Source organism: Lepidochelys olivacea, assembly GCF_965140295.1.
Source record: "Lepidochelys olivacea isolate rLepOli2 genome assembly, chromosome: 2".
Classification (NCBI taxonomy): Eukaryota; Metazoa; Chordata; order Testudines; family Cheloniidae; genus Lepidochelys; species Lepidochelys olivacea.
This window is the reverse complement of record NC_140412.1, coordinates 214,550,541-214,622,629: the sequence shown is the minus strand read 5'-3', so window position 1 is coordinate 214,622,629 and position 72,089 is coordinate 214,550,541.

Genomic DNA, 72,089 nt, shown 5'->3' with positions numbered 1-72,089 from the left:
ATTCGGTGGACTGCATCCACAGTACCAAGACTAGCATCGAATGTTGGAGTGGTGCATTGTGGGTAGCTATTCCACAGTTCCCGCAGTCCCCGCCACCCATTGGAATTCTGGGATAAGCTCCCAGTGCATGATGGGACAAAAACATTCTCGCAGATGTTTCTGGGTGTGTGCAGTCAGTCGCTCTTCCCTCTGTGAAAGCTACGGCAGACAATAGATTCACGCCTTTTTGGCGTGCAGACGCCATACTGCTTTCAGCAGACGGTGCAGTACAGTGCACCGCTGCTCTCCTGCTACTATGAATCCACCTCGCATTTCTTCTCATCTTCCTATGTAATCTCTATAATATCTATTCTTTCTCTTCCTCGTCGACCTCTTCCACTGCCAACTCTGCTCGGCCATCGTGAACCGAGCAGCACAGCTTCCACCACCAACTCTGCTCTCCTGCTCTTGCCACACTACTGAGCCTCTCCATGTTGTCTGCCATGGGCTCCCGCCTCATTGAAAGCTACAGAAGACAATGATTTCCCACCTTTTCTTGGCTATCGTGAACAGAACAGAACCTCTTCTGCTGCCACTTTGTTCTCTTACGTTTTGTACCCTTTTTCCAGGATTACCCATGCAGGCACCATAGTGTGGCAAGCATGGAGTCCGCTCACATCTCTGCTGCAGTTTTCACCATTGTAAATACCTCATGCATTATCCAGCAGTACGTGCAGTACCTGCAAAAGTGGGGGAGGAAGCGACCACAGCGGGATTACGATACTGATGAGGACATGGACACAGGCATTCCTAGAAGCAGAGCATGTGGAGATTGGGAGATCATGGTGGCGTTGGGCCAAGTTCATGCAGTGGAACACTGATTCTGGGCCCAGGAAACAAGCACTGACTGGTGGGACCAAATAGTGTTGCAGGCGTGGGATGATTCCAAGTGGCTGCGAAACTTTCGTACGTGTAGGGCCACTTTCATGGAACTTTGTGACTTGCTGTCCCCGGCCTTGAAGCGCAAAGACACCAAAATGAGCGAATCCCTCACAGCTGAGAAGTGAGTGGCCATAGCCCTGTGGAAGCTTGCAACGCCCGACAGCTACTGGTCAGTCGCAAATCAGTTTGGAGTGGGCAAATCTACTGTGCGGGCTGCTGTTCTGCAAGTAGCCAACGAAATCATTGACCGGCTGCAATCAAGGGTAGTGACTATGGGAAATGTGCAGACCACTGTGGATGGCTTTAGTGTGCTGGGGTTCCCTAACTGTGGCGGGGTGATAGATGGAACGCATATCCCTATCTTGGCCCCGGCACACCGGGGCGGCCAATACGTAAACTGCAAGGGATACTTTTCCATGGTGCTGCAAGCACTGGTGGTTCACAAGGGATGTTTCACCGACATCAATGTGGGATGGCCGGGAAAGGTGCATGATGCTTGCATCTTCAGGAACTCTGGTCTGTTTGAACAGCTGCAGGAAGGGACTTATTTCCCAGACCAGAAAATTACTTTTGGGGATGTTGAAATGCCTATAGTTAGCCTCGGGGACCCAGCCTACCCCTTAATGCCATGGCTCATGAAGCCATACACAGGCACCCTGGACAGTAGTAAGGAGCAGTTCAGCTATAGGCTGAGCAAGTGCAGAATGGTGGTAGAATGTGCTTTTGGTCGTTTACTGACTCGGATAGATCCCAGCACAACCTATATTCCAATTGTAATTGCTGCTTGTTGTGTGCTCCACCATATCTGTGAGAGTAAGGGGGAGACGTTTATGGCAGGATGAGAGGTTGAGGCAACTCACCTGGAGGCCAATTTCGCACAGCCAGAAAACAGGGCGATTAGAAGAGTGCAGCAGGGCGTGCTGCGCATCAGAGAAGCTTTGAAAGCCAGTTTAATGACTGGCCAGGGAACAGTGTGACAGTTGTATTTATTTCCCTTGAAGTTAGCCACCCCCTATATATATATGAAAGGAAATAAAGTCACAATTGTTTAAAAACCGTTCTTTATTATTTGTTGCACAACACATTGAGAGAAATCAGAAGGTAGACCGGAGGGGGGTGGGTATTGGGTTAGGGGGGTGGAGGAGGAGGGAAGGACAAGTCCAGAAACCAAACCAAAATTTTGGATATGCCAGCTTTCAGCTGTTTGTGCAATCCTCTGGGGTTGAGTATGTGGGTCCCCGTAGCCTCCCTCACTGTGTTCTTGGGCATCTGGGTGTGGAGGCTATGGAACTTGGGGAGGAGGGAGGGCGGTTATTCAGGGGCTGCAGCGGCAGTCTGTGGTCTTGCTGCCTTTCCCGCATTAGATCCACCATACAGTGGAGCATGTCAGTTTGCTCCCTATGAGCCTGAGCACAGCATCCTGCCTGCTCTCATCACATGCGTCCCTCCTCTCTTCGTATTCATTGAACGCTTTACGGGACACCGCAATTGTTTGTGTCCACACATTCAGCTGGGCCCTATCAGTGCGGGAGCACTGCATGAGCTTGGCGAACATGTCGTCCCGAGTTCTTTTTTTCTGCCTTCTAATCTGGATTAGCCTCTGGGACGGAGTTGACAGGGGCCGTGTTGAAACATTTGCACCTGTGGGAGGAGAAAAAGGGAGGGTAGTATTTTAAAAGATACATTTTAGAGAACAAAGGGGACACTCTTTCTCAGTGAAATAGGCAATTCATGGTACACAGCACATGTTCTTTCTGTACAAAGTTGCATTTTGCCTCTTATACTGAAGTGCCTGCCACTTTGGTGTGAGTAAGCCATCACATGCAGCCAGGGAACAGAATTCAGCTTGCAGGCAGCCATGGTAAGCCCGAGGGGCACGTGGGGTTCTGCGTCTTCCACATTCATTTCAATGCTTTCAAACTGCCGGGCCCCCTTTCGTATAGCAAGCAATACCTGGTGGGTTTGCCATATAAAAGGAGGACCTGTGGGCTCTCTGGGATGATCACTTCACACAACCCCCTCAGCCCCGCACCCAACGCGTGGCTCCGATGAGGCTCTGAGCAGGGATAAGCCCTTTAAACTAAACATGAACAGCCCAGCACAGCTGGGCTTCCCCACCCCCCACCGTATGGCTCCGATCAGGCTCTCACTCACCAGAAGTGCCTTCTCCAGGGTCATGGTCCAGGAGCCCACCTTAGGAGTGGGGGGAGGCTATTGGCTCTAGTGTTATGAATAGTTCCTGGCTAGGGGGAAAATGGATTCTCCACTTGCCGCCTATGCACTGTCCTCCTCCTCCTCCTCTTTGTCCTCCAATAACTCATCCTCCTCACTCTGTGGAACTCCCCCCTTACAGGTGTCCATGGACAGTGGTGGGGTAGTGGTGGTGTCACCCCCTATAATTGCATGAGCTCACTGTAGAAGCGGCATGTATGGGGCTGTGACCCAGAGTGCCCATTCGCCTCCCTGGCTTTTTGGTACACTTGCCTGAGCTCCTTGATTTTTGTACAACACTGCTCTATGTCCCTGGAGTAGCCTCTTTCCATCATGGCCCTGGAAACTTTAGCGTACGTATTTGCATTTCTTTTTTTGGAACGTAGTTCTGCCATAACAGATTCATCTCCCCAAGATGCGATGAGATCCAGTACCTCCCGTTCGGACCATGCTGGAGTTCATCTGTGAATCCGGGACAGTCATAAATATAAAGGGAAGGGTAAACACCTTTAAATCCCTCCTGGCCAGAGGAAAAACCCTTTCACCTGTAAAGGGTTAAGAAGCTAAGACAACCTCGCTGGCATCTGACCAAAATGACCAGTGAGGAGACAAGATAGTTTCCAAGCTGGAGGGGCGGGGGAAACAAAGGGTTCTCTCTGTCTGTGTTGCTTTTGCCAGGACCAGAGCAGGAATGTAGGTCAGAACTCCTGTAAAGAGTCAGCAAGCAATCTAGTTAGATCTGCGTTAGATTCTGTTTTGTTTAAATGGCTGATAAAATAAGTTGTGTTGAATGGAATGTATATTCCTGTTTTTGTGTCTTTTTGTAACTTAAGGTTTAGCCTGGAGGGATTCTCTATGTTTTGAATCCGATTACCGTGTAAGGTATTTACCATCCTGATTTTACAGAGGTTTTTCTTTTACTTTTTCTTTAATTAAAATTCTTCTTTTAAGAACCTGATTGCTTTTTCATTGTTCTTAAGATCCAAGGGTTTGGGTCTGTGTTCACCGATGCAAATTGGTGAGGATTTTTATCAAGCCTTTCCCAGGAAAGGGGGTGTAGGGCTTGGAGGGGGGATTTGGGAGGAAAAGATGTTTCCAAGTGGGCTCTTTCCCTGTTATATTTGTTAGACGCTTGGTGGTGGCAGCAAAAAAGTCTAGGGACAAAAGGTAAAATAGTTTGTACCTTGGGGAAGTTTTAACCTAAGCTGGTAAAAATAAGCTTAGGGGGTTTTTCATGCAGATCCCCACATCTGTACCCTAGAGTTCAGAGTGCGGAAGGAACCTTGACAGGGACTGTGATGGTGGACTCTGCGTGGTCGCCTGTGCTGATGAGCTCGCCATGGTGACCAAACAGGAAATGAAATTCAAAAGTTCCCCAGGGCTTTTGCTGCCTACCTGGCTAGTGCATCGGAGTTGAGAGTGTTGTCCAGAGCGGTCACAAGGGAGCATTCTGGGATAGCTCCTGGAGGCCAATAACATCAAATTGCGTCCAAAGTACCTGTAACCCGGAACTGCGATTTTGATTTTAGGGCTACTCCACTTGCCGAGGTGGAGTACAGAAACCGCATTAAAGAGCCCTTTAAATAGAAAAAAACGGTTTGGTTGTGTGGACGGAAGCAGTTTTATTTCGAATTAACTCGGCTAATTCCGAAATAACTGCATACTGTAGACCAGGCCTCAATGAAATTTTATTGAGATCAACGTGTTTCTGCTAAACATTGAACTTTTCACAAATCAACATTTGCCAATGGAAAAACATACATCAAAAATTTCCTGCTACTACAAAGGAGTGCATGGGAAAACATCTTTTAAAATGATTTTTTTCCTGCCTCTTCTCTTTGGACAGTCTTTGATAATGCCTTATCCTTTTTTATCTTAAAAGTGAAGGTTCACAGTAGATAATTTTCCAACATCCTCTGTAATGAAGACTTGATGCAAAGAAATTATTTAGCTTAATCCCTGGAATGTCCTTATTCTCTTTAATTGCTCACTTTTACTTCTTTGATTTCAGCAGACATGACATTTATCTCACAGTTTTTATCACTTTGGCTTTTTGCTCTTTTAAATTCTCTTTTAAATCTCCTTAGGTCCCTCTTACACTTTAACTGCCGTAGTGCTTGCTCCTTCTATTGGCTCAATTTGGGTTAGTTTCCATTTTCTGTTAGATACCAGGTTGGTTTAAATAACCTCTTGCAACTTGAGCTTTAACCAAACCATGTTTTTGTTGCCTTCCTACTGCCTTTATTTGTGAAAAGCCTTGTATGACGCTGTTATGGGGCGTGTTAGTAGTGTTCCTGCTGAGTGTAAGGATTTTAATTTCCCCATTTTTAACTCCTAAGGTCTTTTTGCCTCTTCATGTATGTTCTTGGAAATCCCCATTTCTAAGCGTTTACTATCCCACTGTTTTTTTGGTATGAGTCCACCCAAAATACATGAATTTTATTCTTATCCGATGGACACTACTATGTAGTAGCTCATTTATAGTTACTTCACTGTGCTAGTAGTGTGTTATCCACCACAGCTGTCACTTACCAGGTTTGGTGGGTGGTTGTGGCATTTTCATAACACTTTCTTGTAGTTCAGTCTCAGGTAAAACCCAACAAATGACTGAAGAAAAAACTGGAAAAAAAATCAGTTATGAATCTACTCTGATCTGGATGATATTTACTACATGTTTTCCTTTATTTTTTTTTTAATTATTATAGAAGATAGTAACAAACATCCTGTCAGAAATAAGGATCTGCAGTGGAGCCAGTCTCCAGATGGCCTAATGAAAGTAGCTGCCTACTTGGCTACACCATCTGATTGGTGGGAAGAATCAGCAGACTGGCTCAGAATCAGCAGACCAGTTTGGCAGTTTCAAGCTGTCTGGAGGGGCTCAGGAGCATGAGTATCAACCTCAGGGTAGACTGTTATAAACCAGGCACAACCCCCAAACTGGCTGTGCATTCTATATTTAGATTTCACCAACCCAGTATCAAGTGTGAACTCCTCAAGGACTACAACAGCCTTATTATGGAGTCACCGACAGCCCCTTGGGTATTCTGATCTATCTTGACACTCAGACAAGCTTGCCTTTGGGATAGATGGTCCCTTACACTGAACATCACAACAGGACTCAGGTTATTCTCGGTCCCAAAGGATCAGTGACTCACCCCAGATCAATTGCACCTTTGATTCTATACCAAAGACAACACTTGTTGCCAATCCTATCATAAATTAACTGAAGATTTATTTATTAAAAATAAGAAATTAGTTCTTTACAAGGTTAAAGCAGGTAAACGTACACACACAAATGCATTATAGTCTTAAGTTCCAAAAGGTAATAGAGGCTACTGTAATATGCAAGCTCTATACATACTCTAGGGCTAACCCAGGCTAAGCAGTTGGGGATCCCTTACTTATGTTTAGAAAACTTGCCCTCCCAAAGTCCGAGCAGTACAGAGATCCAGCTTCTTATCAGGGATTTTTATTTCCTTCCCGCAGAGTTGAAGCTGATGGGACAAGTCCTGATGCATGTCTTCTCTTCAGGGTGTGGGGAGAGCAATTAACAAAGTCTTTGTTCTCTGATGTTTTACAATGGCTCATTAAGTTTCAATGGGCCTTCTTGGAGGGCACGATTTAACACCTTTTGTAGGAAGCCAGAAGTTTACATTGCTGAATGTTCCGTTCCTGTTTGATGACTTACAGTTACTGAGGTTTACAGCGCAAACACTCAGTGTAACCTTATAACACGGGGTGCAGATGTTTAAGTGAGATTACTACATGCTGCATCCTACAAGCATTTCATAAAATCTGAATACATTTTCATAAACTTAACACCTATTTTAACAAGGCTAACGCACAGGTGAGCCAGACTGGTTTCCGGCTGCGCATTGGTCAGTGCTCAGTTAAGGCCTAGGGGCCTTGGCATGAGCTGGTGCCTGGTATGCCAGCGTCACAGGTGGCTACTCAAAGCATTCATCCATGGTGGCAATAATGCCTGCCCTTGCCTCGCCTCACTCCAGGTCACCTCACTCCAGGTGACCCTCCTAACTTCTGACTTTGGCTCTGACCCTTGGCTTTGGCCTCTGGCCTTTGACTCCTGTTCTGATCCTCGCTCCCGTTCCTGATTTCTAACGCCCGCCCCCATCACTAGGCACCATCGCTGATGTCCCAGTTTCTGACACAAACTCTTTTCACACACAGAGTTCAGTGTGTCCCACTTACTCCTCTATTTTGAAATCCTAACCCTACAATAATGATGCTGTAATAATTTCCATAGCAACTAATTGATATAAAAATGACTCCATACAGGGAATAAGCAACAGGAGCAGACAAATTTTTAGGAAACAGTTATATTTTCATGCAGGTAATCAGCAGCACTAAAGAACATGGGACAAAAATTAGAAGATATTACGTTAGCAGAATGGTTTCTAAATAGATTGACATTTCAAAGAAAGCATTGAAAAATAGCGTCCCCTTAAACTTAGAGTGCTGGGACTGCACACACAGTCCGTATTGTTAGCCGTGCATCTCTCCCCTACCAATTTTGTTGTGGCAGAAAATGTACCCACTGAAGTGTTTCATGTTACTTTTTATAACTGCTTCTTTGTTCATCATTTCAGAGAACAGGATGTGCAATAAAAGGCTGACAAGCCTCTAGCTGGTATAAACCAAACTGCTCATACCACAACACCTAGACCTTTTTTCAGCTATGAATAAAATACAGATCTGGCTAAAAGGGTCTAGACAGGATTTCCTTTATGGAACGCTAGTTGTTTTGTGGTTGGAAAGCAGTAACATAATAGAAACAACCCCTCCCCCCCATAATAGATTGTCCATTTTCATTGGCAATTTTGTAGTCCTGTTAGATTTTTATTGTATTACAAATAGAACATGTTTTAAATGTGACAAGGATCCCCGAAGTTTCAGTTCCAGTATGTAATGCAATCAGTTATTGACAGTGCCAGCTCCAGGCACCAGTGAACCAAGCTGGTGCCTGGGGTGGCAAATGTAAAGGGGCGGCAGGAGGTTGGGCTCTGGAGTGGCAATCCGCCCTCGGCAGTGGTGGGAATTCAGCGGCCGCTCCGTCACAGCACGTTTCGCGCTCAGTGGCAATTTGACGGCGGGGACGCGATTCATCTTCAGTCGCCGGCAGCAATTCGGTGGCCGCACAATCACTCTGCCTCCAGTGTTCGGCGGCAAGGTTTTTTGTTTTGCTTTTTTTTGCCACTTGGGACAGCAAAAACGCTGGAGCCAGCCCTGGTTATTGGCAATTCCAACCCCGTCTTCTCCCACTGCAGAGGGCTCCTGGCAGTGTGAGGTTTCTGTGCACAAGGGAGGGCAGATTTTGGCTGGCTGCATAAAGGGGCATGTATGTAGGAGCAGGATTTTATATTTGTACTATACGAATTAATGTATGATTTGATCATCCTGCCAGCCACCCTTTTTGAATAGCAGAAAGGAATGACCCTCTGGGACATTGGTAGAAACACATCTGACAGACTGCCAGTGTCTGTACTGATGTTAAGGCAGGGACAGACCAGAACAATCCTTATGGCTGATTATGGTCACCCTCTGTTTTAGGCTTTGTTTTAAGGTTTAGATAGTAAGAGACAGAATCTTGTATTGTGTCTATTGTGACAAAGTTCCTCCTCTGCCTTGGTGGGTCCTGCGCTTATTGGCAGATTTTCTCGCCTCAGAGGTTCACGGCATCCCTCAGTTTGGCCACTTTTGTGGCTCAAATCTGCCGTTCACTCAGTTAGCCTCATCACTGGTCAGCATGGGGAAAGGAAGAAGAACAATCCCTGCAGTCTCTGCTGATCCACCCAGTGGATAGGGGAACAGGCCAGAGACCTTCCCCTCTGGTGGAACCCACAGTCCAGTTCAACTCCTCCGGTATCAAGTAGGGAGTTGGGGGGATGGAGGGATGGGGGGAACCTGGGCCCGCCCTCTACTCCAGGTTCCAGCCCAGGTCCCTGTAGATTGCAGCTGTCTACAGTGGCTCCTGTAACAGCTGCGTGACAGCTACAACTCCCTGGGCTACTTCCCCAATGGCCTCCTCCCAACACCTTCTTTATTCTCATCACATGACCTCCCTCCTGATGTCTGATAATGCTAGTACTTCTCAGTCTTCCAGTAGAATGCCTTCTCACTCTCAGCTTCTTGCACCTCTTGCTCCCAGCTCCTTGCACACGCACCACAAACTGAAGTGAGCTCCTTTTTAAACCCAGGTGCCCTGATTAGCCTGCCTGTCTTAATTGATTCTGGCAGCTTCTTGATTGGCTGCAAGTGTTCTAATCAGCCCGACTGCCTTAATTGTTTCCAGAAAGTTCCTGATTGTTCTGGAACCTTCCCTGTTACCTTACCCAGGGAAAAGGGACCTACTTAACCTGGGGCTAATATATCTGCCTTCTATTACTCTCCTGTAGCCGTCTGGCCCAACCCTGTCACACTATGTTAATGAAATTAGAGGTTTAATTTACAATAGGCCTGGGCCTCAATGTGAATTGTTTTGGTTATAAGATTTAGCAAGGTTTAATTTACAATGTTTTTTTGCTCAATATAAAATACTGCTGTTTGTATACCTTTGAAGGTCTCTGTAAAAGACTGTTTGTGTGAGTGAGGAATGCATGCATCAGGAAAAGATAAGGTGTGAAGGCCATTGTTAAAGTCAGATGGTCAAGGAAGGAGGAGTGAAAAACTTAACCAGAGAACCATCCACCAAATCCATAAGTGAGGAAGGGCAGATTGATGACCCTGAGGTGGAGGCCAGCACCCCTAAAGACAAGACAATTGATTAAATCACAGGACAGGATGACCCTCTCGGAAGTGTTTTGGAATGTTAACTCAAAAGATAACACCAATTAAGGAGTAATCGGTCACAAAATGACACAGCAAAATCCATAGACTTCACCAGAGAAAAAACCTATAAGAACAGGGTGCTTGGCCATGGGACTTTGGGTTCATCTTGCCACAACTCCAGGAGCATCGGATCGCGACCGACAGAGCCCGGCTCCCCTCTGTGACCAATCTGACTGGCCACCAGATTGATCCAGACTCTGGACTGGTAACTATAGACATCAGCTGGCAGGACTGTGTGCATGGTGTGTGTGTGTGTGTGTGTGTGACTGAAAAGCATATGCTAACTGCTGTATTCTCAATAAATGCGGTGTATTGCCATTTTCCCTGAAAAAGATCCCGTGTGCTTCTTATAAGCATAATATGTACCCCGAGCATAGTGCAGAATTCAGCTTCATGAAGACCCCTTGCACATAAGATGAGGATGGGAAACAGGTGGGCTGGAGACCGAACATGAGGATCTACTGTTATATGGATTCTCCCATCCTTGCCCCAATGCAGAGGGCATGCAAGGAGCTACAGGGACTATGCTGTCCATTAGTTTGGAGTATGTTCTGTGTGGCTCCTGCATGGGTGCTGCAAGGTCCCGGAGGTGGGGGGAGTAGTCTTAGGAAGGGAATATATTGTGAATTCACACAATGGTAATATAAATCTTTGCTGGCAGATAGATTTGGGATTTATGGTGCACCATGGTGGGGTTTCGTGTCCCTGTCTTATGGCTTCCTCAGCTCTATAAGCCTACTCTGCTCTGCTCCTCTAACCACACCCCACACCGATACTGAATTTTGTAGACTGAAACACAGGTAAGATTCTGGCTAATTAGCACAAAAGTATTGATAAATGTTAGCTCTCCATCAGCAACACCTTCCATTTCCCAAAGCATGGAACTCTGGGAAACTTTCTGTAAGTACTACTTGTGGGTCAAAGATGAATAAAAGCCCGATCCAAATCTCATGGTAATCCAAGAGAGTATTTCCATTGATTTTAGAGGTAATTGGATCAGGCCCTAAAATCACATAAATTGATGAAGAACTTGGTTTAATGGGAATGTTGGAATAGTTTAACTGTAGATCTTGTGCTGCTTTAGGCCACAACCACATGTGTCAAATAAAACCCAAACTGACAATAAACACACTTTGCTAGGGTTCTCATCAGCTCAGCGAAAGTTTGCTGTTGTGTGTCTGAGGTAATGCTTTTTTTTTTTTTTTTTTTTTTTTTTAAGATTGCTGTTTGAAGAGCCCTTGTTTTACACAGGCAATCTGTCCTTGCTCACTTTGAGAATGATTCAGACAGAAACTTTTAATAATCAGGAAGTTTGGCTCTTAAAGTGAAATGTGACCCAAGCAGCTGAGCTGCAAGTAAGAAGTTGTGATTGAAAAGGCATCTTCATGAAATGAATAATTGAAAATATCTGGCCTCATTTTAGACATTTATGGTAGCATACTGGATCTTTATAGTAAACAAGAAGAGATGACAAGAAACACTTTCAGATGTGGTCACGGAGCTCTGAATGCAGTTAGAGGAAAGCAGAGTTCATTCCTCCATGTGGAAAACAAATTTTTCCATAAATTTCTGCATGTACAAAAGTAAAATGAATTGTATGTCTAATGTAAGACACATGGCAGTATTCAAGATCTGTATTTAAAATGCTATAATGCTGGATAATAGTAAATTAGTATTTATATTAGGGTAGCACTGAAGGACCCAATCAGGATTGGAGGCTTAGTGTACTAGGCATTGTACAAACACATCAGAGTCCCCGCCGAGAAGCACTAACAAAAACACAAAGGATGAGGAAAATGGTTACAGCATACAAGCAAAAGGTCAGGGTGCTGTGAGGTATGTGTCATGTTAGTTTGGGGGTGGGGTAAAGGCACTTGGGGTTAAATTAGGGCAGAGGAAGAGATTGTTGGAGCAAGAAAGGGGTGTCTGCAAAAAAAGAGAGAGAGACTGATGAGGCAGGGAGATAGGAAAGGGTAAAAGAGAGCGGAGATATGGAGTGATGAAGATGATAGTGGCCCAGGAGAGCAAGGCTGGGTTGCTAAGGGCTGCAATGATAGGAGTGGGGGTGACATGAAGGTGACCAAAGGCAGCACTGCAAATGAGAAAAATATCTTGAGACTAAATTTCAGAGTTGGGTGAGTGATGCTGCCACGAGGCTGCTGCTGCTCTTCTCCATGTGAAGTGGGGCAGGGGAGTCTGTTAGGCCCATGCGTTGGGGGTTCATCTGGGGCTGGAGGGGTTGGCTAGCCAATTATTATGACATGCAGAACATAATACAGAATAGCGAAGATCGTTGTTAAAAGTGAAATGATGAATGTAGAGGTGAGTATTTTATATATGGTAGCATAACAGCCCTGGGGAGGAGGTCATGCATCCCCAAGCACTCCTGGAGTTACTTTGCCTGGGTGTAAGTGATGACAACACAAGGTACAAGGCAGAGGGAATCGGATCTATTCTGCCTGCCTTCCACAGGAAGAATACCTTCGGGTAGCCCCAGGCAAGGGTGCCCCTCCTCCCCAACTCTCATCGTTCAGTGCTGTAGAGACTTAACAGAGCCCTTAGGGACTGGTGGTTGAGAGCTCAGCAAAGATATGTGGCCAATACACAGCAGCAGTTTAAAAAGCAAATGAGATGCTTGAGTTCATTAAAAAAAATAACTACAAAATAACGGAGAAAGTGTTGCTCTAATGTAATCATGCAATGTGGATTCAAACTACAGTGCTTCATGTGTTGACATACAGTGACTTTCTGGTATTGTGCTAATTACAGCAAGTTATTATTTTTAATGTGTTTTTCCAGATTTGGGTAATGCTGAATACAAGACTTCAGAGTGTTTTTGAGCTGATGGATTGGAGGGGCAGTGGTGCAGAACACACTGTAAGAGCAAAAAATAAAATTAAAGTGAAAATATTTTTACACATTTTCAGTGACTTTTAAAAATATTTATCATTTGTGTCAGTTGAAATACCTGCCAATTATTTTAGTTTAAAAATATGCTAGTTTCAGGTAGCTCAGAGGCAGGGACTTTAATCTTTATATTTTTTTATACAGCACCTAGTACGATGGAATCCCAATCCTTATTATGGTCGCGGGGTATTATTACAGTATAAATAGTAACTAGTAACAATAAAGTGACATTTAGACCATCACATTCCCTTTTTTCCTGAAAATCTTCCAGTCAGAAGGTGTTAAAATGCAGCAACCACCTAATGTTCTAGTGGACACACTTTCAAGAAATTAGACCTTCAATGGGGCAATGAATATTCATAATTTATTAGAGAGGCTCAGCACAATTTATGATTTTTGTTAACTGGATAAGGAAGAGCCTGCATCAGCTCAGAGGCTCTGACAAAGCCCTGGCTGGGATGATTTAGTTGGTGTTGGTCCTGCTTTGAGCAGGGGGTTGGATTAGACGACCTCCTGAGGACTCTTCCAACCCTAATCTTCTATGAAACACTGAAATGTGTTACCTAGGGAGGTGGTGGAATCTCCTTCCTTAGATATTTTTAAGATCAGGCTTGACAAAGCCCTGGCTGGGATGATTTAGTTGGGGATTGGTCCTGCTTTGAGCAGGGGGTTGGACTAGATGACCTCCTGAGGTCCCTTCCAACCCTGATATTCTACGATTCTATGATTCTTCAAAAGTAGTTTGGGTGTGAACCTTTTAATAGAAACCAGATTTCTGTGTTGTCTGTACAAATGATATCATTGCTGTCTGTTTTAATCTGGATTTTGCTGTTAATTCCTTTTGGGTGACCTCCATCTTCACTGTGTTGACTCATAATAACAGCACTAAGCAAAACTTTTGAGGAGCAGCTAGAGACTTTCTGAAATCACTTTAAGACACAAAAATGCTCTTTCAAAGAGGAAAGCACTCAAGGAAATCTCAGGAATTATCAGATTATAAGGGGAAAGTTCAGCACATGGCTAAAGGGGGATGGATGTACACATAGTTGCTCCTCCTCCAACCCCCCAGAGATAGACAGAAAAGGTGGAGGATATTTAAGGACTGATTCTCAGAGTGCTGAGAACCTGCAGCTCCCACTGATTCCGGCATGAGACTGTGACTAATGGAACCAGGCCCTGTGGGAGGACCTCAAGTGTTTTAGGCCTACCAGGGTCCCCATGTGGAACATGGGTTATACCTGGTAAGCTAGGCATGAATATAAGCTGTTTATTGTTTTCAAGATATGTTTTCTCTGTAATGCCTTTGTTTGCTTTCTGAAAGTTGGCTGGTTAACCCTGAGAAAACAGGCTGCGTGTGCTGAACTGAAGTCAGAGCTGCTGAGGTAATCTCAGTGAATTGCAGGGGTCTGCAGCCTAAAGCCTTGGACTGGACAGAGACAATCACAAGGTTCTGCCCCAAGAAAGGTGACGCCTGGAAGCCTGAGAGCTAATTGGTATGCCCTTGAGGAGGATATATGTTATGTTAAAAGGAGATCCAAAGCTTTATGAAACTTTTCCTTAGACATACTATGCTACATGTAGTTTCATTTCTGCATGTCTTTGATTTTTGTGTAATTGGCATCAAAAAGTATGAAGTAGAGAGAAGTATGGGTTTACTTCCCTTTTAGAGAGGTTTCATGGTAACTTCTCTGTTGACTGCTATTTTAACATATAGCAGCCCATTTGGTTGTTTAGTTTTCAAGATGGAAGAAGAGACTTGTATTGTCCTATTTTCATGGCAACCTTCACTGAACATTTTCCAGACGTGAATAAAAAAGCTTTCAGCCCTGGGATCCCATTAGAAAAATTGATTTAGTAATATTTTAAAAGAAACATGGCTATTTTTAGTAGTTTTTCTAGGGTCCTGCTGAGGACCCCTCTCAATACCTTATCTGCCAAAAATAAACTCTCTTCTTGCCTCTGCTCTGGAGCTACTTCTGCAGGTGGCTCAGTGAAATGGGTGGAAGCAGCCCTCGGGCAGGGGTTGTTAGTTATGAACGACACTTCCTGTGCCTGTGGATATTCTTGAGCAGAAAGGATCCTCTAGTGGTCAGTTCTAATCACATGGAAGAATGTATCTGGAATCTGTTGCTATGTCTTTAAACTAAAGCATTAATAGTCCTAATTGTGCAGGCTGTATTAATTTTTTAATACAAAACTTATTTACTCCCTTTTGGCAGAAAACTCCACTCAGTGTCTGAGGAAATACTCAAATTATTGGATAGCTATTTAGCTGTCAGCTGGCCACTCCAGTGATATCTGAACATGAACTGAATTTAACATCTTAAGACTTATTATCATCTGTTAAGCACTGGGCCCCGTAGTGTGTCTAGTGCAAAGCCACAATAGAAGACACTGTACCTTAATGGCACTCCCTTCTTGTGGCCAGCACAGAGCAGAGACCTGGCCATGAATTTGCCTCCTCTTTCTTGCCCATATTGGGATGGTCCATTAGTGGGAAGCAATCCTTGCGCTCAGGTCTTAAATAGTAGCAGGCCTATTGTGGGACCTAAATTTGAAGCCTTTTCTTATGCCTTCCCCACCTTATGTATTCACACAGAGGATGGCCACAGTATGGCTCATAATCACTCAATCAAATAAACCAGGGGTATGTCGTAAGGAATACACTGTAACTGGAAATATTATAAGTAGATGACAGAATTTCTTGGTAACTTTTGTGTGCTTAGTTAAGTGCACGTCTTCCCCTCTCCTTCAGGAGGTGTAGAACTTACTTTCTACCTTTTAGGGTAATTTTACAGTGAATGGAAATAAGAACAAAAACTTTTCGATCTGATCTAGCAGGCCATTGCACGTGGGCAGACTGCAGCACCAAGTCCCATTGAAGATGCTGGGGTTCCATGCTGGCCCAGCAGCCTGTCCACAGGCTGTCAATTGCAGGATTAGGTCTTTGGACTGTTCCACTTTGTCAGAGAACATCCTGTAGGTATTTTAGTTGTCTTCTGGTGTAATATCTAGTTAAGGATCTGGAATAGTCCAATATTCAATACAATACACAGGGGACAGGAGTTAGGAGTTACAATACACAGGGGACAGGTTTATTTGATTGAGTGATTATGAAGTTAGGAGTTAGTTTTATTTATTTATTGTGGGGGAGGGGAAGTAAAAAGAGCTGGTGAAATAATACAATAGCAATTTCAGCAGGGAATTGTTAAAAAGGATATTTTATGTTTAGAATTAAAGGGCCCTGTTGATCTACATGTGGAGGGGACTCTCCTCACCTGGATATGTCCTTCCTGTGCAGAAGAGGGATCAGTGCTCTCATGGTAAAACCCCTCCTTACTTTGATCTGGTAGTCTCTGTGGGATCCATGAGGACGAGAGGGACTGTGGCTTATACATGTCATCACCCAGGTCCCACAGTGAATTGTGGGGAAATTAATGCAGCCCTCTGTATTGTGCAGCCCCTTTAAAGAGGATTACAAGGACAGTCCTCTTTGTGGAAGTCCCTCATAGCATGACTCCAGAAATAAGGACCTGAATAAAAACACCATAATCTTCACAGCGGTGTTGATTTGCTTGTCTTTCCTCCTCCTCCTCCTCTTTATAGTTTCCCTTAACCTCTTTATCTAATAGAAAATCTCTCTGCCCTAAGGTCAGCTGGTGCCCACAATCTACTATGGTCACTGCCTTGAGCCTTTGCTGTGATAATAGTATTCATCCAGCTTCCAAAATCAAGATGACCCAGAATACACTGATCACCTCAATTCAAACATCGATTGTCAGCTTAAAAGGTACATGGGGGTTTAACCATGTGCAATAGCCCTGGGCATCTCTCTCAGTGATCAAATGCTTTACTGGTCCCACTCTTTCCTTGCTGTGATGCATTCTTGGGTAACATTGCCTTCCAGCAGTGCATTTTTCATGGGGAAAGGTATGACTGGAAAAAATGTTTAGTGGCAAGGGATACGTTATTTCAGTGAGAAGAGATGAATATCACCACTCCAGCATGTGATGACCAGCTGAATGCACATGCATTTAATATAAAGGGAAAGTTTAAAAAAAAAAGAAGAAAAAAGTGCTCAGCAAATTTACTGCGCATGAAAGGAGGTACATTGATAGCATTGGAAATTGATTCAAGAAATAGCTATAGCCCAGAGAACCGCAGTGCAAACATCACTGCTCGCGCCAACGTGCCTAAACCTTGATGTGGATGGGCCACCTCTAAGGGAAAGAGGGCAGACAATTCATGAGGCCTGTTTCAGCGTTTGCCTTTCAGTGGACGTGGGCAATCCAGTTAACTGTCATAGTAGTTTTCTTGTATGGATACTTGTCTGCTAGAAGCTAGATTGAGTCCACCAACTCATTTTACATAGGCCAACAAATTAGCAACACCATTTATTCTCTGTTGACCCGAGGGAGAATTAAACCAGCAACCTAGAGATGAAAGGATGTATATAGTATATGATTGATCTCTTGAGCTAAGGAGAGGAAAGTTTAAAAATGAGAACTGTAGACATAGAATATCTTTTTGCTCTTCATCAAACAGAAGGGATTGTTTTGAATGAAGGAATTCAGAGGCATTAAGCTTTTAAAATAATTATTGGAGGAAGTAAAGTACTTGACTCTTCACCAAGTTACCTGTGGAATATCTAATTTATGCTTTAAAATACATTTGTTAAAATTAAAATAAATAAGTTTGTATTTGCACATATTTTGTGTTTATGGTGACAATCACTCTGAAGGTGCCAAACTAGCCTTCCTGTACACTGATGCAGGTGTAGAGCTTACACAGTAAGTGGGGTGGAGCTATCAAGGAGGCCAGGGCTTTATAAAGCAGTGAGCAAGCGACCAGGGAGCTTTGCGACCAGTGGCCGCTAACAGGGAGTTGGGAAGGGGGCAAGGTACACTTGCCATTCTTTAAAACCTTTACACTAAACTATAATCAAAACTTCTTGATTTAAACAAAAACCCTATCATTAACCTACGTAACTGTAGGTGAAAATGCAGGCAGAAGCCCAGCAGCAGAGTGGGGGCTATCCTGTTTATTGCACTCAGTGTAGCATGTATGATTACCTGTGGGCAGGTGGCATATGTGTGCATTCAGTGCAAGGAGCTTCTGGCCCTCAGAGACCGTGTACAAGCTTTGGAGGCCAGCGCGGTGGAACTGGAGGAGCTAAGGGAGGAGGAGAAGTATGTTGATGAAGCTTTCCAGGACACTGTGGATTTGTCCCACCTCCGGTCAGACAGCCCCTGCACTGTTAAGGAGGATGAAAGGCCCAGAGAAGGAGAGCAGTCAACAGGAACAGAGGGAAACCTTCCCATAGTTGGGACCCTCCTTCCAGATGATGCTGGGGTATCCTGTCACACTGAGGTTACCTCTCTGGGGGAGGAAACTCCAGTCATTAGGAAAAGGCAGGTGTTAGTAATGGGAAATTTGATCATTAGAAACATAGATAGCTGGGTTTGTGATGACCAGGAGAACTGTATGGTGACTTGCCTGCCTTGTGCGAAGGTTGTGGATTTCTCGAGGCATCTAGATAGACTTATGTCAAGGTTCCTTCCCCACTCTGAACTGTAGGGTACAGATGTGGGGACCTGCATGCAAAACCCCTTAAGCTTATTCTTACCAGCTTAGGTTAAAACTTTCCCAAGGTACAAACTTTGCCTTGTCCTTGAACCGTATGCTGCCACCACCAAGCATTTTAAACAAAGAACAGGGAAAGAGCCCACTTGGAGACGTCTTCCCCCCAAATATCCTCCGAAGCCCTACACCCCCTTTCCTGGGGAAGGATTGATAAGAATCCTTACCAATTTGTACAGGTGAACACAGACCCAAACCCTTGGATCTTAAGAACAATGAAAAATCAATCAGGTTCTTAAAAGAAGAATTTTAATTAAAGAAAAGGTAAAAGAATCACCTCTGTAAAATCAGGATGGAAAATACCTTACAGGGTAATCAGATTCAAAACATAGAGAATCTCTCTAGGCAAAACCTTAAGTTACAAAAAGACACAAAAACAGGAATATACATCCCATCCAACACAGTCCTTATTTTACCAGCCATTAAACAAAAGGAAATCTAACGCATTTCTAGCTAGATTACTTACTAACTTAACAGAAGTTCTGAGGCTGCTGTCCTGATCTGTTCCTGGCAAAAGCATCACACAGACAGAAAAACCCTTTGTTCTCCCCCTCCAGATTTGAAAGTATCTTGTCCTCTCATTGGTCATTTGGGTCAGGTGCCAGGTAGGTTACCTTAGCTTCTTAACCCTTTATAGGTTAAAGGGTTTTGCCTCTGGCCAGAGGGATTTTTAAAGCACTGTATACAGAAAGATGGTTACCCTTTTCTTTATATTTATGACAACTTATGTGCAGTGCTGGGGAGGAGCCGGTGGTCATGGTACATGCAGGTACCAACAACGTAGGGAAGGATAGGAGAGATGTCCTGGAGGCCAAATTTAGGCTGTTAGGAAAGAGACTGAAATCCAGGACCTCTATGGTGGCATTCTCAGAAATGCTACCAGTTCCACATGCAGGGCCAGGTCGGCAGGCAGAGCTTCAGAGTCTCACTGCGTGGATGAGATGATGGTGTAGAGAGCAGGGGGTTTAGATTTTTTAGGAACTGGGGAAACTTTTGGGATAGGGGGAGCCTATACAGGAAGGATGGACTCCACCTAAACCAAAGTGGATCCAGACTGCTGGCACTTAACATTAAAAAGGTTGCAGAGCAGTTTTTAAACTAAGAGAAGGGGGAAAGCCAATTGCTGCAGAGGTGCACATGGATCGGACAGAGACTTCTCTCAGAGGAGAGTCTTTTGATGGAGATTCTCTCGGTTTTAGTCAGGAGGAGGGGATGAAAGAGGACAAAGTATGGGCCAGATCAGATGAGAAACATTCACATAAAGAATCTGACACATCAGAAAAGGGCAGACAAATAAACAGTGACAAGTTTTTAAAGTGCTTGTACACAAATGCTAGAAGTCTAAATAATAAGATGTGTGAACTAGACTGCCTCGTGTTAAAGGAGGATATTGATATAATAGGCATCGCAGAAACCTGGTGGAGTGAGGACAATCAATGGGACACAATCATTCTGGGGTACAAAATATATTGGAAGGACAGAACAGGTCATAGGGGGAGGAGGGAGGGAGTGGCAGTATATGTGAAAGAAAATGTAGACTCAAATGAAATAAAAATCTTAAATGAATACACATGTTCCATAGAATCTTTATGGATAGTAATTCCATGCTCTAATAAGAATATAACAGTAGGGATCTATTGTCAACCACCTGGCCAGGACAGTGATAGTGACGATGAAATGCTAAGGGAGATTAGAGAGTCTATCAAAATAAAAAACTCTGTAATAGTGGGGGATTTCAATTATCCCCATATTGACTGGGTATATGTCACCTCAGGAAAAAATGCAGAGACAAAATGTCTCGATACTTTAAATGACTGCTTCTTGGTGAAGCTGGTACAGGAACCCACAAGGGGAGAGGCAACTCTCGATCTAGTCCTGAGTGGAGCGCAGGATCTGGTCCAAGAGGTAACTATAACAGGACCGCTTGGAAATAGTGACCATAATGTAATAACATTTAACATTTCTGTGGTGGGAAGAACAACTCAACAGCCCAACACTGTGGCATTTAATTTCAGAAAGGGGAACTAAGCAAAAATGAGGAGGTTAGTTAAACAGAAATTAGAAGAAAAGGAGGACTTGTGGCACCTTAGAGACTAACCAATTTATTAGAGCATAAGCTTTCGTGAGCTACAGCTCACTTCCTCAGATGCATATCGTGGAAACTGCAGCAGGCTTTATATATACACAGAGAATATGAAACAATACCTATTCCCACCCCACTGTCCTGCTGATAATAGCTTATCTAAAGTGATTTCCAGCACAAATCCAGGTTTTCTCACCCTCCACCCCCCCACACAAATTCACTCTCCTGCTGGTGATAGCCCATCCAAAGTGACAACTCTTTACACAATGTGCATGACAATCAAGCTGGGCTATTTCCTGCATAAATCCAGGTTCTCACATCCCCCCCACCCCCATACACACACAAACTCACTCTCCTGCTGGTAATAGCTCATCCAAACTGACCACTCTTCAAGTTAAAATCCAAGTTAAACCAGAACATCTGGGGGGGGGGGGGGTAGGAAAAAACAAGAGGAAACAGGCTACCTTGCATAATGACTTAGCCACTCCAAGTCTCTATTTAAGCCTAAATTAATAGTATCCAATTTGCAAATGAATTCCAATTCAGCAGTTTCTCGCTGGAGTCTGGATTTGAAGTTTTTTTGTTTTAAGATAGCGACCTTCATGTCTGTGATCGCGTGACCAGAGAGATTGAAGTGTTCTCCGACTGGTTTATGAATGTTACATTCATAACCTACTGACCGCTATTCCTACCTGCATGCCTCCAGCTTTCACCCTGACCACACCACACGATCCATCGTCTACAGCCAAGCTCTGCGATACAACCGCATTTGCTCCAACCCCTCAGACAGAGACAAACACCTACAAGATCTCTGTCAAGCTTTCTTACAACTACAATACCCACCTGCAGAAGTAAAGAAACAGATTGATAGAGCCAGAAGAGTTCCCAGAAGTTACCTACTACAGGACAGGCCTAACAAAGAAAATAACAGAACGCCACTAGCCGTCACCTTCAGCCCCCAACTAAAACCCCTCCAACGCATTATTAAGGATCTACAACCTATCCTAAAGGATGACCCAACACTCTCACAAATCTTGGGAGACAGGCCAGTCCTTGCCTACAGACAGCCCCGCAACCTGAAGCAAATACTCACCAACAACCACATACCACACAACAGAACCACTAACCCAGGAACTTATCCTTGCAACAAAGCCCGTTGCCAACTGTGCCCACATATCTATTCAGGGGACACCATCACAGGGCCTAATAACATCAGCCACACTATCAGAGGCTCGTTCACCTGCACATCCACCAATGTGATATATGCCATCATGTGCCAGCAATGCCCCTCTGCCATGTACATTGGTCAAACTGGACAGTCTCTACGTAAAAGAATAAATGGACACAAATCAGATGTCAAGAATTGTAACATTCATAAACCAGTCGGAGAACACTTCAATCTCTCTGGTCACGCGATCACAGACATGAAGGTCGCTATCTTAAAACAAAAAAACTTCAAATCCAGACTCCAGCGAGAAACTGCTGAATTGGAATTCATTTGCAAATTGGATACTATTAATTTAGGCTTAAATAGAGACTTGGAGTGGCTAAGTCATTATGCAAGGTAGCCTGTTTCCTCTTGTTTTTTCCTACCCCCCCCCCCAGATGTTCTGGTTTAACTTGGATTTTAACTTGAAGAGTGGTCAGTTTGGATGAGCTATTACCAGCAGGAGAGTGAGTTTGTGTGTGTATGGGGGTGGGGGGGATGTGAGAACCTGGATTTATGCAGGAAATAGCCCAGCTTGATTGTCATGCACATTGTGTAAAGAGTTGTCACTTTGGATGGGCTATCACCAGCAGGAGAGTGAATTTGTGTGGGGGGGTGGAGGGTGAGAAAACCTGGATTTGTGCTGGAAATCACTTTAGATAAGCTATTACCAGCAGGACAGTGGGGTGGGAATAGGTATTGTTTCATATTCTCTGTGTATATATAAAGCCTGCTGCAGTTTCCACGATATGCATCTGAGGAAGTGAGCTGTAGCTCACGAAAGCTTATGCTCTAATAAATTGGTTAGTCTCTAAGGTGCCACAAGTCCTCCTTTTCTTTTTGCGAATACAGACTAACACGGCTGCTACTCTGAAACCAGAAATTAGAAGGTACAGTGACTCGAGTGAAATCTGCATGGACACTTTTCAAAGACACCATAATAGAGGCTCAACTTAAATGTATACCCGAAATTAAAAAACACAATAAAAGAACTAAAAAAGAGCCACTGTGGCTTAACAACCATGTAAAAGAAGCAGTGAGAGATAAAAAGGCATCTTTTAAAAAGTGGAAGTAAAATCCTACTGAGGTAAATAGAAAGGAGCATAAACACCGCCAAATTAAATGTAAAAATGTAATAAGAAAAGCCAAAAAGGAGTTTGAAGAACAGCTAGCCAAAAACTCAGAAGGTAATAACAAAATGTCTTTTAAGTACATCAAAAGCAGGAAGCCTGCTAAACAACCAGTGGGGCCCCTGGACGATTGAGATACAAAAGGAGCATTTAAAGATGATAAAGTCATTGCGGAGAAACTAAATGTATTCTTTGCTTCAGTCTTCAAGGCTGAGGATGTTAGGGAGATTCCCAAACCTGAGCCGTCTTTTGTAGGTGACAAATCTGAGGAATTGTCACAGATTGAAGAGACACTAGAGGAAGTTTTGGAATTAATTGAGAAACTTAACAGTAACAAGTCACTGGGACCAGATGGCATTCACCTAAGAGTTCTGAAAGAACTCAAATGTGAAACTGCAGAACTATTAACTGTGGTTTGTAACCTGTCCTTTATCAGCTACTGTACCCAGTGACTGGAAGATAGCTAATGTAACGCCAATATTTAAGAAGGGCTCTAGAGGTGATCCTGGCAATTACAGACCGGTAAGTCTAACGTCAGTACTGGGCAAATTAGTTGAAATGGTAGTAAAGAATAAAATTGTCAGACACATAGAAGAACATAAATTGTTGTGCAAAAGTCAACATGGTTTCTGTAAAGGGAGATCATGTCTTACTAATCTATTAGAATTCTTTGAGGGGGTCAACAAACATGTGGACAAGGGGGATCCAGTGGACATAGTGTACTTAGATTTCCAGAAAGCCTTTGACAAGCTCCCTCACCAAAGGCGCTTATGTAAATTAAGTTGTCATGGGATAAGAGGGAAGATACTTTCATGGACTGAAAACTGGTTAAAAGACAGGGAGCAAAGGGTAGGAATAAATGGTAAATTTTCAGAATGGAGAGGGGTAACTAGTGGTGTTCCCCAAGGGTCAGTCCTAGGACCAATCCTATTCAACCTATTCATAAATGATCTGGAGGAAGGGGTAAACAGTGAGTTTACAGAGTGATACTAAACTGCTCAAGATAGTTAAGACCAAAGCAGACTGTGAAGAACTTCAAAAAGATCTCACAAAACTAAGTGATTGGGCAACAGAATGGCAAACGAAATTTAATGTGGATAAAGATAAACTAATGCACACTGGAAAAAATAACCCCAACTATACATACAATATGGTGGGGGCTAATTTAGCTACAACTAATCAGGAGAAAGATCTTGGAGTCATCATGGATAGTTCTCTGAAGACGTCCATGCAGTGTGCAGTGGCAGTCAAAAAAGCAAACCGGATGTTAGGAATCATTAAAAAAGGGATAGAGAATAAGATGGAGGATATCTTATTGCTCTTATATAAATCCATGGTACGCCCACATCTTGAATACTGCGTACAGATGTGGTCCCCTCATCTCAAAAAGATATACTGGCATTAGAAAAGGTTCAGAAAAAGGCAACTAAAATGATTGGGGGGTTGGAATGGGTCCCATATGGGGAGAGATTAAAGAGCTAGGACTTTTCAGCTTGGAAAATTGGAGGCTAAGGGGGGATATGATAGAGGTACATAAAATCACGAGTGGTGTGGAGCAAGTAAATAAGGAAAAGTTATTTACTTGTTCCCATAATATAAGAACTAGGGGCCACCAAATGAAATTAATGGGTAGCAGGTTTAAAACAAATAAAAGGAAGTTCTTATTCACTCAGTGCACAGTCAACCTGTGGAACTCCTTGCCTGAGGAGGTTGTGAAGGCTAGGACTATAACAGGGTTTAAAAGAGAACTGGATAAATTCATGGAGGTTAAGTCCATTAATGGCTATTAGCCAGGACGGATAAGGAATGGTGTCCCTAGCCTCTGTTTGTCAGAGGGTGGAGATGGATGGCAGGAGAGAGATCACTAGATCATTACCTGTTAGGTTCACTCCCTCTGGGGCACTGGCATTGGCTACTATATCCAGGTAGACAGGATACTGGGCTGGATGGACCTTTGGTCTGACCCAGTATGGCCATTCTTATGTTCTAAGTTGAAGGGTGGTTCTTGATCAGATGGCTCCACATCCTTCACACTTTCATCAATACACTTACAATTTGCGAACATTGTTTTATTTGACTGGTTATATTTGCAAACAGTAAGCTATATTTTATGTTGAGGAACTGGTCTGGCCAGCAGAGGACACTAGTGTTAAGTTTTTTGAGAGATTACATAAGAAAATGTAAATCTGGGAAAACTTTTCAGGGAAAAAAAGTCAAACAAAAATACATCATGAACCATAACTGTACATCTATTTATATTAATTAATAAGAGAGATAAATGAACCCTCATCATGTGATCTGTAAAACTCCTTTTTAACAGCCATATTAAACAATATAGTTCCTTATTTATGACAGTGTAATTACCAGTCTCTTTCAACACACAAATCTAATAAAAAAAGATACTCTCCTAAAATAGGGCAAACAGCTTAAGTCAATAGCTAATAAAACTTTAGCTGCTTAAATAAATCCTGTTTTATTGGTCTGTTCTGGAGAGAAGTTGTTTTGTTTAACCAGATAAACATGTCAGTTTTTCCAGGATAATCAAGTGATTAGGAAAAAAGTCTGTAAAAAGATAAAAAAGGCCAGTGTTCCTCCAATTTGAGACAAATTGCTTTTTTCATACTGATGTGATAATCTTTTATGTAGATATTTGTCCTGTATGCTGGAAGTCAGGTGACGGTATTGCTAATGCACACTTGTGGCAGACAATTTGCCCCTGAACCAGCAGGGCTAAGTGTGCAGCAGTGGTACTGTACTTACACCAAACTTTTTAAACATGAGTGACCAAACTTAGGCACCTATATCCATATTTAGGCACCCAAATAAAGCGGCTGATAACCAGACAATGGGAGCCACCAGTGCTGCACACCATTGAAAATCAGGCTACGTTTATTCAGATGCCTAAATGTGGATCCAGGTGCCTCTCATTAGGCACCCAAGTTTGAAAATTTTGGCCTTGGTCCTTGTTGGAAGGGTGGGGATGGTAGTCTGATATTTCATCAGCCAGTCAGAGAAGCAGGGTGGGACAGGACGGACACAAGAAAGGATTTGAAACTACTGCTTGTTTGTTTGTATTGTGGTATCCCCTACAGGCCCCAGTCAGGATTGGGAACCCACTGTGGATCTGCTGACATTTCACAATAGTCTGGCTGTGTGAGGCTCTGTGTTGGGACTCAGGAGACCTGAGTTCTGTTACTAGTTCTATTATTAGCCTGCTGGTTGGCCTTGAGCAACTCACTTCACATTTCTGGGCTTTGGCTTTCCCATCTGTAAACTGGGGTTAATTATACGCCCTTTTTAAAGTACCCATAGACTTTAAGGTCAGAAGGGATCACTGTGATCTTCTAGTCTGACTTCTTGTGCATTGGAAGCGACAGAACCGCACCCACTCCCTCCTGTAATAGTCCTCTAACCTTTGTCTGAGTTACTGAAGTCCTCAAATCATGATTTCAAGACTTCAAGTTATAGAGAATCCACCATTTACACTACTTTAAACCTGCAAGTGCCCTCCCCTCTGCCCCCATGCTGTGAGAACAGTATAAGAGCTAGGTAATATTATTATTCCGGGTTGGGAGACTAGGGTAGGGAGTTCAGTATGAGTTTCATAACATTAAGTAAAAGATCCTCGGCTATATGGTTGAAATGAATGTATTTGTTACCCATAGTTAAACTCTTATTATTTAGTGGAACTTTAATAAATAGTCATTGCTTTGTTACTCAGATTCATGGCTGTGTGCTCAGGGCTGTAGGACTTGAATGATAAGCATCCTATCGGGCCCCTTGCAATTAAGGAAAAAATAGTGGTGTCCCTCAGGGGTCTGTACTGGGACCAGTGCTGATCAACATATTCATAAATAATCTGGAAACAGGGGTAAACAGTGAGGTGGCAAAATTTGTAGATGATACAAAGCTACTCAAGATAGTTAAATCCAAAGCAGATTGTGAAGAATTACAAAGGGATCTCACGAAATTGGGTGACTGGACACCAAAATGGCAGATGAAATTCAATGTTGATAAATACAAAATAAATCATAGAATCATAGAATATCAGGGTTGGAAGGGACCCCAGAAGGTCATCTAGTCCAACCCCCTGCTTGAAGCAGGACCAATTCCCAGTTAAATCATCCCAGCCAGGGCTTTGTCAAGCCTGACCTTAAAAACCTCTAAGGAAGGAGATTCTACCACCTCCCTAGGTAACGCATTCCAGTGTTTCACCACCCTCCTAGTGAAAAAGTTTTTCCTAATATCCAATCTAAACCTCCCCCACTGCAACTTGAGACCATTACTCCTCGTTCTGTCATCTGCTACCATTGAGAACAGTCTAGAGCCACCCTCTTTGGAACCCCCTTTCAGGTAGTTGAAAGCAGCTATCAAATCCCCCCTCATTCTTCTCTTCTGCAGGCTAAACAATCCCAGCTCCCACAGCCTCTCCTCATAACTCATGTGTTCCAGACCCCGAATCATTTTTGTTGCCCTTCGCTGGACTCTCTCCAATTTATCCACATCCTTCTTGAAGTGTGGGGCCCAAAACTGGACACAGTACTCCAGATGAGGCCTCACCAATGTCAAAAAGAGGGGAACGATCACGTCCCTCGATCTGCTCGCTATGCCCCTACTTATACATCCCAAAATGCCATTGGCCTTCTTGGCAACAAGAGCACACTGCTGACTCATATCCAGCTTCTCGTCCACTGTCACCCCTAGGTCCTTTTCCGCAGAACTGCTGCCTAGCCATTCGGTCCCTAGTCTGTAGCTGTGCATTGGGTTCTTCCGTCCTAAGTGCAGGACCCTGCACTTATCCTTATTGAACCTCATCAGATTTCTTTTGGCCCAATCCTCCAATTTGTCTAGGTCCTTCTGTGTCCTATCCCTCCCCTCCAGCGTATCTACCACTCCTCCCAGTTTAGTATCATCCGTAAATTTGCTGAGAGTGCAATCCACACCATACTCCAGATCATTTATGAAGATATTGAACAAAACCGGCCCCAGGACCGACCCTTGGGGCACTCCACTTGATACCGACTGCCAACTAGACATGGACCCATTGATCACTACCCGTTGAGCCCGACAATCTAGCCAGCTTTCTACCCACCTTATAGTGCATTCATCCAGCCCATACTTCCTTAACTTGCTGACAAGAATACTGTGGGAGACCGTGTCAAAAGCTTTGCTAAAGTCAAGAAACAATACATCCACTGCTTTCCCTTCATCCACAGAACCAGTAATCTCCTCATAAAAGGCGATTAGATTAGTCAGGCATGACCTTCCCTTGGTGAATCCATGCTGGCTGTTCCTGATCACTTTCCTCTCATGCAAGTGCTTCAGGATTGATTCTTTGAGGACCTGCTCCATGATTTTTCCAGGGACTGAGGTGAGGCTGACTGGCCTGTAGTTCCCAGGATCCTCCTTCTTCCCTTTTTTAAAGATTGGCACTACATTAGCCTTTTTCCAGTCATCCGGGACTTCCCCGGTTCGCCACGAGTTTTCAAAGATAATGGCCAATGGCTCTGCAATCACAGCCGCCAATTCCTTCAGCACTCTTGGATGCAACTCGTCCGGTCCCATGGACTTGTGCACGTCCAGCTTTTCTAAATAGTCCCTAACCACCTCTATCTCCACAGAAGGCTGGCCATCTCTTCCCCATTTTGTGATGCCCAGCGCAGCAGTCTGGGAGCTGACCTTGTTAGTGAAAACAGAGGCAAAAAAAGCATTGAGTACATTAGCTTTTTCCACATCCTCTGTCACTAGGTTGCTTCCCTCATTCAGTAAGGGGCCCACACTTTCCTTGGCTTTCTTCTTGTTGCCAACATACCTGAAGAAACCCTTCTTGTTACTCTTGACATCTCTGGCTAGCTGCAGCTCCAGGTGCGATTTGGCCCTCCTGATATCATTCCTACATGCCCGAGCAATATTTTTATACTCTTCCCTGGTCATATGTCCAACCTTCCACTTCTTGTAAGCTTCTTTTTTATGTTTAAGGTCTGCTAGGATTTCACCATTAAGCCAAGCGGGTCGCCTGCCATATTTACTATTCTTTCGACTCATTGGGATGGTTTGTCCCTGTAACCTCAACAGGGATTCCTTGAAATACAGCCAGCTCTCCTGGACTCCTTTCCCCTTCAAGTTAGTCCCCCAGGGGATCCTGGCCATCCGTTCCCTGAGGGAGTCGAAGTCTGCTTTCCTGAAGTCCAGGGTCCGTATCCTGCTGCTTACCTTTCTTCCCTGCGTCAGGATCCTGAACTCAACCAACTCATGGTCACTGCCTCCCAGATTCCCATCCACTTTTGCTTCCCCCACTAATTCTACCCGGTTTGTGAGCAGCAGGTCAAGAAAAGCGCCCCCCCTAGTTGGCTCCTCTAGCACTTGCGCCAGGAAATTGTCCCCTACGATTTCCAAAAACTTCCTGGATATATTGGAAATATATATTGGAAAATATATATATTGGAAAATATAATCCCAACTATACAGATGAAATGATGGGGTCTAAGTTAGCTGCAACCGCTCAAGAAAGACATCTTGGAGTCATTGTGGAAAGTTCTCTGAAAACATCCACTCAATTTGCAGCGGCAGTCAAAAAAGTGAACAGAATGTTGAGAATCATTAGGAAAGAGAGAGATAATAAGACAGAAAATATCATATTGCCTCTATATAAATCCATGGTTCACCCACATCTTGAATACTGCATGAAGATGCGGTCTCCATGTCCAGCCCTGGTGGAACCTTCCCAAAAGTCGGGGGTTCAAGGGCTGCCACTGGCCATGCCAGAAATGGGAATAGGCTGGGAGCCGCAAACTCTCCACCTGCCTGAGGTGAGGGGGCTGGCCCCCAGCCCATGTTCCCGCCCTGCAGGCCCTCCACCCAGGCCAGGTTGAGGTTTTGTGGCTCCCCACAGCTGCCCATACAGCTCTTACCCTGACCCAGCTCCAGCTCGGGGACAGGACCTCAGAGCTGCAGCCCGGCCATGGTAAGAGCCACGCGGCCAAGCAGCCATGAGGAGCCGCAGCTCCATCTGCCCTGGGCAGGGGGCCCAGGGATGGTGACATGGGCCAGGGGTTGCTCTCGGTTCCCAGGGGTTGTTTCTTGGGCAAGTGGAGGGTCCGCAGTGCGCCCCCAGCTGCCTGGGCTCCCCAGCTGCTGACTTGGCTGCAGGGGAGCAGGGCCTCAGGGGGAAGAGGGTGCGGGGACATCTCAAAAAAGTTGTATTAGAATTAGAAAAGGTTCAGAAAGGGGCAACAAAAATGATTTAGGGTATGGAACGGCTTCCATAAGAAGAGAGATTAATAAGCCTAAGATTTTTCAGCTTGGAAAAGAGACAACTAAGGGGGGATATGATTGAGGTCTATAAATTCATGACAGGTGTGGAGAAAGTAAATAAGGAAGTGTTATTTACTCCTTCTCATAACACAAGAATTATTGGTCACCAAATGAAATTAATAGGCACCAGGTTTAAACGAACAAAAGGAAGTATTTCTTCACACAACACAGAGTCAACTGTGGAACTCTTTGCTAGAGGATGTTGTGAAGGCCAACGCACTAACAGGGTTCAAAAAAGAACTAGATAAATTCACGGATGATAGGTCCATCAATGGGTATTAGCCAGGCTAGGTAGGGATGGTGTCCCTAGCCTCTGTTTGCCAGAAGTTGGGAATGGGCAACAGGGGATGGATCACTTGATAATTACCTGTTCTGTTCATTCCCTCTGAAGCACCTGGCATTGGCCACTCTTGGAAGACAGAATACTGGGCTAGATGGACCTTTGATCTGACCCAGTATTGCCGTTCTTATGTTATATTAAATATAAAAACTGGAAAGTAAAATATTGTAATGGTAGCATGGACTTACACAAATAAAAGAAAGAACATCAAAGAAACTGAGAGTTAAGTCTTTTGCGCTACCCATTACCATGAGTCACCCATCTTGTCCTCACATGTCATGGATTGGTAGCCGATCATCTCTTGTTATACCAAGGAACAATAGGATATGTTAACAGCAGAGGTAATTATAACTGAAACTCTCAATTTCCCAGCATATTTAAATTGTACTATAGAACATGTTACATTGTGTCAGACCCAATAAGGAGACTTTAATAAGCATGTTTTGGAGTATGATGTAACTGTTCCTTCATGAGTTTTTATCATGTCTCGCCAACTAATAGGCGTCAGGGTGACGCCAGTATGGATATACTGCAGAATCCATCTGAAAAGGAGTTAAATTACTGGCTTGGTGCTGCTGAACTAGACAGGAGACCTGAATTTAGTCACAGATTTCTTTCTTTCAGAGCCAATGGATCACGGTGTATTAGGTCATATGTTTGGGCTTTCACCGGAGGGAGAGTGGTGATTTCTTCTTATACAGACTACTCCTGGCGCTGATCTACAGTTTAGAAATTTTCCTCATTAGGCTCACCTTATTAGCCTACAGATGGTGTTCTGAAGGTGTCCTGAGAGTGAAAGGCACTTAATATGAGCCAAAAATGGAACCCACTATGGATGGGCTGATGATCAACAGAACCCATTTTGACCATTTGGTTAGGAAGGGATATAGGCAGAAGGGGGTTTTGTCTTGTTTTAAAAACCAATGTTTTAGTCTACATGCCACATTCAAATTATCACTACAGAACTGCTACCGTTTATGACATATTTTCCTAATACTTTCAAGCGGGACAGAACCCTTCTCCACACCCAGTCACCTAGCTGAAGTGCCACAATACCCTTTTCTGATTGCCCTAAAGGGGTAGATTATGGAGAAAAATCTATTACAGAGTCCATACCATGCTTCAGAAAAAAACAGGTTTTTTCTTGTCTGATGTGATTCTCCTGTCGTCTTCCCCCTCCAAAAAAAACACCAAAAAAACCCCCCTTACAATTAACTTTTATGATTAATTTGTCTCGCACTCTCTCTGACAACTTTTGTTTTTAACTGTAAGCTTAGAAGCCAGGTGTTTCTTTCAAGTCTTCACACTGTGAATTAATCACTTATTCCCAAGACATCGAGCATTCAGAGGAGACATACAGCTGTCCTATTATGGACTAGGAAAAATAGTGCATTATGGGCTAGATTTTCCAAAAAGCTCTGCTCCCATTTACTCACCATAATTAGTGGCCAGATTGTTCTCCTTGGGTGCTGAACTCTTATGAAAAAACCTGGCCATAAATTTCAGAATGGAGCAGCCGGGGCTAAGTCTCTGTGAAAATCTGCCTATTAGATGGGTACCTAAAATGAGAGTTCACCTCTTTTGAAAATTGAACATGGCTGTGGGACCTGAGCACTAGAAAATATGATCCCCACCTCTTTTGAAAACATAGTCTTATGTCAATCAGAGTTTCATAGGTTGCCACTTGTACATATCCATTGATACAACAGTGCATTCATTTAGGCCCAGACAGTCTCCTTTGTCGGGGCAGAAAGTCCCAGACACAGCAGAGGAGTTGTGATGCGGCTAAAGTAAAGGATGACAGGACACAGCACAGCACTGCCACTGCTCCTTGTATGACCACATACAGAGGCTATCAGAGGATCTACTGCTTTGGGGAACCTCTGGACCTTCTCTTTGGAGGAGAGCAATTCAGGGGCTGTGGTGGGAGAGCAGCCCTGTTCCTTTTCCACTTCATCAGGGAGGAATCCTCCCCTTGACTGTATGGTGTTCTCCATGGCTACTTGAGGCCTAGTCTACACGTGCAGTTGTAGACCAATTTAACTAAAGGTCTGACTTAGTTAAATCAGTGCAATGTTATGTGTGGACACTCTTACATCAATTTTAAGCAGTGGTGATATGTTAATTTAACTAATTTAGTTTCTTAACTTATTAAGTGAAACCAGTGCATAAGTTTTACGTAGACAAGCCCTGAATTAATCAGACTGTGATTTCATGGATTCAGAAAGACCATTAGATCATCTAGTCTGATTTCCTGTGTCACACAGGCCATAATTTCATGTAATTACCTCTGTCTCTGTGGGCAGGATCTGGGCCTTGAGGAACAGTCAAAATTCATTGTGTCCACTGAGCTGGGTAAAATACAAGCCCCTCCAACCCTTGCCCATTTCTAGAATTGAAGTTACAACCCATTTCTGAAATGTTCAGTTAACTTCCCTTCATGTTGTTGGTTGAACAGGAAATGGAAGACCCAAAATACCGAAGAAACACTCTTCTTGTGGTGAGATTCAGGCCAAATTTTGAAGTCCTAAGAGGTCTGGATAAGGATGTGAATTTTGAATGCTTATCTGAACTTAATCCAAACTGATGCTTTTAATAGAAGGATGGTCTAGAATTTTGAACGGTGATCGGGAATCAAACTCCCCTGAGGTCTAAGTTTGGCTCTATCACTTACACCCACTTTGCCTGTTGTAAATCACATACAGCCAAATTTTCAGAAGTATTGGATAAATTCTCTGCCTTTATATTTGGGTGCCACCTTGAGATATTATGTGCCTGATTTTCAGAAGGACTTGCAAGTCCTCAGGGTCATGTAAAATTAGTCACGAGGGCCCAGATCCTCAAAGGTTTTAGGTGCTAACTTCCATTGATTTTAATGGGAGTTAGGCGCATAACTATATCTTTGAGGATTTGGGCAAAGTATCTAGAGCTGGGCATTCACAAATAAAAGCACGGAAAATTAGTGAACATCACTAGTGTACAGGACTGTGTTGCTTCTTTTGGGATTCAAAATCTTGAGGGTGAAGAGCTGATCTCCTCTTCTTTTATAAGCCTCCTTTTTCTCTGCACCATAGCTAGATTAAATGCCACCTGATAGAAAAAGGATAGACTACAGGAAATAAAGAAGAGTTTGTCCAATGTGGATGAAATCTTTGCGGTTTACAAATTAATTGGAATTGGAAACAGATGAATCCAGGATAACAGGAAACTTTGGAAATAGTGCAAAACTGAGTACTGTTAAATGAACAAGAACTACTGCCTACCACTTATCTAGTGTTTTCCATCTTCAAGGTGCTGTAAACACATCAGCTAAGTAATCCTCACAACACTCTGGGATGTAAGTACTACCTGCATCATATGACTAGAGAAACTAAGGCATAGAGCTGTCAAATGATTTCCCATGACCACCCAATTTGGCGGAGCTGGACTAAAGCTTGCAGTTTCCTGGATTCAAAACATTTCTAATTTACCAAAACTAAGCTGTTGACCTTTCTAGGTAAATAAAAGCTTCTTTTAGTAAAAGGATTCCCCAAAGCCTGATAGCCAGAGTTGGTATGTGAGACTCCAATTTCACAAGTTTAAAAAAAAAATTGATGGCAGTTGTACATGTTCGATGCCATGAGCTCTTAGCCAGATCTTTTTCAGGTCTGGCCCCAATCTCACCATTCTCTCTTTTCTGGTATCCATTGCTCCAAACCAAAAGATGGCCAGATATGAAATGCTGCCAGTTAGGATGCCAAAGCTTCAAAGGGATCTTTCATCAGCGAGGGCAGACAAAGATTCTTTTGTACAGTTTTTGTACAGAGATTTTGGACGCTTCCAGGCAGACAGAGACCTTTGAATTTGCTTTCACTTCAGTCACTGACTGCACCATCTGGATGTTGCATAGATTTTTGTGTATTTTTCCCAAGACTGCATACAGAGCAAGAGTGCAGTTAGTGAAATGCTTCTGCTGTGAGACATCATTTTACATGGACACACACAAAAAAAATGAGCTCTGCATTTCAGTTAATTCTGCTAGGAAGTTTCTCTTCCAAAGCTGCTAGCTATCTAAAGTGTTGCCAACTCAATGTCAAAACTACATGAAGCAAAGATGATAAAGTTGTATTAGAAATTCAACAGCACATTAAAGAGGCCATTTGATTTCTTGGGCGTTGGGCCACTAGATATAGTGATTGATAATTTTTTTTAAAAAAAATAACAAAAACATTCATTTGACACCACTGTGAATAGTAAAAACAATGAGGAGTCCTTGTAGCACATCTTAGAGACTAACAAATTTATTTCATGGGTTATATCCCACAAAAGCTTATGCCCAAATACATTTGTTAGTCTTTAAGGTGTCACAAGGACTCTTTGTTGTTTTTACTGATACAGACCGACATGGCTACCCCTCATATGACCTGTTCACAGTGACAGGTTTCAAAGTCTGGAGTAGAGCTGGTTGAAAGCTGGAATTTTTGTTTTGTAGGAAATCCTGAAACTCTAAAAATTATCCCATTTGGGAATGAAAAGTAGAATTTTTGACATTTCCAGTGGAAGGAAAGACGCTAAAAAGTTTCATCTAGAAATAATCTAAACGTTGTGTTTAGAAAGGTGAATTTGAGGCTGGGAGCCCAGATTCCAAAACTCCTAGCTCAGTCATGGTTATCAGGACTTCTAAACCCACAGCTCCACATCACTGTGCTCGGCTAACAAGGAGCTGGGAACCTAGAAGCCTTGAAGTCACAGCTGAGCTGGGAGCCTGGGAGCTGGGGTTCTTAAGGCTTCCAGAGTCCCTGCTGCAGAGCTGGGAGTTCAGCTGGGGCTTCTAGGCTACCAGCTACCTGGCAGGGAGTCTGAAAGCTCTCCATGGCGCTAATGGTTTTGTTCCTCTTCCTTCTCAGGGCTATGAGGAGATAGGAAACTGCAACCTTTACTTGTTCCAGGGCCACACCTCAACTTTTCCCTTTGAAGAGAAGATTTGCAGGCAGATAGGTCAGATTCACTTCACAGAGTTTCTTTGGCTGCTACATTCCTCTTGCAGGGATGTCCATGACAGGGTACAATTTGGCACTTACTTTCCAGCATTTAAATTAAAGAGGAACAAAATCCTGGTCCAAGAAAACATGCAGTGATATACCTGTGGTTAGTGATGTCATAGCAATATGTTCTGACTTCTTATGAACGTGCATGTGTAATATTCAATCTCCGAAGAACCCTGTGTTGCTTCTCAGAACCAGTAAATTCTTTTCTGATGTGCAATGACTTTTGAAAGAGGGGCTGGGGCAGGCGCAAAGGCAAGTCATGGGAGAGCAGGGAAGTGGGATTTTTTTTTTTTTTTACATTCGTATATGCTTACTGGATGTTGCGCTTAGTTTTGCCTTTCTGGGATTTTTAACATCTTTATTAAAGATTTGTCAAGAACTCTCTTCGCTACAGCAGCACCTCTGGGTGATGCAGGCTGTCACCACCAGAGTGGTGGAAGTGCTCTAAGTATATTGCAGCCTGTTTTGCTTTGTACTTAATGGGATGGGTTCTTCTGATAGCTGTTCTGGTGGCCCCAAGCTGACATCTTCCAGGGCAACTGTAACAGGTACAGTCCTTGTTAGTTCCAGCAGACATCTCAGGTGGTAAGCAGGGGTTTTCTCATGACTGGAAACCCCTTTTGTCCTGCTCCACCCCCTTTTATAGCTTTGGCACAAGGCATTAAGATGGATTCCAGTATGATATGACATGGTCACATGTCACTCTAAGACCCCTAGTCTCCATTGTTCCTGGGTTGGCCCACACACACACAGGAAGGTTTGCAGGTAAATAAACCATTTACAACAAATTGTCCCAGTCAATGGGAACCATCAAGATTCTGAACCACCATTAATGGCCCACACTTTGCATAATTACAATAGGACCTCAGAGTTATACTTCATATTTCTAGCTTCAGATACAAGAATGATACATGCATACAAACAGGAAGAATATATTCAGTAGTTTATAACCTTTGTTATGATACCTTACAAGGGACCTTTTGCATAAAGCATATTCCAGTTACATCATATTCACACACATAAGCATATTTCCATAAAATATATGGACTGCAACATCACATGGGCAAACTCTCTCTTCTCCTCCCAATATTGTCAGTGGGATTTCCTGATGGTATTCAGAACTGATATCCAATTTCTCATGTGCTAGCCACACCAGGGCACATATAATTCAATATTTTGTCATGCCTGTGGGTAATTGGACAAGTTTGATACCTACTGGGGCATCACTGAAACCTATGGAGACAGTCTAATTTGCATGCTTCTCAAGTACTTCACAGGGCACAGTTAGAGTGCTGTAGCTTTACTTTAAGGATGATTAATATCAAACTTAGAACACAAGTCTATTACATCAGCCACATATGATCTTTATCTAACATGCTTGGAAATGAGCAATCGTGATGAGATAATAAGCTGTAACGATGTTTCAAATTTCAGGAAATTAATTCCTTTATCATATAGAAGATTTGTTGAAAACTGAAAAGTAAGGTCTATAGGCTAGGATGATTTAGGTCTCCACTTTTAAAGAACACAGATAGAAAGATTACATTCATGGCACATTTCACAATTAACATGATCTCTGGAGGCCACATTCTGTATTAATATGTCATTGTCTTAGTAGAGTGGTAAATCTGAAAACATTTTAGTTGTAGAAATAATTTTAATTTCTTAACTAAGTAAGGGATCTGATGGGTGGGTGAGGCAAAACCAATCAGGCATGATGATGAATCTGAAGTACATCAAAACTGCCAGCTTCTGCTTCCAAAACCATAAATGGTGCTCGTTGTATGAGCAATAAATATACTGAATTTAAAAAAAAACCCACCAAACCCTGATACAACAATGTTGATTTGTCTTGAGACAGACATAACTTGTCCAAATTATCTAGACCAGGGGTTCTCACAACAAAATTTTTGGTGGCCTCACAGTGCGGCCACCCCTGCTCTGACAATTTTTCCTAAAATACTTAATTAACTTTAGGAAAAACAAATAAATATGCACATATCCATGTCCACATCATTAGAATTTATTTATGTAGGGTTTTTTTGCAGACTCAATAATAAAAATACAGTTGTCATTATTCTTTACTGGACCTGAACAGAATAGAAACATAAATAAGGTGCTTTGCCTGTTTTGCTTTTTTTGGTTGATTTTTTTTTGAAAGACTTGCTACCTAGTAAATCTGCTACTGTGAAAAGTGATATCTGAATATTTGTTAATATTTTTCACAGCAGATTTACTCATTCCCATAGCTACTGTGAAAAGTGATATCTGAATATTTGTTAATATTTTTCACAGCAGATTTACTCATTTACTCATAGCTTGGGGACAAATTAAAGCCTGGATGGGGAGATGGGTAAGGAGGCAGGAGGGCCTGGGGAACTGGATTGGGGGTGGGTGGAGGAGGCAGCGGGGGTCATGGCAATGTGGGGGGTGAGTCTGGGCCTGGAGACTAGGGTCCCGCTGCATGAGTGGGGGCTGGAGGAGGCAGCATTAACCAGGGGCAATATGGGAGGGTGAGCCTGGGGCCAGAGGTTGAAGCCCTGCAGCTGGGGGACAGAGCCTGCTGCCCACCCACCACCCCAGGGCTGAAGCCCAAAGCCCAAGCCCCACTGTCCCCAGGAAGGTGGGGAACTCACACTGGTCACCTGGCTTCTACAGTGTTTGTGTCTCCAGAAGGGGGCAGGAACCAACCCCTGCTGGAGACCCCGGGGAACGGGCCACTGATTTGCCCTGCCCCCAACCCACCCCACCCCAATCATCACCCAGGAGGCTGTGGCCACAAGAAAAGCCCCTGGTGGCCGCATTTGAGAAACACTGATCTGGACAGAACATAGTTTCTAAAACTAAACAGACTCAACACAGTTTGTGCCATCTGTAAGGCACATGGGAACGGAGGAAGAATATTGATTTATATTGGACACAAGATGAAGCTCCGCTACTCAAGCTTTTCCTGATTAATTCATTTTACACTCTCTGAACTATGTTACTGTTGCATAAGCAGCCTTAATTCTGGCATTTCCTAACTTTTGAGAGCTGGCTTTAGAAATTTCATAATTTTTTAACAGAGGTTTTTGTGCATAATTCCCTAGGTCTTTAAAACAAACTGAACCCCCACCCCCAGAAATTCGAGTATGGGTCATCAGCAGGGTTGGAATCTTTAGATCCACTGCACAGATCTCTGCCATTTGAGCTAATGGAGTGCCTGATAGCTGTCGTAGGTTGTTATCCTGTATGTGGACCAGCACTGGGAGGGATGAGCCCGTGGGTTTCACAAATATTTGCTGATAGCAGAGGAAGAGTGAGACTCTGGGATATCTAGTTCCATTCCAGGCTTTGGAGGGGACAGTGCTATAGTGGGCATAGAGTCTTCTGCTTGTTCCCCCCAAGGTTGACCCCTTCTGCCCTGTCACCTCCAAACTACCCTTGTTTCAGTATTGTCTCTTGGCTGTTCATCCCAGTCCTAGTCAACTCACCTAGCTGGGAGAGGGTGGAAAAAGGAATGTCAGCAAGGGGCAGACTGGGACTAGGATAGGAGTCCAGCTGGTGAGAATAGGAGTTGCTGGATAAGGAGACTGGGAATTGGATGAGAAGCCTGGATAAACCCATTGGTGTTTTACCTGACTAAAGACATAATATCTGGGGTCTAGGTTTAGAAACTTCTGTGCAGATGTAAAGCTAACCACTTTAATTGAAGTACCTTTTGATGTAAGGCCAAAATGATCAGTGCCTGAAATTTGGCTCCTAAATTGATATGTAGGCACCTAAGTAAAAGTGGCCTGATTCTTAAAGGTGCTGCGCACCCGCAGCTCCCATGGACATCTTCTATGGGTACACAGCACTTCTGAAGACCAAGTCACTCCTACTTAAATGCCTATATATGTATTTAAGAGCCTTAGTTTATGCAACCCAATGTCAAAGTTTTGGTCTAAATCATTCATATTAATGAACAGTTTGGAGGATTTAAATGCCAACAACTTTAAACTAAAAATAATATAGATTCCCTCTCTCCCCAAGTCATTACAAGTAGATTGTGTAATCAATTACGAAACATACTTGGTGCCTGAAAGTGATACTGCATGTTAAAGGCCATCTCAACCTTTAGAAACTCAGGCAGTTGGATACTTCAGGGTCCTATAATATACTGGGTGAGCAGAGTCAAAAATGCTCATAAGTATTTTCAGAATAAGTATGAATAAGCAGGTCAGTCTGCCTGTCCAGTACTGTCCCTTAAATAAGGCACATTATATTTCTGTTGCTCATTCATTTCAGAATGTGACGTCAGCAGTTTTACAGAGTGACAAGTGGGTTTGAAATGTGCTGACAAAACATATTTAACTTTTATATGGTGGTGGTGCCTAGAAGCCTTGATTGGTGCTAAGTTATGGGGACATATAGTACCCATGAAAAGACTGATCCAACGATACACAAGGGAACAAAGACATCGAGTTAGCTTTTAAGGTACATTATACTTTAACATACTGTAGCCAGACACATTGCCACATATACTTAGAATAGAAAATACCTTATCTCTGCTACTGAGGAGTCATAACTGTTAGTAAATATCAACTTACTAATAGTGAGCACTGTGTGCCGAATGAGCATGGGAAAAAGTGATTGTGAGAGTTCTGAGGAAAAGCTTACAGTACACCCAGCCCAAGAGATACTTCTGTATCTATTGTTTAATCAGGAATTTGATGTTTTAGAAGATTATTCGGATGAAAATCTGCACCAGAGAGACTATCTGAACAGAAATGATTCTGGAGTCTATGATCAGAAGTGATGAAGCATACTGGCAGTCAGCATTTTAGCGGCTATGGAAACTGATTCATGTCATTAGTTAAAATGCCCTTGGCTCATACTACATTAGGAATTATCCCTGTTGGTAAGGTTTGCATATTAGGGCTCAGGAGAGCCCTCAGTTTAGTTGTGCAACGTCCTTCCTGGAAGTTTTTAAAATTTGTGGATAAGACCTGTAGATGCTCCATTAACCCAGTGAGGAACTGCAGGGAGCAGTGTGTATGTACCCGTGTGAGGTTGTTAGTAGAGATTCCCAACATAGGAGATATGCATGTGTGAGGTGGTTTAAATTCTGTCCTAAGTCTGCAAATTTTACAAAGCTAACCAGAACCCTCACAATTTTTTGGCACAATGGATGGACCCAGAAAATTGACTTCTTCCTGGCTCATATTTGAAAGAAGATATGTACTTGGCTCTACTTCATTTGGACCTGAATGAGCCAAAGTCCATAATCTCTGTCTCATTGAGCATCAGAAGTGTACATGTATGAGAAATGATACTAGTTAATACAAATCTGCAACCTTTAAATATTTGTCCTCTAAGACAATATCATTCCTCTGCCCTGAAGATATTTCCCATCAATATTGGGACTGTCTCACAAAACATGGGATGAATAGTAACTCTCAGTTAATAACTATATAAAATTTTATTTGCTTCTCATTACACAGTGTATGTGAGACTGAACGGAAAAATTTACTGTCTTCAGGATTCTGTGAAAGTCTTTTAAAATAATAAAAATAATTTCTTAGTAAAATTTTGAAGGGAGGAGGTATGGGAGCAGAATATAATAAAATACGTCTCTGTCAACCACTGGTGGGTATGAATTACAGCCCCATCTCCTTCCCCCGTGCCTGATCATCAAGTTATGAGTGTATCACAGCCCTAGCAGAGACCACTGCGGGTCCAGTTCAAACAGCTCATGCTTTTAGCTCTAGAGGTTGCCATTTCCATCCCCAATGTGTCAACCAATGTGCCATCTCTTCTACTTTACATAGGTTACATATTTCTACGAGTCCTGAAAACATGCTGGAAGCTGCCTTTTTATAATTGCCTCTTGAAAAGACTTAAGTGCTGCAACCCTTCAGCTTTCAATGGGCTCATACTTGGTACAGCTGTAATCCACTTTCTGCTTTTCCAATCCTGGGGCCACTGGGGACAGAAAAATTTGATCCTGAGCAATTTAGAGCAGCCCTTTGTCTGCTCTAAGTTGGCCAGCTACTGTGGTCCCTTAGGACGAATCTACCAGCAGATGACTGGTCAGAGCATTGGGTATTCCATCCATGTCTCTCACTCCTACATACCCTCAGAACCCACCTAGAAGGAGGGGCAAGGAGCAGATGGCATAGAACAACATTAAGAATCATCAGCTGCTCCTTTAATGTAGCTTTTGGAACAGGAAGCTTTCTTCAGAGAGAGCTGATAGCGCTTATCAGCTTGAAAGCAGGCATGTATCTGCTGGCTGGCATAGACGAGTGCCAAGTGCTGTTTTGCCAATTAATGGACAAGTTTGGAGCTGGAGTGTGTAAGATCCATGGTAAAGAATCAGAACTTTGAGAAAACTATTTGCACTTTACCCCTGCTGCAACCCACATCACTTAAAATATGCCAGGAAACTATGCACTGGATGATACTATAGGGTTAAGACACAAATTCCTAACCTTTTTGTAATAAAGAAAGGACAATGAAAAAGTGTATTATGGTGATAATTTAATAAGTTGTTTATTCACTGCTAAAATAGTGCAGTGAAGCACAGAACAAGACAAAGGGACCAATACTTATGAGTAGCCCCACTAATATCCCATGAAATTATTTAATATTTGCTGAAAGAAACCCATATTCTTTTGATGCATTAATTGCTCTGAAAAGAGACACTTAATTTTTTCCTTTTTTTGCATGCATAGAATGCAGCACAGAATGTAATATGAGATTGTTTAGTTTGATTAAAAGCCTCACAGGTTGACAGCTCAATGACAAATGTGATGAATGATATTGACCCAGTTATTCATCCTTTCGATTTCTCTTGAATTTATATTACTCTACTTAACTGGCATTTGGAATTTAACAAAAAGAAGAAAAAAATCTACAGAAGAAGGGGGGGGGGGGAGTACAGTTTAGTTTAAAATCCTAATCTGACTCTAAAATAAATAAACTGTAATCCAATCAGTGTTAGAAATCATGTCAGCCTGATCTGAAAACGCCCAGGTGGTAATGAAGTTCCTAAGAAGAACAATACTTCATGGAGAATGGAGACAGGGTATTAGATTAATCCACTTAATCTGATAAAGTGCAGTGCATCCTTTGAAGGGTTGTTCCATCTGGAGCACTCTATAAACCTGGGGGCCTCCCTAAAGCCATGTCTATACGAAGGGGACTAAAACAGCTAAGGTGCTCCAGATATGCTGGCATAACCCCATAGTATAGATGAAACCTAGAGTGATGGGAGAGGTTTTTCACCTGCCTGAGTGATGGTAAATAGGCTGACTGAAGCATTCTTCTGTTGACCTAGCTGTGACTAAACCCAGGGTTATGTTGGCATAGCTACAGCACTCAGCAGCGTGGATTTTTCACACTCTTGAGCACCATAGCTATGTCAACCTGAATTTTAAGTGTAGACCAGGCCTGAGACACTCTCTGAGGTGATGCAGACATACAGCCTCTCCAAAGCAGTGCTGTGGTTCAAAGCTATCTGTTAGCAGTAAAAAAGTAGGGTCTGCACTTCAAAGGTGGTGCTAGTCTTAAATCTAATTACCCAGACCTTAGCAACAGAAATGATTTCCCATTAAAGAGGAACTGGGTGAAGATAATAATTCTGTCGTGATTTTTTTTCCAGGCTCAATTAAGAATGACTTATGTATCCTCTTTAAGGCACAGACTGTTTTTTTGTTCTGTGTTTGTACAGCACCTAGCACTTTGGGGTTCTGGTTCATGGCTAGGGCTTCTAGGAGCTCCTATCATAGAAATAATTAATAAAGATACTCCCAGTTGTCTCAGACAGCTTTTTAATCTTTGATGGGTAATACAACAAGGGAATCCAGACAAGACTGATAATCAACTTTGAATAAGAGAACTGATGTCTGATGGTTGCAGGTTTCAAGGACTTGTCTTCTTTTATGTATAGACATTACTAGTGATTCAGTGCAGATATGTTTGTTCTCTCTTGCCCTTCATGTCAATGAGGCCTGGTTTAGTAAGATTGTTTAGAGATTTATAGATGGCTGGAGAATCTAATTCTTGATTGACAGACCATTTCGTAAGCGAGGCAGGGAAATGCTTTCATTGCTGGTAGCTGTGTCTGTAACTCCTTTCCTTTCTGCTTGCACAATACCTTGCTTTCCTGTTGACTATACATCAGGCTTCAGAATTTCCTGTACCATATGTTACATCAGCATTCCTGTGAATTGGGTGAAAAAAAGTAACTGCTCACCTGCTGATGCCTCTGTTACAGTTTTTATGTCTTCCCCTTTTTGCATCTTACTGTTTTCCCTACTTACATTTCTTTGGGCGCCTACAGTCCTCCATGGAGATTAGGTGTCCCGTCCATTACTTTGAAGATGCTTGTGCAATATCTTTGCAGATCCTCATTTTTTTTTTAATCTTGCCATTTGGTGTGTATAATAACATAGAGGCTGTTGAGTAAATGATTTCAGATCTTTGATATCCTGGTGAGAACTTCAGATGGAAATCACTACAGCATGAAAAACAGGCACCTCAGGTATTATGTCACTACTTGGATGACAAACCCAAGGGACTGTGTCATTCTATGCATTCGTATAGGGGCACAGACCTTAGCTGAGCCTTTTGAGCACTGCACAAGGATTATAATGATACACTGGTTCTGACCCCATGCTGCACTCTGCCATATACAGAATATGCTCTTTTCAAATTGGATAATGATCTTTGGAACAAGGACAGAGTGCCACAAGGCTTTACTCAGGGAACTGGTGTCATTTACCTTTACCACATTGACAGCAGCCCGAATGACAGTGAGGCTATGTCTGATGTATATTCTTCTAGGCATGGGTTGGTATATGTTGATTTTCCTTGCACTAATGGTGCTGTAAGACCATAGTTTTAGATGCCTCTACAAGCTAGAGGTCCTTTGGAGCTTGGACAGCAATAGCCTGCTCTCATTGGATTCAATTAAATTACCCTTGTTGACTTCAGTGTGAATTGGATCAAGCCCTAAGAACACAGTCATCTGGCTAGAGAAGCTCAAATACAACATCCTCAATTGCTTTCTGAAGTCTTTAAATATGCTCTGGTTAAAGAGTTTACCAGATGTCTGAAATTTAACAAAATGTCTGGCATATCCAGTAGAATCATTAGCCATTGCAGCAACCAAGAGTCCAGAGGGTCTGTGCCAAATCCATAACACATCCCTCTGATATGTAACGTGCATGTGTGAGTCTGGCAGACCAAGCACCAGCTGATGCCAAGGTCCCCATGTTTCAGGTGAACATTGACAGATACATGGCTGAAATCCGTCTGGCTTGCACATGGGTTTATATTGGTAGGAGAGGTGTTAGACTTGTAAGAAAGTGTTTAGTGTTTAGACTCTATCAAATGCTTGTGAGTTACTGCCTGCATTAATTTTACTGTAATGTTATATCTGACCGGGTGCAGTTGGAGCCTCTGTGGCTATATGAATTGCCACACAGGAGAGGGACTTTAATTCGTGTGAAGAGCTGCTCTTCTGCAGAAATGGCTACACCCCACTCTAAAGAGGAGACCTATTGATACCAGACAGGCGATGGTTGGATCCAACAACTGGAAACTTCCTACATCTGGATTGAGGAATCATCAACAAAAGGACTAAAGACTTTTATTGTTGTTCTGCTCTCCTCCCAGGAAGATGGGTCATGCAAGTGGACTCCTCCCATCAGCCGAGAGAACATGGCAGGAGCGGATTAAAACCCCCAACCAAAAGGAGCTAAGGATCTCTGTGTTGCTGGGACTCAGAGGCGGAGGGGCAGGCATGGAGCTTCCTAGGCATAAGCAACAGATTCCCAGCTGCTTAGCATGGGTTAACCCTAAAGGATAAATAGAGCTTGCTGATTAGGGAAACCTCTATTACAGGGGTGGGCAAACTTTTTGGCTCGAGGGCAACATCTGGGTATAGAAATTGTATGGCAGACCATGAATGCTCACGAAATTGGGGTTGGGATGGGGGGGTTCGGGTTCTGGCTGGGGTGCAAGCTCTGGGATGGGGCCAGAAATGAGGAGTTCAGGGTCTGGGAGGGCGCTTGGGACAGGGGGTTGGGGTGTGTGTGGGGGTGAGGGCTCCAGATGGGGGTGCGGGCTTTGGGGTGGGACTGGGAATGAGGGGTTTGGGGTGCAGGAGGGTGCTCTGGGCTGGGATTGAGGGGTTCAGAGAGTGGGAGGGGGATTAAGGCTGAGCCAGGGGATTGGGGTGGGGGGTGCCTCAGGGGTTCAGGCTCCAGGTGGCACTTACCTCTAGCAGCTCCCGGAAGCAGCAGCATGTCCACCTTCCGGGTCTTACGCGGAGGCTTGGCCAGGCGGCTCTGCTCTGCACTGTCCCGTGTGTAGGTGCCGCCCCTGCAGCTCCCATTGGCAGGGGCAGCATTTGGGGCGGGGGCAGAGCAGAACTCCCTGGCTTTCCCTGCGTGTAGGAGGTGGAAGGGGGACATGCCGCTGCTTCCAGGAGCCACGCGGAGCAGCCCCCAACCCTGCTCCCCAGCTGGAGAACCAGAGCAGGGCAAGCCCCAGACCTTGCTCCCCAGTGAAAGTTCGAGGGCTGGATTGAAATGGCTTGTGGGTCGCATTCAACCCGCAGGCTGTAGTTTGTCCACCCCTGCTCTGTTACCTTTTAAAATCCAAGACTCATTTGTGTGTCTATATTCACTTGCTTTAACCTTAACTTTATAGCTTGATTTTCCTATTTAGTAAACCTTCATATAGTCTATTATAGGATTGGCTGCGAGCTGTCCTTGGTGTGAGACCTAAGGTACAACAATTGTCCTAGGGCTAAGGGACTGATCCTTTGGGACTAAGGGATCTTAAGGTCTTAAGGGCCATCTATCACAGAGATATGCTCATCTGGGAGGCAAGACAGACCAGAGCACCCAAGGAGACTGTGACTCCATTTAAGGCTCTTCATGAGCCTGAGCAGTTAGCATTTGGAGCAGTTGGTTAGCGAAGTCTAAGTAGAGAACTCATGACAAATTTGGGGTTTGTGCCCTGGTTGATTAAGATTGCCCTGAAGTTGGTACTCACACTCTTGTGCCACCCAGAATGGTGGACGTGCCCTAAAAGTGGGGGGGGGAGGGCCATAGGCACCTAAACCATGGCCTGCCCCCATGCTGCCCCTTCCCCTGAGGCCCCACCCTTTCCCCCAATACCCTGCCCCCACTCACTCCTCTCTGCCCTCCCCCTTCGCTCGTCCTTACAACCAGTAAAAGGGAGGAGACATGGCCCCCAGCCCTCCCCACGTTCCGACACCCCATGTGCCACCTTTGGGAGCGTGACAGAGTGCATAATGGTGTAACAGAGCACTGATAGCAGCATTTCCCCTCAGGTCATAGAAAGATCAAAATGTGGTGGCAGATACAACATTTGCCAATATTCAGAACTCAAACAATCCAAGGCATCAGTAGATATTAGGCCTATTGAAAACTGCTTCACATATGACACAATCTCCTAATAGTGCACTAAAGAAGAAGAAACTTAAATATAAGTGAAAACTTAAAAGCACAATCCTTCCCAGGTGTTAATGATGGTTATTTCCATCCCCAAATGGCATTAGTAGTCAAATTGTTGAATTAAACTACAGGCTTTGTGCCATTTCATAGTACACAGGATCCTCTGCCTGCATAACGCTTTTAGTGCTTCTGAATCCACAATATCCCCTTTGTGATAATGGCCACTATTTTACAGCCTGCTCTTGCAGAGGCAGGAAATGGTATTCAAATTTTGCCTGTTTAGCCCACACAGAGATTTAGCCAGTGATAATAAGATGCTAGCTTAGTGTCTATTATCCATTCAAATCTGTGGCCTGCACAAAAAAGAAAGCTGAAAGGAATATTTCAGTCATTTGTAATGTATGATTCCCTGCAGCACTCATAATCTCGCCAAAGCCATTATTTGGAAATCATTAGCACTCAGTCATTTTGCTTGCTAATGAGGAGTCACTGAAGCCTCCAATCATTAATCCCATTTAGGAAACAACCAAGGCAATCAGTACCTTGTATCAAGCAATTATGACTGCAAGGGAGCTCAAGGAATTCAGTTATTTGTTGTGGGTTGTTCTCACAACAGATTCTCTAAATAGCATTACTAAGTCTTTCAAATGTTAATTTGTTAAGAAAAATATAATGGCTAATAAAGACAATTATATTTGTATTGTAAATATTGGACTGCAGGAGTCTATGGAACTATTAAGGCTGTAGTAGGGTTTTCTTTTCTACTGGAATAAAGGTGTGATATCACTCAACTCAACTGGAATATAGGGCCAAATGGAGATTTTGCCAGACATGAATGGGAGTCAACATTAGAACATTTACTATAAATCACCAGCCTTCAGGAGATGTGTACCTACCTTAGTTAATAAAAAACTGAAATAGTGTTAGACACAGAGAAGGCTCTATAGCTCTGATGATGTCTTGACCAAAATTTTGGAGCACACCTTTTTTACCTCTCAACATGACAGGAAAATTCCAGATGTATTAAAGGGATTTGTTCTAGGAACTTTAAACAAAACTTTTGTCATAAACACAGAGACTTTTTTTTAAAAAAAACAAAACAACCTCTGCCTCTCCACCATTTAAGACCAAATTCTGCCACATGTTTATATTTAGCTTTTGAAACTCCCTAGCTCAGGTGGTATGGGTAACCACAAGTGACTTTTTCCATCTGCATCTGACTAGACGTTTGCAACAGTTTCTCTCACATACAAATGCCAGTATAATATTAATGATTCACCGCCCAACTGGATTATTAAAATACACAGAGTGTTGGGCTATCCTTAAAGGTCATTCAGCAACTTCAGCGAGTTCATCCTGCATCTGCTTGCTTTAGCTTCAAACTGTTTTATTACCTCCTTTCTTTGTCAGCTGCAATGGAATCCCATTCCTTTTTCCAGCGCAATTCAAGATGTTGATTTTGATCTATACAGCTCTGTACAGCTGAGCTATGTCAGAGATTTGTTTCTCCTTCTATGTACCATTCTGATGTTTGAGAGCAGCTGGAATGTACAGACTAACAGACACCAGATTTAGACAGGCATTCTCTGGAGGGCCCAAGTTTGTAATGACATCATAGGGTGTGGCTCTGCTGTTCTCAGCTTTTGCTGGAGGAGAGTTGAGCATGAGATACAGTGGATGATTTTACTTCCATTTAAAAAGTGATTGATATTTTGACTTAATACATTTTTTAACTTGAAAAATGCTCAGTTTATAAAGTCAGTGATTGCATGTAAAAATGAAACACAAATGACTTCAAAACAAAATTTTTAAAAATCACAAAGCTCTAGATATCTAAAGGTTTCTTATATTAGTCCTACATCACTCAGTCATGACTGGTTTTGTCAAAGGAGCAGTTAGCTTTGTCCTCTGAGTGTGCAGACGTCCAGTGCTCACAGTTTCCATTTCATCCAGAAACACTGTGAGAAAAGTCTCAGCTCTTCTAACTTCCTCTTCCAGCTTCAGCTGGAACCAAAAAGTTCAGAGAAGTTAATAAATGACAAATGGGTAAAGAAAAGGAAGATAACTAGACTGCTTTGAATCCGAAAAAAGCTTGATTCAGGTTTGATTGGAATTTGGGTTCGAGGTTGTTTGTTTGTTCATACTAGTTAAACTGGGTCACTGGTAGGAAGAAGAGATGAAGAGAGGGTGACTGAAAGCAGCAAAAAAAAAAAAAAAAGTGAAGGTTGCCTATAATTTCACAGGTCTTCACCATTTGATTACCCTGTTAGTAAAGAGAAAAGGAGTACTTGTGGCACCTTAGAGAATAAATTGGTTAGTCTCTAAGGTGCCACAAGTCCTCCTTTTCTTTTTGCGAATACAGACTAACACGGCTGCTACTCTGAAACCTGTTAGTAAAGAACAGTCCTGTGAAGAGTACAGGGTTCTCTAGAATGGGGTGAGAACACAAACAATTAAAACTGCAACAGCCTAGTTCAAGATAAATATGCAAAGGGCAATTCATCTCTTGTTAACCTGATTTGCTCCCTCTGTGGTCTTCTCCCCTCAGCGGTCTCACGTATTGACTAGGCGCATTCCAAATCCTGATATACATCTCAGTAAAGTAGAAATAGTGCCAAGATAGCACATACTATCTTACTTCAAACAGCCGGCCCAACTCACCACAGACATATCGATGCTTTACATTGATCATCAGTGACTTCCTGAGCAAGTGCTATTTAGTGAGCAGAGGAAGGGCAGGACATATCAAATCTGACCACCTTAACCAACTGGAGAAATAAACAACTTGAGAAAACCCCCCTGGGATACAGCTCAGTCCATCCTGTTGGTAGTCAAGCACAGCAGCAGGAAATGCTGCAAATGAATATGTGGGGCGAGTCACCAAGTGTTTAACTTGCACTGATGTCTAGGAAGGTTGTCTAGCCCTAATGAGCTGAAGAAGCTGTAGTACCCAACACAGAATTTTAAAATTAGCTGCTTTCACAGATTGGGCCTCTATTAAAGGAACTATTCCCACTATTAAAGGAACAAAAAACACAACCGCCTACTGGGACCCAGTTCTACCCCCCCTTACTCACGTTGATTAGAATCTTACTTTGGGCCACACTGAGACACACCCCACCCCTCACATTGGAGAGCAAGTACTTATGCAAGTAGTCACAGTGTGAGTAAGCAGGTCATAGTCTGACCATTGGCGACTAGACCCCTTTCCTAGTGCAGCTTGTGTCAGCTCAGCTGTGTTGCCTGGTGCAGTGTGGAGGCTAAGCCAACATTCCACCCACCCTCTACCTAGCTGTGTGGAAAGGAAAGTCTCCATCTGCTGGGCTTGGCAATGCAGGTAGCCCATACCTGGGCAAAAGGGCATTCCTTATGCCCTTACACCCCCTGTGCATGTGTGGGGCCAGGCTTACAACTGAGCCCACATTAAGGTTCTACTTAGGATGAGTATGGGTGGCAGAATCCTGCCTGTACATTGGAGAAGCTGACATTTAAAAAGTCTGAAATACATCATGATTTAAAGTATATTTCTCAGTGATGCTGTTTCTTCTGTAGTGTGAAAATAAAAATGGAAGTATCTATATCTACTGGGTTCTAACTAAGGCTATGTTTGTGCTCCTGATTCCAGGGCACAACAAATTCTGTGACCTTTTGGTTTTTTTCAGTTTGTGCATTTGACAACACTTTTCATATGGTCATTTTCAGTGTCTTCCCTGTTGTTTGTGTAAGTCTGTCATTCAAGAATAGGGGCGTTAATGATGTCTCTGTAACTTGTGTGGTGCATGGCAACGTATTTTGGTTATGCACTGCATGTGGAGACAACGGAAAGAGGCTATGAGACACATATGATTATAATCCCGAGCTCCATTTCCCCCATTGTGTACCTCTACAAATACAGGGATCAAAGCTCTCGTCACTCGACAAACACATGATGCCGCTACTTTTCCCATTTACAAATATTAGTACCTACAGTAACTAGAATAAGCACTGTGATGGCACAATCCCTTAACCCTAGGTACAGTGCTAATCTGGAGACAGACCAGCAGGGAGGAGAGGGGTTCCAACATTCAGCAACCAGACCTAATGCACATAGAGCCTTGTTACCTGGAATTTAGGAAAAGAATTCCCATTAAATTCACTGGGACCAGGATACTCAGAATGGTAGATGATGTTTTGTTGCATTGACTATCAATACACATGACCACGTTTTGCTTGGTAATAGTCCTCTTTACTGATTATCTGGACATTTTAGTTTATGTCAAATCAAGAATACACTGTTAGCCTAACCTGATTCTAATCTCAGTGGTACTGGTGCAGGTCTGGGGATACTGCACTGACTTCAGTGATGTTATTTCTGATTTTTTGCAAGTATAACTGAGATTAGAAACCTGCCTTGAGACAGCCCACCTTATTTTAAGGAGGAGATATTTTCTATATGACTGCACTGCTGCTCTTCAATTAATAGCCTTTATTAACTCTACTGTGCCAAGAAAATAACACCATACATAAAGTACAGTTCAAAAATGCCTTGTTTTAAGGCAGTTAAATTTCTGATGAAATAGTGAACAAACTTCGAGAACCAGAGGGCTGTTCCAATTCCCATTGAAGTCAGTGTTGAAAGACTCCCACTGACTTCAATAGGAATTGGATCAGGCCCAAAGAATGGAATAGTTTCCTATGGAAAATGGAAGTCCCACTTGGGCCTTTTGAAGTATACTACCCAGATAAGTATCAGTGTAAAGATTAAACTTCCTTATTCAACTATTTGCAGCATGTGCATAAACAGAATGAAATCTACCTTTTTTACTGACAAAAATAAAACTTTACTCCTTTTTTACTCCTCTTAACTCTGCAAAGTCAACACAGCATGGGGAGAGTAAATGGGATTCTCTTCCTTCTTGCACAAAATCAAAAAACTAAATTCCATCTGCAGAGTCAGATGTTGCAAGTGTATAAACAAGGATATAATTTGAAAACAGTAGGATTGCATAGAAGTAACTGAGGGCATATTTCTGGTAGCAGTATCTCTAATTACTAGTACTTGGTGCATGAAAAGTAATGGACACAGCTTAACTTTAAGATCCTAAGTTAGATGTGCAGAGCTGGCAGTTAGGTGTTTATTTAAATTGCAAAACCAAGTAAATATGTATTGAAATAGTTCATAAACAATAAAGATGAAATTTCATTATGTCACTTTTCTGAGTAGAAGCACACTTTAAAGCTAGACAGTATGACAGTGAACAAGCTAAACAGGCAGAGACATGGATTGGATGATCTGAATTCTAGGACACTAGATTATGTATAAAATAAGATTTCTCATTACAAATTCTTCACATACCCTCAGAAGTTAGCACATGTATTTGGGTCAACATCATGGAAGCCACAGAAGATGTGGCGTCAGAGGAGGCAGCTAATAGGAATACTTCTGTAAGGGCTGTGATAGGGTATACAAACCCCATAGTGGCCAGGAAATGAGCTGTTGTGGGCTTAGTCAGCCCTGTCCTTCTACACCTGTAATTGGTGTCAGTCCTGGTGTGAGGGGTTAAAATGGGAGTGCACAGCTCAGCTGGGTACTGGCTGGGAGGGGGAACAGATCTCCAACTCTCACTTGGTGTTAGAAGCCTGGTTGGGTCCATGACTTGAATAAAGATTGCTGACTCCATGAGGGTAGGTAGGCCTGATGTGGGGCTACTGTTCTACTGCACTACCTATGCCCTGCTTGTGATTGCAGTATAAGACTTCTGCAGGTGGTGCCCTTCCTGAAGGGGTCAACAGCTAAATAAAGACCTTTGCCTGCTGCACCTGATTGGGGACCCAGTAGTTCTTGGCCATAAGCCCAGGAGTGATCCTGTCACAGGGGCATATTTGTTAGAGAGTAAAAAGAACTCTGCACTTCCCCATGATGAAAATCAATCAAAAATTATGCTTAATTAAAAACCATTAGGGATGTCTGGTATTTACTAGAGAAGAAGCATCTGAGATAATGTAAGCCTGACAGACCCTGGTTGTTGGTGGGTGGGCTCAAACCTGGGACCTCTGGAGCTTAGTGCATGAGCCAAAAGCCAGCTGCCTCCTAGCTAAGACTGTAGAGTAGACTCAAAATGTCTCTCTCTCAGTGCTACTAGATGGGAAAAACACCACACCCAGGAGGTGTGTGGGTTACAATAATACAAGGTTTACTACCATATCTTTGAGATAGCTAGTGTTTACCTTGTGATGCTCCTGCATTTAATGTGGGAAAGGGCCGGAGAGATGCAGCAACAGTGGAGATCAGAAAGACAATGGGGCACCAACAGCCCAGAAATGTTCCTGTAGGGCCCGAGTGAAAGTTCCACCAGCCTCAGCAAGATGTGTTCATTCTGAATGTTTTTTGTTCATAAGCTAAAGCTGTTAATCATTATAGGCTGAATCCTACTGTCTTCAGTATGGGCCCAAATCAGCAGAGTACTTAAGCATGTGCTTAACTACAAACTGCTGGACTCAGTGAAGACTGTTCCCATCTGTAAGTACCTTGTTGGTTCAGGGCCTTTGTCCATAAGAATTTTGCCTGAGAAAGGACCGCGGGAACTACCATGTAAAAGTCAGCGATTAGCAAGAGCTCCACATAATCCATTGTAAATTTGCAATAGAACTACTAGCTGCAAAACATTTTTTAGCACTGCATGCAGTGTTGTTAGAGGAGAGGTAACTGGGGAAATAGTGGTGATGACTTCATGGAATAGAAGGTATTTAATAGGGATTGTCAGGTGGCTCACTGAAGAGCAACATCTCTGGTATACAATATGAGGCAAAACACAGAGATAGAAATAAGTAATGGGATGGTTACTGTACATCATGAGTTATATTTGGTGATTTAAACAAATTTGGGAACTGCTTATGATTCATTATTTATATTCTAAAATTCAGGAAAGTGTGCTCTATGTGAATCAGAATGTGATGACAGTCTCTCAAGAGGAAGTGGCCTCTTCTTTTAAATGATCAGATTTTAGCTTCCGTTTTCTTATGCACATCTCCTTCTAGCAATCTCACACATGCAGAATCAAAGTGTGATTTCCTGTGATTTTTTTCCCCAAAACTGAATTGACCACAGCTGCTCAAAGTTCTTGTTTTTACAAGTCAGTGCTGATTTTGGAGAAGGGAATGGAGAATTAGTGATGAGATTCTGACACCCCTTCTGTTACGCCACAGTGACTTCAGTGGGATTATGTATGGAGTAAGGTACTATAAAATATGAATAAATTGGTTTCAGAAAAGGTAAAACTCAATCTCCATCTCTGCTTTGTTCAACTCAGACTGAAAATTATTTCTGGTAATCCTAATATGCTCAGATAACACTTTTTTTTTTTTTTTTGCATTTCCACATGAAAGCCAATATTGGAACTGGAAATGCTGTAACACTGAGAGAGGCTGTTAGAAAATTAGGTAAAATGGGGCAATAATATCTGGTAACGTTGCCATATTTATCTTTCTTAGAAAACGCCTCCTGTCACCACTAGATGTTGTTCATCTTCATTTCAATTTGTTCTTTCCATTCCACTGTAAATAAATACAACAGCAGTTTTGTGATGTCTGCTTTTCTTGTTAAAACACAAGAAACACCCAAATAACACATAATTAGAGACACCTGAGAGAGTTTCCCAAAATGTATTCTTGTTTATGACAGGAATTATTACATTTTAAGGAACACTTATTTGCAAAACGTGCACTAGAAGGTTTGGATTTTGTTGGATTTACCTCCCCCCCAAATATTTAATGGAATTGCAGCTCAGAAGATCCTTTTATCACCCACTGTCACATACAAACACACCCCATGTAGAGTTCTCCTTCTGGCTAGACACTTTCCAGGCGGTTGTAGTTCGAGCCCATCTCACTGGACCTCATGTGCTCTTGTCACCCAACTATTTCTGTTTGGATGGGATGGCCACTGGAGGCTTGGCCCCTGTGAGAGTGGGTCTTAACACCCAGTGCCTCTGGGTAATAAACAGTCCCTGTGTTCTTGGAATGAGGTGGAATTTCCTCACTTTCCTCCAAGCCAAGTTCCCTTCTTCACACCTACTAAGGAGAAGTGAGTTGTCCTTCATCCCTTTCACCCTCAGGTTCAATTACTTCTCTACTGACCTCCCTAAAGCTGTAAGGGAAAAACGTCCCTCTCCCTTCTCTGCATTTCTCCAAGTAATTGTTTTACACCCATATGGGGCTTTTTTTCATCCTCTGCAGGGCATCATGAGATTCGTAGTACTTTACCTCCTTCAGTTTGCCTTCTCCCAGCAGCTTTTTAAATTACAGCACCTCCCAGATGTGCCTCATTTTCCATCTTTCAAACAAGTTCTGACTCTCAGCACTATTAAGTTGTGCCTCTTATTCTTTGCTTCCGGCAGGATTTCTGACCACAGCACAGTCAGCATCGACTTAGTTTCCCTGGTAAAGGTAGGCAGTGAGCTCTCCTTCCAGGCTACTGAGTCTGGCCTAGGTGGGTTTGCATTTGAACCCTTGGGGATTAACCCTGTTGCACCATTCCCCAATAATGCCTCAGAAGGAATATCCTCCAGTTTTCTTGTCAGCATCCCAGAACCTTTTTTGGTGTCCTTATTGATTCAGGCTCTAGGTTGGGTTCATCATAGGGATCTCATCCACATCTGTTTCAAAGTGCTTTACAATGGTGGGTAACTATTCTCAATCCAAGTAGCATAAATGGATAATATAATGGTAATCCCCAACAAAGGTCACTTGTTCTCATGCCCATATTCCCCATGTGGCAGCTCTTTTTTGTTGCTGACCAGTCTCTTCCTCCATCTGCAATCCTCAAGGAACTTCTTGTTGCTAGTAAAGAGGTGGTAACTATATTGCCTCAGATTCATTCCCAGATGGCTTTTGGATAGGATGGAGACACAATTATCTTTGTCCTCTTATGGAAGGAAGGAGTATTTTGTCTCTCTCCTTTTCTCCTCAATTCTTCTTGAAAGATGGGGAAATTCCTTTTTCTTCCAACTGTTCTACATGTTGACATAGGCCAGCTGGTTTAGTGGTTGGAATTCCCATGCTGTGTTTGGCTTACATGCTCTCTGATATTCCAAACTTTGGCTAGGGTAGGCCATGTCTGGCTGGAAGCCATATAAGAACCTAGACAGACAGACGACAAGACCAGAAACATCCTCCATTGGTTCCAGTTATTCCGAGAAACAAAGTCTAAGTCTGTGTACATAGCAATGCATCATAACAAAGTCTTGCTCAGACTTTGATTTGAGCTTTAGTTTGGGTATTAACTGTTCTTGTTCAGTTTTTTAAAAAACATAGTGTATCTTAAGAGGTTGTTTCCAAGTTCTGACTGCTTTTAAGCTGCAGCATATAGTAAATAAATGTTCAGTTTACATGCACCAAAGAGGATGAATGCACATTTAAAAAAAACCCACATGAAAACATTTGAGGAATGGGACAAACTTGTTTTAAGAAAATAATGTTTCTTGAACTCTCCCTTAAAACACAAACCAAATCTCTTCTGAAGCTCAAAAAATAGTTTGAATAATCCCCCTTACTCATTATAATAAATGTGTATACTTCTGCACTTTTTGGTTCTGATCAGAAGCAGAAGTGCTGAAATGCTATTCTCACACTTTTCCCCAGCTTTGTTCAAATAAGGAAGTACCAGAAATCTCATTTAAAAGCCTGCTGTTGCAAAATTTCTAACACAAGTTTGCAGACCAAAGAGGTTCAGAAAACTTGGATAAATTACAAAGAAAAATAAAATTTCTGGATACTTTTCCCAACACAGCACTTTACTGAAAACAAATTTGGTCAAGATTTTCAAACATGACTAGTATTTGTGGGTGCCCAACTTGAGACAATTTTAAAAGCCTGATTTTTCAAGAAGTGCTGACCACCTTGTTAAAAATCAACTCCTTTAAGTGATCTCAGACAGAGCATTTGAAAACTGAGGCAACTCAAATCACTACCAATTTCTGAAAATCTTGGCCATTGAAGCAAGGAGAGTCTTTCCATTAACTTCATTGGGCTTTGAACATAATCTGAGACAGTGGATGGTCACCAGTCATTATAAAATCTCTGGAAGGTTTGTAACATGGAATTTATAAGTATGAGTTTTATGTTGCATATTCTCTCACTCTCAGATGCTGATAAATATATTTTTCCTGGCATAGCTAGTGAAGATTTACAAGAATCTTTCCATGTAACTTCAAACCTTTTTTACATAGTGCAGAAAAGAAATTCTGTTAATCATAGTTAACTGGAAAAAAGTCTTTGACTGCACTCACTCAAATCCAGTAATTCTGGATACATTTCCTCTCTCCATCTGTTCAAGAGGATAAGCCACTGAAACAAATTATTTTTAAGGTACCAGTGGAAGAATGTAATGGATGCTTAAGTCAAATGTTCATTAGTCCCTTACTCAATATGTAGCAAAGTTTACACAATATTTACATTGCTCATATGGGAAATATTGCCACATCATATTCTATCCTATCACACTTCAATCATTTAAAGTAAATAAAGTATGATACTTAGGGTTGCTAAAATATCACATAACCAAGACACTGCAGTAGATCTAGTGGAACCATCGCAAGTGTTTTTTTTTTAGTAAGTGTCAGTTCTTTTAACTAATTAGTAATATTTAATTACTTTCAGCTCTAATGTCCATACTAGTATACCAGTTCCTCAGTTATTTTCATGCTATGTACACAATATTCATGGATTACCATACCAGTATCTACCACTGGCCAGAGATTGGGGCCTGGTGTCTGTGAACAGGAGCTGCCTCCTAAGCACCTAGGACCTGATTCTCTACTCTCTCACACCTGTGTTTTCCATTGCCTGCGGTGAAGTTTCTCCTGATTTATTCCACTTTAAGTGATTTGAGAATTAGGCCCTTGATGTTAAAGAGAAGCTTCTGGACACTTGAGGAAGTGGAAAATAAGAACATGACCAATTCTCCATTATAAGAATCCCTGTGTTTCTGTATGACAGAAATACATTTCCAGGGTCATGGTTATTGCCTATTATTATATTTGTTTCTGGTATTAACCACGATGTGCTAGGTGCTGTATAAACACCAGAAAAAACATGGTATTTGTGGGAGCTGGTGGCTGAGTTCCCTGATGAGACAGGGGATTCCCAAGGCCATGGAACCTGATCTGGATTTCTGGTAAGGAGTGGCCCAGAGAAATCAGACTTCAGTTGGTGCTGTGGCTGAACAGCTGCTCAGTGTGTTGTGGGATGATCCCTGCTGACCCAGTGGTGGGACACCCTGCCTCTGTTAGGGCCCTGGGCTGGGATGCAGTGGAGTTGGGTGGGCCTGTGTTCCCCTGCCCCTGCCATTCCACCCCTGGGGTGGCAGCCTCCCCACCATAGGCCATGAAGCTTGCATTTGTCTGTTGCTCGCCAGAACTGGGACAACAGACTGCTTTGTTAGTGTTGTCCTGCCTAAGGGTTGGAGCTTAGACTGCTTGGTAGCTCTCCCGTGCTTAAGGATTGGAGACTGCTAGGTAGCCCTGCACTGCCTAAGGCAGAGGTGGGCAAACTACGGCCCACGGGCCACATCCGGCCCACGGGACCATCCTGCCTGCCCCTGAGCTCCCGGCTGGGGAGGCTAGTCCCTGGCCTCTCCTCCACAGCCTTAGTGTGCTGCATCGCCAGCGCTCTGGCCCGCTGCTCCTACCGGGCAGCACGGCGGTGTGGCTGGTTCCAGCATGTTAAGGGGGCGGGGAGTGGGAGGTTCCAGGGGGCAGTCAAGGGACAGGGGGTGGTTGGATGGGGTGGAAGTTCTGGGGGTGGTGGTCAGGGAATGGGGAACAGTGGGGGCTAGATAGGCTGCTGATTGAGCTAAGTCCATTGTAACAAGCATAAAATCATAGAACTATAGGGTCTGAAGGGACTGTAAGGGTCATCTAGTCCAAACCCCTGTCAAGATGCAAGATCTGTTGTGTCTAAACCATCCAAGACAGATGGCTGTCTAGCCTCCTTTTGAAAACCTCCAGTGAAGGCTGGCTTCTGGTAGTCAGAGGTTTCGGGTCACCCCAAGCATGTGTTTGTATCTCTGAACACTTTGAATAATAGCCATTGATGGATTTATCCTCCATGAATTTATCTAATTCTTTTTAAAACCCATTTATACTTTTGGCCTTCACAGTATCCCACAACAATGAGTTCCACAGATTAATTTTTCATGCAATCAACAGCTGCTGCTGCTACTTGTTTGTATTAAATCTGATGCCTATTAATTTCATTGGGTGACCCCTAGTTCTTGTGTTATGTGAAGAAGCCAGTAATAATTCCTTATTCACCTTCTCCACACAGTCATGATTTTATAGACTTCTATCATATCCCCACTTAGTCATCTCTTTTCTAAGCTGAACAACCCTTTCTTTTTAGGCTCTCTTCATATTAAAGCTCTTCCAAACCCTTATCATCTTTGTTGCCCTTTTCTGAACTTGTTCCAGTTCCACTATATCTTTTCTGAGACAGAGCTACCAGAACTGGATACAGTATTCAAGGTCTGGGTGAACCATCGATTTATAATGGCATTATGATATTTTCTGTTTTATTTTCTATCCCTATCCTAATAGTGCCTAACATACTGTTAGCCTTTTTGAGAACTGCTGCACATTTAAACAGAAGTTTTCAGAGAACCATCCATTGTGACTCCAAGATCTCTTTCTTGGATGGTAATAGCTAATTTAGAATCATCATTGTGTATACATGTATAGTTGGGATAATTTTTTCCAATGTGCATTACTTTGCACTTATCAATGTTGACTTTCATGTGCCATTTTGTTGCCCAGTCACTCAGTTTTGTGAGATCCCCGTGTAACTCTTCATAGTCTGCTTTGGATTTACCTACCTTTAATAATTTTGTATCATCTGCAATCTTTCCCACTTCACTGTGCATTTTCTTTTCCAGATCATTAATGAATATTTGAACAGCACAGATCCTTGGACTCCTTGTTTACTCTCTCTATTGTGAAAACTGACCATGCGTTCAACCCTCTGTTTCCTATCTTTCAACCAGATACTGGTCCTAGAGGACCTTCCCTTTTACCACATGGCTACTTAAATTATATGTATTTGTTGGTTGGTTTTATGTATATGTATTTGTGTGTGTTTTTCAAAACCTAGACATACTATGAGGCTGTAATTTTATCTTTATTCTTGTGGTACATTATTGTCATTATGACCTCTCAAATACCTCTTCACACTTGCTTAAGGATACAGCGTGTGATTATACAAGCCTAGTTTTCAAAAATCACTAGTGTTTCTCAGGGCTGGCCTTACCATGAGGCGAACTGAGATGGCCACCGCAGGTGCCAGACTCGGGGTGGGGGGCACCACTTGGACTCAGAGTGTAGAAAATTGTCTGCTGCTGGTGCATATGTATTCTCTCTGCTTTAGATGCACAGAGATGGTGGAGTGCTGTGCTGGAGGAAGGAGGGCACAAGAGACAAAACAGACAGGCAGGAGAAAAGGTGAGAGGGAATAACAGAAAGCAGCAGGAGCTGCAGGAAGAGAGAGGAGGAGGAGTCTCTTATGTACCTCTCTAGCACCCCCAAGAGCCTGGACTGATTAACACCAGCTTCTCAGGGAGCTTCCTGTTTCCTGCTGCTTCCCTGAACCCACTTGAGGAGAACCGGCAGTCAACTGAAGTAGTAGGAGCCGGTTAGGCCCTTAAGATGCTGATATCTTCCCTCACTCAGGCCCTGCTACCAGCCTGTTTGTTTGTCCCCTTCAATTGAGTGTTGAGAGCCACTGTAGCTGGCACAGAACAGCAGTCATGAGTGAAAGAAGAAAACGCCCCTCTGGGGCAGCATTCAGAAAAAGAAAGAAAGCAAAGGAAGCCTTTTTATCTAAGCAGGAAGGAGCTCTCCTGAGATACATAGACACAAATGTTCACGGTGAGCCTTCCGGCCCCAGTGAGGATGTGAGTGGTGAGGAGATACCTGATCTTCCAGTTATTCAGAGTGCAGGTGACCTGGCAGGTACTGCAGCATCCATATCTCCATCTCAAATGGATGTAACCATGCACATTCCTGAACAAAAGTGTAGATCAGAGAAAGTGTGGTGGAGGTGAAAGAAACAGCTGCTGCTGAATTTAGTTTCTTAAGACTAGATGATCCAGGACTGTGGACCCACTTGATTAGTAGCCTGAGGGACTTCCTTGTACTGCGTGGGCCACAGCAAGTGAAAAACTTCATGTTCCCTAAAGACAATGAAAATAGAAGTTTCCATCCAACACATTACTGGCGTGAAATCCCCAATGGTGACAAAGTGGAGAGGCCATGGCTTATCTACTCAAAAATCCAGAATGCTGCATACTGTTTTTGTTGCAAACTCTTCCAGCCTAATGTTGCAGCCACACTGGGTTCCACAGGAACAAGGGACTGGAAAAATCTGGTTAGAAATATGGCATGTCATTAGAAGGCAGCATATCACCAGAGAGCATTTCATAGGTGGAAAGAGCTTGAGATGAGACTAAAGTTAAAGGCCACCATAGATAATCAGCATCAAGAGAAGATTGCATCAGAATCTCTTTACTTGCAAAATCTTCCAAAAGGCTCATTGCCATTGCGAGAATGCTTGCTTCCCAAAACCTAGTACTGCGTGGCACTTCAGATCAGCTGTATGTGCCAAACAGTGGAAACTTCCTTAAAACTGTGGAGCTGATGGCTGAATTTAATGCTGTACTCCAGGAGCATCTAAGAAGAGTCACCACCCAAGAAATGTACACACACCACTACCTTGGAAGAACAATTCAAAATGAGATCATACAGTTATTGGCTACAAAATGCAAACAGAAGATGGTGGTAGATCTGAAGTCAGCACGATATTACTCTGTTATTCTGGACTGCACACCTGACATCAGCCATACGGAACAAATGACTTTAATGGTGCATTTTGTAACCACAGCAGAACCTAGTGAAAATGTCCCTGCAATGGTGATTGTCAGAGAGCATTTTCTAGAATTTATTGACATTGATGATACTACAGGAGCTGGTATGACAAATGTGCTTCTTAAAAAGCTGGAAGATATGGGAATTGCGATAGCTGACATGAGAGGTCAGGGCTATGATAATGGTGCCAACATGAGAGGAAAGAACAGAGGAGTGCGGACGCGGATCTGAGAGTTAAACCCTCAAGGTTTTTTTTTTTCGTCCCATGCAGTTCTCATTCATTGAACTGGGTCAGTGATGCAGCATCAGCTTCTAGTGAGGCTGCTGAATTTTGTAATGTAATTCAAAGCATCTATGTATTTTTCTCTGCATCAACCCATTGATGGCAAATTTTGAAGCAACATCTGGGAACATCCTCTCTGACACTGAAATCACTGAGTGCCACATGATGAGAAAGTTGAGTGGAGGCGATGAAGCCTATCAAACACCAGATTGGGAAGATAGATGATGCCATAGTTGCCATTATGGAGGGTAATGCTATGACAGGAACTGTTCATGGGAGAACAGTGGCAGAGGGAGATGGAATCACCAGAAACATACATAACTTCAAATTTCTGTGTGGCTTAGTGTTGTGGCATGACATACTGTTTGAAAAAAATGTTGTAAGCAAGAGACTCCAAGGTGTTGACCTTGATATATCTGGAGCAATGGAACAACTGGACAAAGCAAAGTCATACCTACAGTCTTATTGTCCGATGAGGGATTTCAAAATGTTCTGAAGCGTGCACAGAAGTTGGCAGAGGAACTTGACACTGAAGCTATTTTCCCACCCATTCAAGAATACAAGAGTCACCGAAGAAGAAGACATTTTGATTACGCGGCATGGGATAATCCCATAAGAGACCCCAAACAACAATTCAAAGTTGAATTCTTTAACCAGGTGCTATATTGTGCAATACAGTCAGTTGAACGTTTCATGCAGCTCAAGAAACACAGCAGTATATTTGGGATGTTGTATGATATTCCAAAACTCCTCACTATACCTGAAGAAGACCTATACCAGCAATGCAGGGCACTAGAGACAGTGACACATGATGACATGCGCGACATTAATACGAGTGATTTAGGTGATGAACTGAAAGCCCTTTCAAGATACATTTCAGGAGGATCAACTCCAAAGGCTGTCCTGGAATATATGTGCACAAATAAGATGACCACCCTCTTTCCAAATGCTTTTGTTGCTCTGCGCATACTTCTAACACTTTCTGTAACAGTTGCCAGTGGAGAACACAGCTTCTCCAAGCTGAAGTTAATAATAGCACATCTATGCTCCACAATGACACAGGAGAGAGTGGTTGGCCTTGCAACCATCTCAATAGAGTATGAGCTGGCCCAGACTGTGGACCTTCAGCAGGAAGCAGCTCAAATCTTTGCAACCAAGAAGGCACAGAAAGCACCACTTTGATTATTCAAACAGATAAAAATGCCAGTGTTTACTACGCAGACAAGAAAAGTTACATCTGTTGCTCAGGTGTTTGAAAGTTAAGTGATACTTACAATTTTTGAACAAGCCATTTTAAGTTGTTCTCCTTTACTGGGGTAGGTAGCAGAGCAGTACCATGAGAGGAGTAGAACAGGAAGAAGGCAGAATCGAGACCTTTAAAAATTTTGGCCCAAGCGAGGGGGCATGGGGTCGTCATTTGAGCTCCCCACCTCAGGTGCCAAAATGTTGTGGGCCAGCCCCGGTGGTTTTGAGTGCTTAAGTTTCAGGGATCCCTACGTGAGGCACCTTAAATGGGTCTGATATTCATAAGTTGGGTGGTCAGCACATCCTGAATATCATGTATTTTTAAGGTGTTTCAAGTTGGGTACCCAACATCACTACCCATTCTTGAAAATGTAAGCCAGGGCTATCTTTCATGTTATTATGGTACTGTCCAAACAATAAAGGAAAGTCTAATTCCTGCCTCATTAGACATGGCATTTTTAATTAGTCAGCTAATGCTATTCAGACAAATATATAATATGGGATGATCAGGTAATAGTCTAATCTTCAAAGTGGTACAAATGTATATTTTAATGTTCTTCTGTTGATGGTGGATTAACATGAATAGGTTTAACAGGAAAAGTGTGAGGAGAGATTTGAATGAACAATGGTGTTTTGGCACATAAAGGAGGGACAGAGTTACAGGAGGGTGGTATGGAAAATTAATGAAGACAAAAGTGAAAAGAAGACACAAGAGCATTGAGCAGGGTGTGTTAAAAGCATAGTCTGAGCATGGGGAATTCAGAGGACTTGAGAGCTAAGAAGATGGTTGGGCATGAGTGTCTTGACATCCGTACAGAGGGCCAGAATGTCAGCTGGTATAAATCTCTGTAGATTCAGTATCTGGCTCAGAACTGATGAATCTAAATTACACTTACACACACACACACACACGAGATGATAAAAATGCCCCCCACCTCCGCCCCCAAAAAATACTTCACAGCGGTTCCTTCCAATTTTCATACAGATTTCAAAATGTTTGAAGTGTTCTGATCAGCTCTACACAGTATATCATGATCTGGGTCTTAGATATCCATGTTCATTTCAAGTTTTTCTTGATGCATGAAGCTTTGTATTTCAGTACAGATTACACTGCTTGCTGGGCATTCCTGCAAAATATCATCTGTTTAGTTTCTCGCCTCCTGTCTTGCACTATTTCTTTGCTACAGCATGTTTGTTGATAACATAACTATTTCATATGGGAGATCACCTACGTTGCATCATGCCTTCCAGCACTTGCAGCTTTCCAAAAAATGCATTCACTGGTTTACCAACACTGAATAATAGCATATTGTGTCTGAATGAACACTTCTATTCTTCCTCCAACAAAGCACCAACATTCTGCATCAAGTTCCCAGCACAGTCCTATGGGACTTTGACTTTTTTGAAAAAGAAGAGCCCACAAGCAAGAGAGCAATGGAAAAAAATAAGGCAGATCTTTCTGTTGGTCATGGGTGTAAATACCTTGGGCCTGATCCTCAGCTAGTGTAAATTTATATAGACAATTGATTATAGACTTCAGTAGAGATGTTGCTTTATACCAGCTGAGAACCTGGTTCATTTTTAAAATTTGCTTCCACAGTCACCCTCTCAGTTAGTTTTTCCCTTATGTGGCTTCTATCTTCAGTTAAAGAAAGTTCTAGAAAGTTTGACATAATTTGGTTTTGAAGCGGACATCATAGCCCATAGCAGAAATGAGCCAATTAATTATAGCAGAGTTTCAAACAATGAGGAAATTGTTCAGAGTCTCACCATTTACTGAGGTATTTCTTTTCTCTTGATCTAAATCATCAACATTGGAGTCTGGAGAGGGTGGAGATGGGATGTCAAGTAGTTTAGGCTCATATGTAAAATGTATCTTAAACTTTCCTTTCCATGTATATTTAGGAAGATCTATTTATATGCTTCCTAGAATGCTTACCACTTTAAGTCACAGGCCCCAGTTCAGTAATGGCTATACCTACTTCTGCAAGGTACAAGTCTGGAAGCAGCCAGTGATAATTTGGAGTTGTTGTGGCAGATCAGGTATGTTTTCTTGATTAATTGTGTGTGTATTGCTGTAACTAGAAATATAAAGGCATCGTAAACAGGATATCTGAGCCAGGGGGATAGTGTTTGGTTTATGTTGTAGAATCTTTCAAGCTACCCTCATCTTACAGATGTTTTTCAGTGATATGAACAAAAACAAACTCTAAAATACCTATAGGTGTCTCGAATCTGCATCTATGTTACACTGCCTGATCAGAAACAGCCTCACAAAAGGGGAAACAAAAAATAAAATGAAGGCTAAAAATAAGTCTACTTTGAGAAAGGAATATAATATTTGCATGGTCAGAGCATCTAGAGACCTCAACCAGTTTGGGTTGTCCCAATATCAGAAGTGTAGGCCTGGAAGGGACCTCAATAGGTCATGTAGTCCAGTCCTCTGCACTCAAGGGGTAGGAAAGTTCCCAAGTAGGAAGGAGTCAGCCTGTGTCAGCAATGTCTCTGTTCTCTTGGATGGAGTGATAGGGTCACAGACAACAAAGATAATGGACACAGTGAAACATAAAATCTGGGATTTCAAAGGAGCTGGAGGCTATGGCTACACTAGACATCTTACCCTCTCGTGTAGCTGCTCTAAGCTGCCAGGAGAGAGCTCTCCTGTACTCCAGCCCCTGTGAGTGGCAATAGCTATGTTGGTGGAAGAAGCTCTCCTGCAACATAACATTGCCCATACCAGCACTTAAATCGGCATACGTTATGTCAGTCTGGGGTGGCTAATTCATACCCCTAAGTGACATAATGTATGTTGACTTAAGCTGTAGTGTAGTCATAGTCTAAGGTATTTAAGTACCAAATCCTGTCAAATCTTACTGAACTTTAAATTAGGACTGGTCAGAAAATGTTTGTTTGTTTTTCTTGGTGGAAAATTTAGACGGAAATGTAAGGGGCGGGGGGAGGGGAAGTTTGCTTTCATTGAACTTTTCAGTAGAAATATTCAACTTTTTGTTGAAAAAATGTAAAGTACAGAAACTCAAAGTTTCAGCTGAAAAATCCCCCCCACCCCCCCAACAAACAAACAAGTTCCTGCCTTGGAGGGCCTGTTCCAAAACCCAGCAAAATCATTGACTTCAGTGGGCTTGTGTCATGGCTGAAGAGCTTTCTGCCTAAAAGATTTCTGAAAGGAATTAATTTCCTCCAAACAGAATTAAAATGGGCACACATTTATTTTTTCCATCTTTGTTTCTGGAATTTGTGTTTTCAGTTTGTGTGTCTCTTTTTCCCTCCTATCTATTTGTGGCAGAGAAATAGTTAGTGACTCACTGCCTCTTGCTTTTTTGTGGCCACTTCTTGTATTGTCCGATATATTTCTCTTCTTTACTATTTCCTGTGGGTTGTTGTTTTTGGTTTCGTTCTCCCTCCCCACATTCATCTTTCTGGCAGCTCTTTCCTTTAACCACATTTCTTTCTAATGCAGCTCGGTATCCCCCTCCTAGCTTTCCTGTGTCACTGTGTCCAGTATCTTTGTTGTTTGTGATCCTGTCACACTCTCCCGGAGACCAGAGAGATTGCTGACACAGGCCGACTCTTTCCTACCTGGGATCTGTTGTCTCTTGGCAATGGGGGTCTGTCAAGATAAGCATTTGTACATTACTGTTGGTACCATGGTGTCAACAGAACTGAGCCTGTTCCCAATTTTTAGTAGACCATTGCTTGAGGAGAAAAAGGCAGCTTTTTTCACATTAAAGTTTTATCAGCCAACACCCTGACTGATCCTGAGTTAAACTCCCAAACACTTTAAATGTCACTGTCTGGCTTTGTTCTGGGTTCATTTCTGGTTGCATGCTATAGGTTGCTGACAGTATGAGTCTATTGAGTTTTAAACAAAGCCACGTCTTCTGTGTGCTAGATAAATACAAGAATGCATCTTCAGCTCAGTATTAATACTAGCTGGTTTATTTATTACACACAAATTATAACGTGAGTCAGAAGAGCAGATGACCTTAAACAAGTGCTGCAGTTGCTGTGCTGCGAGAAGGATTAAAGCACTTTAATGGCAGGCTGCAGTCTATCCCACTGTACTCTAATGAGTGTATTTTATTACAGCCCTTAACATAGTCTGGGTGTTTGGATTATGAGATCATTGTAGCTTCTTAATGAAGGTTCATCACTAATCATGTCTCCTCTTTTTGATTTAATAAATATCAGTGTCTGATGGCGGACTGGCAAGTTTAAACCTTTCACCCTCATCAAGTTTCCAAGGGTTAAGGGGGAAAATCAGCTGTCTGTGTCAGTATATAAATAGCTTGTTAAGGGGGAACTGTCCATTCTTCAGTGAGAGGGCCTGTTTCAAATGTTTTCCTGATTAAAAAGGAGAGCACATCACAGTACTTGGACCGTCACCTGGGATACCAGTAGGCTAAGATTCCAGGCTCAGACCACTAGCAAAGCTAATGCAATGCATATTTTCAAGGTGAAGAATAGAAACTAGGAAGTCTCCTCAAACCCCCTCCATCCAATCATATCTTGATGTGGGGGAGGCCGTCACCTGTCTCCATGTCAGTATCCTCTTATTGGGTCTACCCAAAGGTCACTTAATCCAATTGCATTTTTAATGTATTGGTATAATATGGTATTTCATTCTTAGCTGTTTTTTCTCCCCAAGGCTTCAACGGTTGGGGGTGGGGGGAGAGACAGACTCACCTGTATCAATTAGGGGCAAAATTCAGCCATGAGGTATATGTTGCATGTCAGTCAGTGAATGTAAGGTAATCTAAGGAACAGCCTTGAAAAGTTACAGGAAAAGCAACTACCAGGCGAACTTGAGAAATTGAGGTAAAATAGCCCTCCCCCCCTACTTCAGCTTTACTTTCTTACACCATCTGCTCTTCTATGAGTAAGTTACAAGATGTTACTCCCTTGGCCTATGTTACACTCACTGAGGGACCAGGTCCTGATCACTCATGTCAAATGGGAGTTTTGCCATTGATTTCACTAGGAACAGGTTCAGACTGTTCAACTCCTTTACACACATGTGACTTACTGATGATTAACTTTCACCGCGTCCCACATCCCCTCTGAATTTGGCCGTAAGGTCTCTATTGTCTCATAAAACTGACAATGTTTTGAGCTCTTAAAGTCCAACTGTGGCTGCAAATAAAATGTATGCGGTTTCTTTCGTATCTATTGGCCAAAGTACTCCACTGCAACACATGATTTTCTAGATGACCTTTAACAGAGCCACCTTTTCAGTCCTACTCTCCAAATCAGCTTCAGGAATAAAGGGCGTACAGCCCCCTCATATTTTTGTTCCAAAGTACACATAAAATAACCAAAGTATTTTAACATTTTACCTCCAGCATTAGCCAATATTAAAAAAAAATATATCTTGGCCACCATAGATCCAGCAGAAATAGGTCAGTTTACACTTAAAAACATTGGGAAGTAATGTTTTGGAGACTGCTCTTTTGTAACACGAACACATCAAACACATTTCGTAATTTTTAAAAAATGGTATCCCTGGAAAATGTGAGCATCACAGATGTGTTTATTTAGGTGACCTTCTATTTCATCTGTGAGTAAAGGCTACAGCATGAGAAAAGGGTACAAACATCTTTAGTCCTCTTGCTTAACTAGCTTCAATCTTCCTTGGATATAAGAATTGGGGGAATCTTCTGCATCCAATGAGAAGTGACCCAAACGTGCATCCAAAGTTTGAACCAAGCTAAAAGCCTTGATTACATTTTTGTTCTTATTTAATACATAAAAACAAAACTCATGCACAGATTCTGGGCCAGATTCTCTCCTGCAATGCATCCCATTTGTGCCACTCTGCAAATATGATCAGAAAAGAACAAAAAACCATCAGATCTCTCCAGGTGGAGATTTCTCCTGCTCCTATGCTGCACACCCCACCATAAGCCCCCAACATAAGGAATTTGGACCAAGCACTACTTTGCACTCTTGCCATTCTTCGCTGTGATAATGAATCCTTGGGGCAATAGCTGCCTTTTTTAGCTTAGAGAAGCCCCCAACTGTTCTAAATTACTCCAGTGCTGTATACAAGCCCTAGAACCAAAGAGCCTCCAACTGGCTTCTTTGGGCTTCCTTTCCCCACTTGACAATAGACACAGCTTAGAATCTAGTCCCCTGTTTTCAGCCAAGATTGGAAACATAAATACGAAAATTCATTGTGAGCTTCTCTTCCAGCACTACTTGTGGTAAAAGTCAAAGTTTAATGATACTTCCAAGCCAAACAAATTAGGTTAAGCATCTGAATCCAGTTCTGGATCCTCAACTGCACCATCAAACCTACTTGTAGGTCAAACGTCACTGTATAGAGTGCTAAAAATTGTACCATCTCTTCATGATTGTTATTGACTATCTCTCTTTTTTTTTTGAGTCAGGATCATAATATGTTAACTGGAATTGCTATCCTCACCTGCTTGTAGAAAATGAAGACCTGAAAAGGATTCTCACCAATTTGTATTGCCAAGTGGGAATATGATGGAAGAAAACAGCTAAAGTGTTTTTTTTTTTTTTTTTTTACTACTTATTTAATTTAGTTCAAGTTCCCATGTTCACAATGTTGGGTTTGGACAGTTCATTTCTATTTCATTTTAAATAAATATGAACTAATAAAATAATCAGGGTAACTTATGTCAGTGGGATAGGGTAGAACTTTGAATGCGAAGAACTGAAGTTCTATCATGGAGTAGCTCCTCATATTGGCCCTAAACCAAAGCCCACTGAAATCAAAGGGAGCCCATCCAGGGACTTCAGTTGTCTACAGGATCCATCCTTTGACATTAAGTCTAACACTCATTTGTTCTACTTCTAACACAGGATGGATCCATGTTGGTAAAAAGGCAAACCTTCCTGAAGGACATGCAATTTTCCTAGTGCCTGGGACCCTTTGGTTTGCACTCTCATAATCTCATTCGTTTGGTGGTTTGAATTTGCCTAAACTTCATTTTTTGACTAAAATCTTAAAGAAAAGAAAATTCTTGCCTGAGGTCAATTCTGTGCTGGCTTAGAGAAGGACTCATGAATACTATTTCATGACAATACACTCTTTTGTTCAGAGCATTGGCTCCTTTGCTAGCAGCTTCTTAAGTATACACCCAGCATGGGGGGCAGGGGAGAGAAGAAAAATAGGGCTGTGCCAACATAAAAAGTCACGAGTAGCAACAAGTTCTACCAAGTTTACACAGCTATAATTCTAAAAGAATTTCTCTAATGCAAGCCATCGTCTTCATTATAGGAGGCTGACATTTTAATTACGTATGGTCTGTGATTCAAGCACTTCCTATAATTGGCATTTCTTGATTGTTGTGGCTTGGAACCATAAAGCCTAGATTTTTAGCCAACAGGATGGGGAAAAGGGACTCCTGTAAGGAGCCTTCATTAAGGATTTCCCAGTAAGGTTAGGAACTGTAGCCATGAGAGAAGCTAACTCAGTTTTCCCAGTTCAAATATGCCAAGAGAGGGGATAATTTTTTAACATAATTCCTTTGTCTTGAAGAGAGAGAGAGAGAGAGAGAGAGAGAGAGAGAGAGAGAGAGAGGGTTCCTTGCAGCCCCCAAAACTGTTTTTTTCTGGTATGTGTTACTGCTGCCTCTATTATTATTATTTTTTTTATCTTGTAAATCTGAAGCTGAATTGTATGCAGACGGCCATTACCAATGATTGTCATCATAGGTCCATAGCAAGGTAACCACAAAGGAAGTGGAATAAGACCAAAACAGGGCAAGAATGAGAATAAAAATACATTAGTTCCTCCAGGGTGTCTTGAAGCAAAATAATACATGTCCATCACACTGTACCCTCATTATATCACCATCCTTTGGAGCCAAGCATTTTGCATGTTAGAGGGTGTAGTTAATGAGGATAATTTTAATAGGGTTTAATTTAGTTGGAGCCAAAGTCTTAGTAGCCTTTGTGTTAAAACAAAGAAATGAGGTAAGCGCTGGAAGTCTTAGTGGATCCTCACAGTTTGTCATACAGTTTTAGTTTAATAGTTTATTATAGCTGTACCATTTGCCTCCATCCAGTTAAATGTTAGTTTGCAAAGTTATTGCAAACTTTGCTTCACAGGAGCTATAATTTGATCATGAAAATGTGCTCCATGCTAAAATTTTAAACTGGGGCATGCAAGGTTCAAACTCCAATATAGCGTGGGGTTCTTTTCCCTGCAATTTTTTTGGAAACTTCCCCAATACCCATTCTCTGAGTCATGAAAGAGCGAAAAAACCGCTCCAGCCAAAAGCTACCTTTACCAATGGAAACCCAATCCTAGATAGAAATGTTAAGATGCTGTCAGTATAAAATGACATTGTAATGAAATCTAACTGTCCAAAAATATTTGGCAGTGTCACTTTAAAAGTATCTTTGCTTTTCAAAGTGAAGCTAATTTTGCAAGCTGTTAGGCTCCAGTCTAGCAAAGCACTTCAGTATGTGCCTAACTTGAAGCATGTGCTCAAGTGCTTTGCTGAATTGGGGCCTTAGTCTATAACATAGCACAATGTCTTTCAGTCTTTTAAAGGGGAAAATTCCTGCAAGCATGGAAAATCCCAAATTAACTTTAG